The following is a 65,352-nucleotide window of genomic DNA, read 5'->3' on the forward strand; positions in this document are numbered from 1 at the left end:
ACATTTGCTTTTTTAATCTTAGATGCACACCACACCACACCAGTAAGGTTTTTGACATCTTGGTCTGGCAGCTGATCTGATTTTTGGAGAAGCTGTACCTAATGAAATTCTCTTGGTTATCAAGGACATGGGAATGCTGCCTTGTACTGAATTGTGTAACCCTACTTTTTTGACAAAGAACTCTTAAAATACTCCTAAGCATGGAAAGGTTAAATATGAGACACAACTACTCTGCCTATAGTATTACAAAAAAGGAGAATGCATAATCTCAATCAAGTATTTATTAGTAGGAAGAGGAGAAAAAAATGCACCTGTCAGGGCAGCTCACAGCCCCTCTAATAATTAGTCTCAAATGGTTAAATGAACACTAGTTTTAATAAACTGCAGTTGTAAAGAAACAATAAAAATGCAAGAAACTTGGTGGTGCTCCAATTTTATATGCCACCTTTTAAATAGTTCTCTACCGTTCTTGCACTTTGCTTCATTTCCCCCAAGGCCAAGGGGGCTGGCCTATTCACAGGATAGCCATATGCTTACTTTGTCAAATGTGCTCAATGTGGCTTACTCCAAAATAACTGCACATAAGGCTGTGTACATACAAAACACACCCCACCCAAAGAACCCTAGAGACTGCAGTTAGCATCTCGCAGAGCAACAATTCCCAGCACCCTTGGAAAACTATGGATACCAGGATTCTTGGGGTCTGGGGATATGCTTTGAAGGTATGGTGATTACGGAGCCTTAGCAGCATGACCTTATGCCAGGAAATGATCAGCTCTGTCTTCTGATCCTTAAAACTCTTCCTACCTCACTTCATTGAAAAGTGAGGCAGCCTTCAAAAGAGTTATCTTTAATAAACAAGGGCAAATTACGTAACACCTTCTCTTTTACATTATGGCCAGCTTGATTCCAGGTTTCAAGCTGGCCATAATGTAAAAGAGAAGGAACATTTGTTTGAAGAGGAACTAGGAGGAGAAAGGAAATAGGCAGGCAAGAGCTTACAAAGATACTGTGATGGTAGAAATTGCAATTGTGGGACGAATGGACTTTTCAAGAAGCAGCTGCAATCTCCTTAGGAAGAAAATTTTGCCTTTGTTCATTTACTAGAGGGGTTCAAATTGGGCGGGTAATGCCAGCCTGTTTTCCCTGTGATGTGGATTTCCCCCCCCCCCTCCTAACTTGGTACTGATGCTTCGCTAGGGGCAGTTTAAAATGTACATATATTTAAATGAATTTCCATGCAAATGAGCAATGACAGCTTTCCCCACCGCCCCCACAAGAGGTGGTAACATTATTTGCACATGTTAATTAATTTAAATGCTTGCACATTTTTTTAAAAAAGCATTGCATAGAATAGATGCTGAACTACAAAACCAAAGTAAAGTGATGGGGGTTGGGTGGGCAGTTCTGGCCAATGCAAGTCAGTGTCGGCCCAGGACAGTTTGCTGTTTGCACTGTCTTCAAGGGCCAACTTAAAAAGATAAAAAAATCTGCCACCTTTCTGACACCTAGTTATGCCTTTATTTTTCCCACTCCTGCCCCACTCCTTTTGCATAGTAGGGCTAGCCCTGGTTTGTCTGGCTTGTTGTAAAATCCTGGTTTTTATTTTATTGTACCATTATGCATTTCCCCCCTGCATCTTGTAGAAGTAGTGCTTGTTTTCAAAGTTATGAAGGGCACAGAATCTACCATGAGGGCTTTGACCACAATCCAAACCAGAGCTCTGTGTGCTACATAATTTGAAATTGGTGGGCTTAAGGGCGCGAAACTGCAGGTTTGAACGTGCCCACTGTCTACACCTCACTTAAAAATATCTTGAAAGTGCATTGGGTTTTGTATTGGGTAAGCCTGTAGACAAAAATATATTCTCAGAAAATCAAGCATAGTTGCTTCCTTACCGCTCTGAGGCTTGTCATCTGAGGCTATTGTTGTTCACCAGTACTGCTGATCAAGGGGAACTTCTAATTTATGTATATTCAAGCGAATTAACATAACTGATTGGTTGCGTGTGTCTTTTCCTCCCTATTAACAGCTGCACAAAGCACACAGCTAGTCTAATTTAGCACAGCACCTAAATTGGCATTTTACATTGGTTAAGAATATAAGCTATATGCTGGAGATCCCTGGTTTGAAATCTCATGAACTGAACCAAACAATTACATTCTGCCCCAGCCTCCTATCTGAATTCCCAGGATAATAGTCCCTTGCAGGGCTTTTGTTAGAATTCCATGGAGAGGGTGTATTTGAGTACTGAAGAGCTGCATTATAGTTTCTACTATTAATAACGGGTAAGGCAGTGATGTGACTTCAGGTAGGAACTAAATAGATTCAAGCAACTGAACAAGTTCACACAACCTCTTTGTTCCATTTGGACTGAAACCCTAAACACGCATACTGGTGAGTACGGTAGGACTGACTTCTGAGTAAATAGGAATAGGTAAAGGGACCCCTGACCATTAGGTCCAGTCGCGGACGACTCTGGGGTTGTGGCACTCATCTCGCTTTACTGGCCGAGGGAGCCGACGTACAGCTTCTGGGTCATGTGGCCAGCATGACTAAGCTGCTTCTGGCGAACCAGAGCAGCACACGGAAACACCGTTTACATTCCTGCCAGAGCGGTATCTATTTATCTACTTGCACTTTGTGCTTTCGAACAACTCACCCCATTGCAGGGATTCGAACCGCCGACCTTCTGATAGGCAAGCCCTAGGCTCTACTGAACAACTATTGCAAAGAATCAGTGGTGAGGTCTGGGGATCCTGGAGGAAAGGTCAGAGGTTGGCATGGTTGGGCCCCTGCTGAGGCCTGGGATCCCACTGCTGAGTGCCTGTTGGCCCTGCTGCCACACCTGTTCACCATTGCTGCCTGCTCATCTACCATCTAGTAAGTGTGTGGCGACATCAGCAATAATAAGAGCAGCTGCTCCTGTGTATTTGTTCACCAGCTTCACCCTGGCAAGCAAAAAGGCAATGGGCAGCAATGGCGGGGAAGAGGAGGATGGCCACTAAGTCTCAGTGTCTGTCTGTCTGTCTGTCTGTCTGTCTGTCTGTCTGTCTGTCTGTCTGTCTGTCTCTCTCTCTCTCTCTCTCTCTCTCTCTCTCTCTCTCTCTCTCTCTCTCACACACACACACACACACACACACACACCCCATAGGAAGCAACAATTAACACCCCATACCTTGGGCTGTGGCTGTTATTAGTGACTGGAAGTGGAGCAAGGCAAGGGATGCACTGTAGGTTAGTGGTGAGGCATCTGCTTTACATGCAGACAACCCCAGTTTCAATCCCTGGCACCTCCAGGTAGAGACGGGAGTGTCCCTGCTTCAAACCCAGGAGAGCCCACTGCCAGTCTGTGTAGACAATGCTGAGCTAGATGGATCAGTGATCTGACTCTGTATACAGCAACTTCCTATGTTTATATGATGGGAGATGAGGAGCAGTATGTCTTCCAGGAACCCTGAGGCTCAACACCCTCCCTCCCTTTGCTGGTAGCTGCAAAGGACTGCAATCCCATCTGGATTTCATTATTAGTTTAGGCATTAAAGGCTGGTTAACTACTTTTAAGACCCACCTGTGCTAGCCTTTCTCAATGGGGAATTGCGTGGGGGGAGGATGGTAGCTCAGTGACAGAGCATCTTAATTAAAGCGTGTCCTAGGTTTAATTCCCAACAACTCAAGGTAGGGTTGGGAGAGTCCCCTGCCTGAAATCCAGGAAGGCTACTGCCAGTTGGTGTAGACAGACCTGAGGTTGATGGACCAGTGAGTCTGACTTGGTACAAGGCAGCTTCCTTTGTTCCTAAACCAGGAACATAGTCAACACCTTCACCCATTTTTAAAAGCAGACACAGCATCTATACAAATCCTCTTGTAAAGTGAGTAAATTAATGTCTTTAATGAGATGGCTTTACCCGTTGAGTTGCTGTCAGCTGCTTTAAAAAAATAATCTCATACTAAAAAAGAAAAGAAAAAACTCTAACAAAGTTCTAAAAACTCTCAAGCTTTCTGTTTGTGGAGCAAAAGGAGGTGTGTGTTTCAACTAGATTGCCAGCATGTGGACTCCGAAAGATCTTATGAGCTTTGCACTTCCTGTGGAGGCAGGGAGAAGAACAAAGCCAGTGAAGGTGCCTTTTCTTTTCCTTCTCTCCACTATCTGCTAAATTGTAGCCTCCAGCCTCCCCCCCTGCCCTGCGACCTTGGGGGGGAGTAAGATGAAGTGTAAAGGAATCCTCCTCGCCGCCATCCTGCAGGCATGGACCCCAATTACAGGTAAGGCCAGCTTTTCATATTTTGGTAGGAAACTCCTTTGAAACTCAGTTCTAAATGGAGGCAAGATGATGCCGCTGTTGAATGTGATGCTCCCCTTGTACCAGGAGGGGAGTCTCTGTTTCAGCTTCTGCTGTATGTGCACCCTCTTGGTTACAGCTAGCTATGCTCTAGTGGGGAAACTGCAGCCCCATAATTAGTTTTAAAAGTACTGTACACCATAAATTGGCGCTTTGTAGGCTGGTGAGGAGCACGGGTGGCACAAAAGATAATGAACCATATCCGGAGGTGTAAGCTACACTCTGTGGCCTGTTGGTGTTTGCATGCAGAGGTGGGCAGGAAAGAGTATCTCTGGAATTACTGACCACCTGCTAGTTCCTCCTTTGCCCCTGCAATCATCCGTAGTAGAGTTCTGTTCCTCATGATGGCCAGGCCACAAAGCATCCCAATTATCCTCTGGATGAGAACCATTGCTGCCGTTCTTGAAACTTGGTTAAGCGAAGAGCTCTTGGATTCTAAGTTGTTAGGACTTCTAAAGAAGCACATCTTGCTCCCATGGTGGGGGAATCCTTCTCCAAAAGAAGATGGCAATGGTCAATCTCTGTTGAGTGCAGAAAATAATTGATTCAGACATTGAAGGGAAATAAGGGAGCAGCAATGGTGTGTTTGAATATAACAGCTTCTTCTATGATTGGACTAAGATGCTATGCACATTTACTTTATCCTTAACATAGTGGGGCTTGCTTCTGCGTAAGTAAGATTGAAACCATGCTGTATGCTTTCATCTTATCCAACTGTTTCTATGTCTGGGATGGAAATCCAGCAAACATTTCACATATTTAGCACCTCTGTGACTGCAATCTTGCGTGCTCTTAACCTGAGCCTAAGCGTCATTGATCACAGTGGGACTTGCATGTCTGATTAAACAAGCATACACAAGCTATACAAATGGGCACAGATGTATGTCCTAATTCTATGTTAAAAGAAATCTGAAAACTGGTTTGTGTTTCAATATCGGTTTCCAAAATATTAGTTTGCTTCAGTTATACTTCTATGGTTTTCTGAGTGATAGTTAGAAACTTTCTTTCAAAGAAAGCACCCAAAGCTGTTTATTCTTCTGCTTTTCTGCTCAAGATAAATTCCCAGCAACAGTAAAATGTAAAATAAGTTGGAAATATTAAAGGTAATTCTAAGTTTAGCACTGGAAGGTTCTACTAGATTTTGTGATAAAACTTGCATTAATTGGCCGTCTTTCAATACCCCTATACAATTAATAGCATAATAAGGACTTTAGTTACACTAAGCCTAGTCTGATGCTTGATTTGCATGTGAAATATTATAATAGCTATTAGCTATGAAATAGTGTTCTCGAAGCTACTAACATGAGTTTGGCCAAACTGCGAGAGGCAGTGAAGGATAGGCGTGCCTGGCGTGCTCTGGTCCATGGGGTCACGAAGAGTCGGACACGACTGAACGACTGAACAACAACAACATGAAATAGCACATATTAGGAGACCCATATTAGGCTACGGCACAATACCTACTTTGTAAATTCTTTTCTTTCTCCTTACGTATACTTCAAATATTGATAAAATAATCAAAAATGAACTGGTTGAACCCACTCAGCTTTATGTGGGAGCTGATTGCATTCCTAATGGCATTCCTATACAGTATAATGTGGTTGAGATATTTGGTATAGAGAGCCGTGAAGCACCCAGAGCTTTTAGAAAGCTTTTGAGGGAAATGGAGCTTATTCACCAGGCTCTAGGTAGAGGTTATTCCTAAGCTAGATCTTTATATATTTTAATTTGTATTTATACACACACTCACACAGAGAGCTAATACGATATTACAGCTGTGTAATTTTGTTTAAAGTATCTTCCCTGATTGGATACAGCAGCTTCCACAAATAACTTAAGAGCTTTGTTTCCGTCTTTGCCAAAGGTGCCCTCCCCCCTCCCCCAATGTAGGAAAGAGGTTGGGGGGGGGAGGTCTGTGCACAGACACACTCCATATTTCCATCCAGCGCTCTCTCAATCCATTCAGTCAAGTTATGTGAACTTCTGTACTAAGGCAACTCAGCTGAATGGATTGGGAAGTCTGGATACCATACAGGCCTGATATCCCTTAAAAGTAGCTTGTCATTCTGCTTACACACACTTATATGGGGATGCTGAAAGGAGGAAAGCTTTGAACTCTATGGGGATCTCCTGACTCCTGCCATGTGGGCACTGTACTTGCACAGGGATAGAGGATACCCATCATGTGTATGGACATCAGAGGGAAATAAACTACAAATATCCCTGATACAAGAAGTTATTTTCTTCAGTCTTTTCTAGTTTCACTATTATTTATTTAAACACAGTGTGATACAATAACATATTAATATAAACATAACTTTCAAGAGAAAATGGTTTCCAGAATCTGTAGTATCAATATCATAACATCCATTTAGTCTAGGGTTCATGTCCGATAGTCCTTGACTAAAAGAAAAAGAAAAAGAAATATAGCTACAAGGGCAAAATGAAGGGCACGTCTCCCAATAAATAATGCAAAATGAATGATATTTTGTCTGGTTAGAAAATTTCAATATATATATATTCTTAATAACTACTGGGTCTCATGGTACATCATTTACTAGCCAATACATTTACTAGCAGGTGGCTTATCAATATATTTGGCACACTCGTCATCAAAGCAATTTGGTAATATTGCTATTTGGACCTCAAGAAGGGAACTTTCTGTTTTAAAGGTATGTTACATCAGAAATGTTTCAGTGGTCAGAGACCATCTAGTAAAATTTTTGCACCTTACTCCTGGGCACACTTTAAATTTGTCTAAGTATTGACACCATTCTTACTGCTAACCAGTCCAATTTATTGTCAATTATTACCAATGAATCTATTAGTATAGGGAAATAAATTGTAGCCGGTTTTTCTTTTTCAAACATGGCCATAAAGATGAAAGACCATTAAAAATAAGACCTTGGAAACAGTCCACTGGTTAAAAGCTAAACAGGTAGGAGCCAAGGGAGAAGTGATATGCCAACAAGACTATATCCATTTATCTCTGTGCATGAAGTTTGGTGATTTTTTTAAAAAGTTCATTTTGAGATAAAAACTTTGGAAACATAGAAACAGGTAACTTTGGAAACATAGAAACAGTTTCTGATCAAAAGAGAAAGCAAGTTAAGGAGTGAAAACTATGCCATGTTGAAATGCATGGCTATGATGAATGATTTGAGCGTACATTTCACTAATGCAGTTTCAGGCGCATGAACTTGATAATCCTATATGGTTATCCACCACAAGGAGGAAGAACTATTCTTCTAAGGATTTTTAATTTTCTCTATCAAGGTGTTAAGCAGAATCCGTCTGTTTGTTGATTGAAAACACATCTACATATAGCATTGTTTGTATAAACGATGCATAGACCTATAATGGACCTTCATTCATTGGTAAGTCCGACTAGCTCCACTGCTGGAGGTGGTATGACTCTGAATACCAGTCACTGGGCATCACAAGTGGGGAGAGTGCTGTTGCACTCAGGTCCTGTTTGCGGGCTTCCCATAGGGATCTGGTTGATCACTGTGAAAACAAGATGCTGGACTAGATGGGCCTTTTTGGCCTTATCCAGCCGGGCTCTTACGTTCTCAGTGATTTTAATTTCTTGGTGTTGATAGAACACATAGCAGTTTTCATTATCATAGCAAGTTGCTAGGGTCCACATACTTTTTGAGTTGCCTGGTAGCTGGGCTCTTCTAGATGGTGTGATGAGTTAGTAGTTCCCAATTCAATTCCTTTGTAACACAAGATACACAGGAAAGCCATACATGCCACCTGTAGCTCATGTAGGCAAGTCCAACACCAGTAAACAACATGCCCACAACAACTGCTGCCACCATCACTATTAGGACTTGTTTTCCACCCTGTGTTCTTTGAAGATGTGTCCTTTGAAGACATGCAAGTTTGCCAGCATAGCTGTCACAGCCACCTGCATTTAATGCCACTGTTTTTGAAAAACTGACTGCGGAAGGCAGCTTTGCGTTCTTGTGTTTTAGATTACACTGAAACAAATGCATCAACGTCCTTCAAGCATTCTGAGTTAGTACAAGATGCCCCCAGATTGCAATGTTTAAATATATACTTTTTAACCAAGAACAATAATCTGAAAATGTCAGTATCTGGTAATGAGAGTAGAAAAATGACCTTGATTTATATGAAGTTTAGTCTCATTTCGCTTTCCTGAAAGGCGATTAGAAAAATTGTGTGAAAAGAAATACGTTCTTGCTCTTGGCTAGTATATGGTTAAATCAAAATTAGGGGCCTGTCTTTGTGAATATTGCCTTGTTCCCAGAAACCACCCTCTAGTTTGGGCTGGGAGGGTCTTAAAAGGATTCAAACCTACTTGCGAATGGTTTCTGTGGCTAAGACAATTGAGTCAACAGTTTTGGTCCTGCCAGCACAGCACAGCTGCCTTATCAACAAGAATGTTTGCTCCCTTCCACATACCAATATGGACAAAACTTTGCAGCCCAGATACTTCAGCTATAGAGTTATTGTCTCCTCTCTAATTTAGAATGAAGGCGAAGCTATGCACTCAGTGACATAAATATATCACAGTGCCACATAACTCGTAACATTTCTTATGCAATTCGCAAATGGCTGGCGCTACTCAGGGATGACAGAATTCCAAGGAGGAAAAAACCTTGTTTTTCAAGGAACGCTGTGAATCCCTCCCCCAACAAAAAAGTTCCCCTTTTGTTTTGAGAATGTATGTGGCCAAAAATGCCTCACACTCCAAGCCAAGGTAGTCCCTCTTTATTATGTTTAATAATAATAATTCATTAATATCCTTCAAAAATGAAATTCAAATTAGGATTATTATATAGGGATTATCCAAGATTAAACAGAATCAACTTGTTCATTGTGTGTGGAGGACACTGATAGTGTATTGGTCTTGAACACTCTGTAACCCACCAACCCTGCCAATAATGAGAGATGTTGTATACATACATAAGTGGGGGACCCGTAAATGTTCTCGGGGGCTTGTGATTAGTGTGCCAGTTGTTAAAATTCCCCCAATTCCCCCTCCTCTTACAATTCTTTTGGTTTGCAAAGGGACAAACTGGAAAGAAGTATGGCTGACGTTGAAATTGGGTGTGTATCATCTGAGCCCACTCCCTCCCCCTGCATTGGCTTCCCTTTCTAATAGATGACGGTGAGCTTTGTGCTGCTGGGAGATTCCAGGGGGTTTGAATCAGCAGCGGGAGGGGATTTTGATCCCCCCCTCCATACTTTTTGTCTGCCCTGCTTGACCCCATTGTTTGGTGCCTTCCAAGTCCATGTGCTGATACCCTACATTTCAAATAGATATATAGATTAAACCATACACACCACCCCTCTCTCCACTTCCATTTAATATCTTCTTTCACTTTCCTTCCAGGTATGCGTGTGAGGATTTTGATTATATTACTAGCCTCTAGAGAATCAAGATAGCTCTTGGCTGACATTTAGCATAAATTAAGCAGTCATTTCTTCTTCCATACAGCTTAACCTCTGTAATACTGTGAGACTTGTCACAAGCCATGGGACTAAATATGCTAATGCAGATAATCAATACTATGCTTATTGTTTTGGAAATGTTTATCAGTTCTGCTTTCCAATTATCAGATGTTCTCCATTGATCATCGTCCATTCCCTGTTTGTATATATGAATGCTGACAGGAAAATCTGAAGGAGACTTTAATATTTATAGCCATTTTGCACCTTTTTATGCACAGTGATTTCATTAATTCATAACAGGCTGTGAACTGGGACGTTGATGCATCTGACAACAAGAAGCAAATTGGGTAGCTTCCATTAATGGTTTAGCAGCTAAACTTCTATGTTTTTTCTGTTTATCAGCATAATCTAGCAAACGTGTTCCATTCAGACATTGATAAATCCCTAAGGAATGAAGCAACATGTTGTTTTCCTTGGTGTTATCCAGGCTAGAAAATGGATCAAATAGATAAAAATTAACAACGTATGCCACATTAAAAGCAGGACAAAACTCAATTTCTATTTGTGTGCCTTAATATTTAATATTTCTAGCACATATTCTTTACTTATGTTTAGAGCGACACAGCAGAAGTGGACAGCGATGTGTATTTTATAAAGAAAATAAAATGGATTTTGCTTAGGAAGAGCTGTATGTGTGTGGACATGCATTTTTTGACATTATTTAAATGAATTTTGTAATTGAAAATTATGTTAGGAATTCATAATTCCCCCCTACAGTAGTAACTTTGGATCTTTCTCAAGTAGAAGGCCAGTTGTTGTTTTTTTAAAATCCGTTAAAACATCATATTTTGGTTTGCATCCTTTTGGTGGTGTTGCCTTTGGAATCCCCCCCCCCCGTAATAGGATGTAAGTATTTAAGAGGAAGTTCAATCACAGTTCAAGGGTTGTGCTGTTTACACATTACCTAGTGTGTTGCCTTTGTGTTACTTGTGTGTCCCTTTGGGAACATATGACATGGAAGAAGCCCGCATGATGGGCTGCCTCCACACCATGCATGCACTGTATGGAGGCACTCCATGTAACACAGTGTGCTGTGTAAGCACACAGCATGGCTGTTCCATGTGGGCAGAAGCTTTATACATTTGCAGAGTGGGAGAAATGGTGGCTTTCCAAGAACCCAGCAAGGAATCTGAAATGTGGTCTGAAAGAAGTAAGCAGTCTGAAAATAGCTCTCTTGCTATTTTGAAGTGCAAAAACAAAGGGATCTTGCTGTTTACCAGTACAATGTGCCAGAAAGGCCGAAATATAAAGAGAGAAAAAAATATTGTGTGGGAGCTCTATAAATCAGCAATGCTATCTATCTATCTATCTATCTATCTATCTATCTATCTATCTATCTATCTATCTATCTATCTATCTATCTATCTCTATCTATCTATTCCTCCTTTCCTCCTGAAGAAGCCCAGGTGGAATTAAAATTTAATGGAATTCCAACAGTGTTTTTCAAGGCACTGAATCTGGAACTCTGCATACTGTTTCTCAGGTGCTCCAAACTCTGTTATGAATTCAGGTTGTTGTGCGGTACCATTAGTGGTGGTTGGTGGGCAGAAGGCTGAAAGGCCCAAGTAGTTGCAGCCAGAGCCAAAAGAGGGTGAGGAAGCTGACAGGCAATGCTGCCACTTACTGGGCAGGGTGTAAGTAATCAGGAAGGCAGACGGAGGTGTCTAAGGGAAAACTCAGGTTGGTGGGGCAGGGTCTACCTAATGGACCAGCCTCCAGTGCGTGCTGTAAAGATTAACAGTGCATCTGATGAAGTGGACTGTGGTCAGTGAAAGCATCATAAATGTATTGTTGTTTAAGGTGCCAGAATTCTTTTTGCTGTTTATGATCTTGAGCTGCCATGTATAGGATTTACGCTGCTACGATTTGCAGTTAGGTCCCCCTGAAATCAATGGGACAAAATTTATCTATTTCTCCCAGTGTGGGAGTCTGGAAAGTAAAAATGTCAGAAAGATCTGATCTGTGCACATTGCAGGGGTGTAGTGATTTATGTCGCTGAAATGGCATTACCAACACCAACACCACAATCATGTGATATGAGCGCTGAGTTCCTAAACCAGGAGTATGGACCATCTGAAACATTGGGACATACTTTTGAGTAAAGATGCACAATACTGCACTGTACGTCTTTTTAAAAAAAAAAAACATTTCAGAACTTAAAATTTTAAATACTTTTGCTCCAGAATTGAATCTCTGCAGATAGCTAGCCAGCCCAGGGTCTACTGTGTTGGAAATAGCTGCTACTCCTAGAAGCTTATATACTGTATATTTTAAAGGCACTTCAAGGAACTGAAGAGTTGAGTTTACAATAAAATGCTAAGTGGATCATCAGGCTGACTTAGTTCAAGCCAGTTTTATTCTTTGAAACACCTGGAAAAGAAGCGGAGTACCACTGAAATGCCACCTTAAGAAGGTGCAGCCAGTATAAAAACTATGCTGGAAGATACTAGACAATAAAACGGGTGAGGAACCTCCAGAATGGGGCCATGTTTGTAAGAACTCGATCTTTCAGCGGGGCAGCCCCCTCTGGAACTCCCTCAGCTTTGCTGTACCCTTTCTGACACCTGCTAAAAGCGTACCTACAAAGATATTCAGCAATCTGTACCTTCATCTTATTTAAGATCTGTTGAGTTTTGAGGAATAGTTAATAGAGTTGCTCTAATTCGCTTCGATTTGATCACATTCATTCTGTCATTGCAGAAAACAGGTCAGTGATAATATAGATAGTGCCTCTAAATACCGGTAGTATGAAAAGTCTGCCCAGTTAATTAATGGGATTTATGCAGACTGGCATGTTTTCTTCTTCAATTGGATTTAAATGGGTCAGCCAACAGCATAAGGCAGCCACCTCCTAAACAAAGTTAAAATGTTTGTAGCAGAAAGATGCATATAATCACAGCATAAGCTTTCATAGACTAGCACCATCTTCATCAAAAGTATATGCAGCAACAGACTAAGATGTTAACCCCTCTGGAAGATAGTTGTAACAATGCATAATTCTAGATAATTATGTTTTGTGCTTGCAAAAACATTGCCAAAGTATTAATCACATTATTATAATTTTGGTCTTTTAGTCATCTGTACTTGATTTTTCAAATTTATATTTCTAAGTAATTTGTGCTTTGGGTTGTGGGTTTATTTGTTTTTTTTTTTTGCTCTTTCCTTATGTTTACTTTAAAATCTTTTAGAATGAACAGATCACAAGTACACTTGAATCAGCAGATTATAGGAGAAGAGGGAATCCTCAAGTGCATTAAAGGAGGCTGTAGGGAATATCCAGAAAGTGGATCATGACCTGTTTTTGTTTCAGGAATTTAATGGAACTAATAGGGTTCTATGTTGAGGCAGAAGGGGAAAGAAGCCAACACTTACAAATGTTCCTTCTAACAGTTAGATGGAAGCCTGAAAAGATGGGCTGGTGGTGAACTGGTTTGTAGTGAAATACTAGTGCCTCTTGAGCCTGGTTGAGAATATAACAGATACGCAAAACACAGAGAAGTAGCAGGGTTGAATGAATTTTCTCCATCCCTCCTGCAACCTTTCAGAATGGAGGTTAAAGCTCTGCATGTGTGTGAAGCAGACCTGGCTGCCTGGTGTTCCTTGTAGAGCTGGCTTACCTGGCTGCCTGGTGTTCCTTGTAGAGCTGGCATGTACGACAGATAATCCATTAAGTCAAAGGCTGGTTTAGACTGGGGAACTGGAGTGATCGTTCTGCACTTCTAGGCATAGCCATAGGAGTTCAGAGATATCTTACCATTGATTGATTCATATTTAAAAATTATCCTGTTCTTCTTGTGCCCATGTACCAGCCAGGGCAGCCACCATCTCCAGCACAGGGACACAGCTTTCTCAACCAAGTTTCTTTCTCACATTATATGGAGAACAAGCATGGGGAAGCTGTGCCCCCCCATATTGTTGGACTGAAGTATCCACCCACCTCACCCCACATGGCAAATAGGAGGTGTAGCCCCACAACACCAGGTGGGCCAGAAGTCCCCCATCCCTGACCTAAAGTTTCATCAAGGTAGAGTCTAAAGGACAATGGCAGTCATGCATACCTGTAAAACACAACGCACAGTGTGGGCTCCCTAGACACACCAAGTCAGAGTAAATGAGTGTCATGCCACTGCTTGTGAAAACTAAGGGCATGACTGTGAGATACCATGTAGTGCTTTATAAGAATCAAATACTTTTTAAAATAGAAATGGGTGCAGACACTTGTGCCTTGGCCTTTTTTTGCTTTCATTTAAGCTTAACTGCAGTTCTTAGAACCAGCCACTTCTCTGAACGTGAGACAGTAAATGAAGCAGGAAGTTCTTGCTCTTTGTGCAGAGTAAGTGTGAATTCAAACTTGTGTTGCCTTTTTCTTTTCTTTTTAAAATAAATCAAGTTACCTGTATATGGCACAAATGCCTTGGCAGTAATTGAAGCCCTGCAAGGAAGGGATATTCTAACTGGAGCTTGTATTATCAAGCCTAGTGATCACTGGTGAATCTTATTCAGCGTATCAGAAAGAAGAGATCCTGTTTTCAGAGTGTGTTCAGTGCATCATTCCAATAATAATAATAATAAATATATTTATTAGAGTGTAATTTATTGTATATTAATTTCCACCTGTCATCTGCTTGTTGGTACAGCCTGTAAAAGCCCCCCCCCTTTGTAAAAGCCTATTTTTTGTCTTTATTTAGTTCCCCATGTCATAATTATTATGAAGTGTGGAAAAAATGACCCAAGATCACCTGTGGCATGTGTTGTGTGTTACAGGGGAAAAGAATTGTAACCAAGAATGTGAATTGTTTTTCACTCAGTACTTTGTTTACTGAGATGGCTTAGACCCAGGTCTCTGGCTACTTTCCCCAAGACTCAGTGGAAAGTGTTGGTGCCAGTAATCTATTTCACAGAAAATGGATGACAAAATGCATTGTCATTTCAAGTTAACCCGCCCACACTTATCTGGTTAATCCAAGGTTAACCCATCTATTACGCCCATTTGGTCTGCCCAGGGAAGCTTGTTGTCTTAATCTCGTGTAATAACTGCTGTGGAGTGAAGTTGGGACTGACAGCACCTGCTGGTAGAAGTGACAGCTTCATTCTGCCAACCTGGAAATCTGGGGGGGGGGGGGGCGGTGAGCAAAACAAGTGGAGATGGGAATGCTAGGAGTTCTGCTCCTCATGCCTGAGTGTTTTTATTTAGAACAGTCAATATCACAGGGGTTTCACCCTACCGTACTGCCTCTTTTACCTTTTCCTTAATATATCCCCTTTGCTTCCCTTGTGCAATTGATGCTGACACCAAGTCTTTAATTAAATTTGCTGAAATTAAAATATACATTAAAATGCCAGTAAATATTATAAATAATGGAGGAAAAAGAGAGCTTGTTAAACTGGATTCCAATATTTTGAATTAACAGTATGTAATTCTGCTCCTATGTAACAGTATTAGACTCCTGTTATCTCTTCTAGTCTAATAGCGTGTGTTTTTTATTATAAGACATGGGTTAACCAGGGTATTTCCATCCTGGTACTTATTTAGCCATTCTGTTCTACTTGGTATAATATTTTTGCTGAGGTCAGGTCTTTTTCGTCCTCCAGATTCTTCCTCATGTTCTTTGTTGTGTTTCTGTACTTTGATTTCTCTGTAGCAAGCAGTTAAGATCGCAGACTCATTAAGGCGCTAGTCTTCTGCACACTTACTTGCATGCAAGCCCCATGGGACTCCTTTTTGGGTAAATATGCATTGGAGTACACTAAGTGGCCTTTAGTCAAGCTACTTACTATTTTAAGAACATAAGAGTCCTGCTGGATCAAATCAGTGTCAAGCATCCTGCTTCTCAGTGACCAACCAGATGTCTCCAGGAAGTCCATGAGCAAGGCTTGATGGCCATAGCTGCCTTCTCATTTTCCCTAGGAATTGGTACTCATCCCCCCCACCTGAGCTTTCATGACTCTGTCAAAGGAATTAGTTTCTGTATGTGCTTTCTTAAGCAATGATGTCATATTCCTGCTAATTTTTCCTCTGGGGTATATTAAAGAGGCCTATGTTTCTCATGTTGTTTGTGACTTGAGGATGCCATCATCATATCTGATTTTCCATACTGACATGTTGAGTTAGACATGCCTTGGCCTTTGTTGCATGACCAACTGAGATATGGCCATGTTCTACCTCCACAGATGGAGGCAGTGTGCCTCTGAATGCCTGTTGCTGGGCATCGCAAATGGCAGTGTTGTTGCACTTGGTTCCTCCTTTGGGGTTTCCCGCAATCATCTGGTTGGCCACTGTGAGAACAGGATGTTGAACAACATGGTCCATTGGCTCTTCTTGGGTTCTTTTGGCTGCCCATCAGCCAATTGTTATGGTTTCCGTGTATTTACAGGATAGGTGTGTCTGAAGAATTTATTAGGAGATTTACATAGTTTGATTAACCTGAGCAACATCTAAAATATTTGGGTAGTTGAAAGAAGAACTATTTGCACAAAGCTATATTTACAATCACACAGCTCTCAGGATGGCAGTCAATATGAATAAAAGTGGTATTTTAGTTATCAGAGGATTTGCTTATCCTTTTGATCAAAATAGATGGCATGGTGCCAGGTACGAACATCGTGTGAGAATCTCCAAATGTGCTTCACATGTTTCACACATATAGGTGGCTGTTTGATGTGGCAGGCCGGTGGCAGGCTCTTCTCTCCTCCACACACCTACATGCCTTCCTTTACAGGGTTCGAAAAGAACCCAGCACCTACAACAGTGAATAGAGGGCTCTGTTCACAAATTTGGGAGTCCCCAACATGTAAGGAGAGTCCTCTGTACAATAACAGTTGTTTCAAAGAACACATGCATTTGTGGGTTGAACCCTGGCCCCTGCCATTGCAATGTTGCACCCTCCCCACACACTTTCATTGAACATGTGAAGAGATAAAGTGGATAAGAAAAAAAGAATTGATCAATGGAACCATTTCAAAGGGAGTGGCAGGGATACAAATTTAGGCTGTCTGTTCTTTTTAAAGGTTAAATAAACCCTTTGCGTAGTATATTTTTGTGAAAAAAGATGGTGGGACTGTACATGCTCTTTGTTGCATGTAGAACAGCTTATATAGCAGGGATGGGGAACCTGTGGCCTGCCAGATGTTGGACCACAACTCCCCTCATTCATGGCCATTGGCCATGCTGTTTGGGAATGATGGCATTTCAAGAACACCTGGAGATGTTCCCTATCTCTGTTACAAAAATAGTAGTTGGTTCTGCTCTTTCTCTCTTCCTATAGGGACAGACTCAGTTTCCATTCCAGTGCAATTGATCCTTTGCCAAAATTGACAGCACAGTATTCATCTTACTGTCCACTGTGGTGAAAATACATACCTTGCATAGTTCATTACATAAATTATGCTGTCAGTATAATATTCCCCCCATTCATTTTAGTGCAAAAGAAACACAGTCAACTGGCTGACTGACCGAACCCAAAGGGTGCTCATCAATGGCTCCTCTTCATCCTGGAGAGAAGTGAATAGTGGGGTGCCACAGGGTTCTGTCTTGGGCCCAGTCTTATTCAACATCTTTATCAATGACTTGGATGATGGGCTTGAGGGCATCCTGATCAAGTTTGCAGATGACACCAAATTGGGAGGGGTGGCTAATACCCCAGAGGACTGGATCACACTTCAAAATGACCTTAACAGATTGGAGAACTGGGCCAAAGCAAACAAGACTAAACAGATCATTAGATGAGCAGGGAGGGGGCATTTGCTCCCCCTCTGCAGCTGATTTGCCCTGAGAGGGTAAGTGTGTGTGTGTGTATGTGTGTGTGTGTTTGAGAGTGGGGTGGCCACAACCATTTCTTGCATGCACCCCCTGCCCCAATGGTTGGCCAAAGGAGAGCTTGGCCCTCAGACCAAGAACTATTAGCCATCTCTGTTTTATAGGTTGCCGTATCTGCATTAAAAATGAACCAACTCTTTTCCTTCTTTACTTTTAGTAAGAGGTTAAACTGTGGTTAAGTAGTTACTCAGAGGGGGGTCTTCCTTCCCGGTCGTCTTCACTTCTGGTGTGACTGGGAGAAGGCAAGGGGCGGGGGCAAGAGTAAATCTCCCTTGCGTGTACGCATGTTACAGGCCTTATTAACTTCTGTTCACTTTCTTGAACTTCATGAAAGTCATGATTGAACATCAGTGCTGCGGTGCTTGAAAAGAATTAAAAGAGAGAGAAAATCACCCCTGCTGAGTGCTCCAGGTGCTGCCTGGCAAACAGAAGAAAGCTGTAACATATGTGATTCTCCAGATCAGGCCTCACCAAGTACAGGCCTGTGCCCCATTCTTGTTCGTAACAACACCAGGGTTCTTAGCAGCTCTTGGAACCAGGCCTTCTAATGATTTCCTCACTGATGCCCCATTTTCAGCCGGGTGCAATTTATGCTTATCAAAGAGAGAAAATGGGAAAGCTTTTTCCTGTATTCTAAAAAAGATGAAAAGGAGACAGGGAGGAGGAGAAAATGGTGGTGAAGAGGGAAGCAAGAGAATAAAGGCTGGTTAGAGAAATCAATTAAGCTGTAAAAGGTTAGGCTACTTGCCGAGGCAGGCAAGATGGGGAGAAAGCGAGAAAAGGATAAAAAAGCCCAGTTAGTAGATCACAAGAGTGGCAAAGAATTAGATTAAGGGGGAGAAAACATAGAAAAGGTTGCTTGGTAAGAGACCTTCATGTTGTGTTCCCTTCACATTCAATTCTTTAGAAGCAAAAGCACAAATTGGGGGTAAAAGTACAAGTTGGATATGGCTTTAATCATGTCATTTGAGGCAATGGGAGAATTTGCCTTCCTGGATCTCTTCCATGAACAAAAAAGTAATAATTCCAATACACTTTAGGCAGATTTGCTAGAAATCTGGGAAGCTGTGTGCATAAACAGCTTTTTCACCCGAGGTAAGCCATACACACCAAGCTAAGATAAAGCTTTGAACAATCCCTATTAGAAATGAATGTAAAGTGTGAAGTCTCCAGATTAATAGCTTGGACGGAAACAAATAATATCTCCTAATAATGGACAGAAAGGCATAGTACATCAGAAGCCTGGCATGATAAGAGGTTGTTGTTGTTCAGTCGTGTCCGACTCTTCGTGACCCCATGGACCAGAGCATGCCAGGCACCCCTATCCTCCACTGCCTCCCGCAGTTTGGCCAAACTCATGCCAGTCACTTCAAGAACACTGTCCAACCATCTCATCCTCTGCTGTCCCCTTCTCCTTGTGCCCTCCATCTTTCCCAACACCAGGGTCTTTTCCAGGGAGTCTTCTCTTCTCCTGAAGAGGAAAGAGCTATAATTCTCCATGTGAGAGGTAGCAACTATTTAAATATAAAGAGATATAAGCCTGATGGTTTTTTCATGCCCTTCAAATCTTTGCTGTGCAATTTGATGTGTATTTATTCAGTAGCAAGTTGTCCCAGCTACATTGGGACTTACTCCCAGGTGTGTACATGGTCTTATATGTCGGAATACGTTTCACGGATCCGCCATGGATTCATATTTATTTGGTTATTTTATGAGTTTTTCGAGGTCTACTTTTGGTATAACTGCGCGTAAAAGCGAAAGTGAAAGCATGAATGAATAGTGTGGTTCACTTACGAGATTAATCCGCCTTTATTTTATAGTTCCGGTCATGTTCAAAGTTGTTAATGAGCGTTAAACTTGCTTCCCGCCCTTTTGGAGGGCAGCAACAGTGATTTTATTGGTTAAGGCATTATTGATGATGTCACGTTTGTTCCCTAATAAAAGGCAGAGGCACCCCGCTTAGGCACGTTCATGTTCAGTTTGGGTTAGGCACGTTCTTCTTACGTTCTTCTTATGTTCTTTTAGTTGGGTTTTAGTTGAAGTCAAGTTTAGTTTAAGGGACTAGGAGCGGGCTGGATGGGTTGGATGGGTTTTTCTTTAGTTAGAGTTAGATCGCGGAAGATCATTCGGTTTTAGTTTTAGATAGGTTCTTTTAGGTTAGCCTAGGGTTAGGCCCGCGGAAGATATTTCGGTTTTAGTTTATTTAGTTAGCCTCGCGGAAGATTGGGCGCGCAGGGACTTTAAGCTTAGGAGAACTTAGCTTAGGGGACGAGCCTATGCGGGTTCTGCCGAAGCCACTAAAGATACAACCGGTGTCTGTCTTCCTTTGGGGTTAAAGGGGGGAGTAAAGTAAAATTTTTAATTTCTTTAAACTGGTCCGTCTATTCAGAGTCAGGGTATATATTTTATTTCACGAGGCAACCGTTCATTAAAGAAGGCAATTAGGAACTCACACTTCATCGGAGTCGTCAATTGGCTTACTCAACATCCTTCAGACTGTGAGACTTGGCCGGCGACCGTGCTCAAAAGCACGCGGAACGCTGGCCGCTTTCCCCGCAACTGGTACCTCGTGCATAACCAGTCCAAGGCCGTGCACGAGGAGCTCCAGCACCCAAACCCCGACAAGTGGTGCCCCGTGTGAGGCAAAGCGCAGTCGAAAATCGCTTCCACGAAGACTCCGGTTAAAGGCAACATATCGGAAGTGGCTCGGAAACAGACATTGAGAGGTGAGGTATAACGGCCCGGTTTATCCAGGATTTCGCTGCAGTAGCGCGAATCCACCGCTTGCCCAAAGTAGTGTAAATAGAAGTTGCGCGCGTGTATTTTGCCCCAAGGGGTCCCCGGGTAGAGCGGCAAGGAGTTTAGTGTAAGCCTACGGGCAGGGTAAGGTCTTCCCTAAAGCCTACGGGTGGGAAGGGTTCTGGCAAAAGCCTACGGGTGCCAGGGTTTTCGGTCAAAGCCTACGGGTAGGGCCGGTATCTCCCGAAAAAAGCCTACGGGTGGGAGGGAAAGGTTTTCTGGCAAAAGCCTACGGGTGCCAGGGTTTTCGGTCAAAGCCTACGGGTAGGGCCGGTATCTCCCGAAAAAAGCCTACGGGTGGGAGGGAAAGGTTTTCTGGCTAAAGCCTACGGGTGCCAGGTTTTTCGGTTAAAGCCTACGGGTAGGACCGGTGTCCCCTAGTAGAAGCCTACGGGTGGGGGAGGAAAAGTTTTGGAAAAGTGTTAAAAAATGGGCTCCTCACTCTCAACTGCTCAAGTTAAATTTTGTGAAGATTTATTGTACCTTTTGAAAAGAAATGGTCACCCTGTCTCTGAATCAGAAGTAGAGCTTTTAGTTAAAACTATTGGGGAAGTTTGCCCTTGGGTCCCTAGGGAGGGAACGAAAGATCTAGCTTCATGGGAAAGGATCGGGTTAGAATTTATGGCCAACCCGAAAATCGGAATTCCTGTACAATTAGTATGGAGCAAAGTAAGAAACTGCTTTCAACAAATCGCTCCAAGAAATGTTTTGCTTAATGGAACAGTGAATTTGGGAAATACTGCTTTTAATAGTGCCCCTGTGCTGCCGCTTGCGGTTGTGCCATTTTCGGCCCCCTCGCAGCAGCCAGTTCAGGCCCCGTTGTCGTACACGCACTCGCCCTTGTCCAATTTGTCATTGCCAGATTCATTGCCGCCTGTGCCGGTGCAGCAGACGCCGTCGGCCTTTCAAGCCCCGCCGCGGACTGCCCCACCGCCAGTCGCTCAGCAGTCATCGCAGGCCTTTTACCAGCCAGCGATCTCAAGTCAGCAGCAGCCGCGGACCTCGCTCCAAGCAACGGTCCCGCTTCCTCCATCGCAAGCCGCGCTTTTGCCAGCGATCCAGCAGCAGCAGCAGCAAGCAGCCTTTTTGCCAGCAAACCCTGCTGCCCTGCAGGCCGCGCTCAAGCCAGCAGCTCCAGTTTTGCAGCAAGCTGATTTCCAATCAACAGCAATCCAAGCTTCAATGCAAGCAGCACAACAGCAATTTACCAACCCTTCAGCACCTCCGATGCCAATGCAGATTCCAAGACAAGAACAAAGCCAAACAATGATGATCCAGATGCCAGGACTTGCAGTACAGAGCCAACAACCTTATGCTCCAACTTCAAGTCAGCCATCTTGTCTTCATCCAACTTCAAGTCAGCCATCTTGTCTTCATAGTCAGCCATCTTCAAGGCACCCAGATGTCAAAGACTCTTTGGCACCATCTAGTGGCTCACCATTTGGAAAGCATCAAGAAGATTTAAACTCACTGATGCCACCTACAGATCCAACAGCAATGCAACCCATCTGCAGAACCCAAGCTTTGGAAGCAGCTTTGGGACAAATAGACTTTAGTGCTGATCCAATGCACATCTTTCCAGTGATTTGTGCCAATGGAGGACAACCTGCAAGATATCAAGCCATCCCTTTTGAAACACTACGTGAACTGCGAAAAGCCATACGCGAAAATGGACTTCAAGCTCCTTACACTAGAAGTTTACTTGAAGGACTGTCCACTAGTAGACTTCTGCCATCTGATTGGAAGTTGATTCTTCGCACCTTCCTGTCGCCTACAGATGCTCTTCTGTGCCTGCAAGAGTGGAAAGAAGTAGCAGCCAGACGTGCAACGCCACTCGCCACAGAAGATATGCTCACAGGATCAGGACATTACTCCAACCTCAATCAACAGCTAGCCATACCCGATGCTGCACTCGTCACCATAGCAGACATCGTAGTCAAAGCTTGGCGCAGATTACCCAATCGCACAGATGCCAGCTCAGTATCAGGATTCGCTGCAGTTAGGCAAGGTCCAAAAGAGCCTTATGGGGACTTCGTGGATCGCCTGATTGTTGCAGTGGAACGCCAAATAGAAGATCGTCATGCCAGAAACATGCTGACAAAACAACTCGCCTTTGAAAATGCCAATGATGATTGCAAGAATGCCCTAACAGCAGTTGCAGCTCGCCCAGGTGCCACATTGACTGAGATGCTACGCGTCTGCCAGAATGTTGGTACCCACTCCTACAAAGCACAACTCTTGGCAGCTGCGGTACAGATGCCAAGTCAAGACAGCTCTACGCCAGTCAAGAAGTGCTATGGGTGTGGAGGCGATGGGCATTTCCGGTCGCAGTGCACAACAACGCCAAGGCCTTCTGCCAAGCCACCAGAGAGATGTCCCATCTGTCAAAAAGGATTTCATTGGGCGAATGATTGTCGCTTGAATCCACAAAACACATCACCTACCTCATCTCCAGTTCAGGGAAACGGTTCTGCGGGCCGCGCCCCGGCCCCGGTAAAACAATAGGGTGCAAGTTCAAGAACATCATGAAGGTCAACCATCCCAGAAAGGTGAACAACGCTACTCCTTATCCAGGTCATCAGGAAAAAGGAGTGATCCAGAGAGATATCTACTCTTCAGATGTCCAGAGAAAAGATGTGACCTCATCAAACATTCAGGTTCCAGAGGTTTCATCATCTGCCTTACCTATTCAAAGGGTTCCAGTAGAGAACATAGCATTCAGTTCACCTTCTGCTAACCGCCCTTCAGTTCCTGCTGATGTCACCCCCGCTTCACAGCAAGCAATCACAGTCAAGTCTCTGATCGCAGAATTGCCTTCAACGTTGAGAAGACATCCTACTGAAGTCAACCTTGCAACACCTGAGCTTTATTCACCTTCAAATCAAGGTCAGCCTATCGTTGAAGAACATTTGCCCTTGGTGAAACAGCAGTGTTCAAGTTGCAACCCAGCTGATGATCACTTTCCATGTGGCCAAAGAATACAAGTGAGTGAGCCAGCTCCCTCTTGTGGAAGTTTAAACATCACTCCAGTTAACAATGTCCACACCTTTGTATCACCTCCAGCTTTTAAGCTCAGCCCGCCACAACCAAGCAATTATCATGAACAACAACTTCGATTGCCTTGTGTCAAAGAAGAAGTTCCATCCTGCCAGTTTGATGCACAACTGACTGAGTGCCAGCAGGTTCAACAGCATCAGCAACTTTTACTAACAGAAGAACCCCAAGTGTGCCAACTCAACGCCAAGCAGCTTCAGAGTTGCCAACTTCAGCAGTGCAAAAAGCCCGAAGCCAAAAAGATGTCTTCAGACACTGCCAACGAAGAACAAGAAGCTTCTTCTGTCCCAGGTATACCACTCTTTTTAACAGAGGACTGTTACTTTTCAAATCCATGGTTTGCTCAGCAATTGCCAACATCCATTCGTGGTCCATTCCCAGACACTTCGATTTGCCTTATCCTGCCTAGGATGGATCGCCTCCCTGCCACAGTCACACTGACTGCAGGCCTAGTTCGAATCACAGATTCATCGCAGTTGCTGATTCCAGGATTTTCAACTGTTCCCTGTGTCCTAACAAAAGGTTTGGAAATTGCCAGACTCTATTTGCTTACTTCCACACCTACAGCTCCTGTAGACTCTTTGCCTCCTCAGGCAGCAATGGCGCTAATCAAGATTACAGAAGAACGCCCTCATCTCGTCTTAGAAATGGGTGGACGAAAGATCAAGGGTCTTCTTGATACAGGCGCAGATGTCACAGTGATCGCCAGAAAGGATTGGCCTGACCAGTGGGCAACGACTGTCACCCAGGAAGTCTTCGGAGTCGGAGGTTTCGAACCCGCCCACCAGAGCGTGCATCCGATTACCTTCCAGTCAGACTCAGGCTCCATGGTGCAGCTCCGTCCACTTGTTATGGATGTGCCTATCACCCTTTGGGGTAGAGACTTATTGTCTAAAGCAAGAACTGTTGTCCATACGCATTTTTGATGTGGGCCTTTGCATCAGCGCCAGTACATGCTCTTCCACTCACATGGAAGGAAGGACCCCCTGTATGGGTCGACCAATGGGCGCTGACGTCAGAAAAGCTCGCTGCAGCAGAGGCCCTAATCAAAGAGCTGCTACACCAGGATCGTGTGCAACCCTCTAATAGCCCTTGGAACACCCCAATCTTCGTCATCAAAAAGAAAAGTGGAAAATGGCGTTTGCTTCAAGACCTAAGAAAGATCAACGAGAGAATTGTTCCAATGGGTCCCCTTCAATGTGGACTTCCTAACCCTAACCTCATTCCTAGAAACCATCAGCTTGCAATCATCGACCTCAAAGATTGTTTCTTTACTATCCCACTGGCACCTGCAGATCAAGAAAAGTTCGCTTTCACTCTACCTGTGTTCAATAACACCAGACCAGCCTCCAGATACTCTTGGAAGGTACTCCCTCAAGGAATGGTGAATTCACCGACACTCTGCCAGAACTTTGTGGATAAGGCATTACAGCCTTTCAGAACACAATATCCAGCCTTAGAAGTTTGTCATTACATGGATGACATCTTGATTCATGGAGAAAAGGTCTCAGAGCATCATATTGAGCATCTTACGCGCATTCTGAATTCTTTTGGGCTTTGTATCGCCCCAGAAAAGGTACAGCGCACTGCTCCATTTCATTACTTGGGTCACAAACTGCTTCAAGATACAGCCCTGCCAGAGATGCCGAGCATAGTCATTCCAGAATCCTTTACCTTGACACAACTGCAGCATCTCTTGGGACAGATAAACTGGGCTCGAAAGTCTCTAGCAGTTCCAACATCTGAACTCTCACCATTGTTTTCTGCTCTTAAGGGACATACATCTCCTTCGGATGTTATTCCGTGCACCTCTGAGATGCGTCTTGCTTTACAAGGAGTAAACACAAAGTTGCACCAGATAGCTGTAGATCGTGTGCCAACAGCTAACTGCACTCTTTCATGTGCCATCTTCACTACACCAAGATTGCCTACAGCAGCTTTATATGTTCCGGATACTTCCTCAAAAGTGGCAATCGTGGAGTGGATTCATCTTTCACACACGCCTCAAAGGAATGTGTACCCCAGTATGGACGCTGTTGCTGATCTCCTTGTTAAGTGCAGAGGCCGTGCAATTCGCCTGAGTGGAAATGATCTGCTTTCCATCTACCTTCCTTTCTCTCAAGAACAAGTGCTAACTTTGATTCAGTTTTCAGATAGTTTCCAGATTGCTATTGCTGATTTTGTCGGTTCATTCTTGTATAATCCTCCTAAGGACAAAAGATTCACTTTGTTGCAACAAGTAAACTATCACCTCTCATCCATGTTGGTGCTTCAACCTATTCCCACTGCAAAAACTCTGTTCACAGATGGCTCCTCTTCCTATGGTGTCCTTGCATGGCAGGAGGATGGGCAATGGAAGACTGTGTTTACAGAGAAACAACTTTCAGCACAAAGATCGGAACTGGCAGCAGTGATTCTCGCTTTTCAGACTTTCACTACAGAAGCATTCAACCTCGTTGTAGATTCTCAGTATGTATATAGACTGTTATCATCGCTTCCAGTTGCTTATCTGTCTCCGTCCATGGACGAAAATCTCTTTAATTTGTTCGCGCAGCTTCAAGAACTATTACAGAGACGTTCATTTCCCTTTTTTGCTGCACACTTGCGCTCTCATTCTAACCTCCCAGGATTCCTGGTGGAAGGAAATGCAGTAGCAGACGCTGCCCTCAGGACTCTAGCTTTCTCCTTGTTCGACAATCCTGTGACAAGCCATGAAACTTTCCACCAATCAGCAAAGGTTCTACACAAGACCTTCAACATTCCAATGTCACAAGCAAGGGACATTATTTCATGCTGCCCTTCGTGCTCCAAGTCTCCTATCTGCTTGCCATTTGATGCTGTAAATCCTCGAGGCACGGAGGCGAATCAGCTGTGGCAGATGGATGTGACACATGTCCCAGCCCTTGCTCCAATGTCTAAGTTGCATGTCACAGTGGACACCTTTTCAGGTTTCATTTGGGCTACAGCACTGAAGGGAGAAACTACGAGGCACGTCATACAGCACTGCATGAGAACCTTTTCAGTTATGGGAAAACCTCAAGCCATTAAAACAGATAATGGCCCGGCCTATGCTTCTCAGGCCTTTAATGACTTTTGTGTGCAATGGAATATTTCCCTATCCCACGGGATTCCGTTTAATTCGACAGGCCAAGCTCTCATTGAAAGGACACACCTCACTTTCAAAACTCTGCTCCATAAACAGACTGCAGGACGTCACCTTCCAGCCTCGGAGATCCCTTTGGCAGTTGCAAAGGTGCTGTTCACCTTAAATTTTCTTCTCTTTCCACATAACAAGCCTCATTCCCCAGTGGATCTCCACTTCAAAAAAGAGGAACAGCTTCCTCGACCTTTGGTCTCTTATCGCCTCTTGCCTGACATCGAATGGCGAGGACCAGTTCCACTCATCACTTGGGGTCGTGGTTACGCTGCAGTTGCCCTTGAAGAAAAGGCTGTTTGGGTGCCTGCCAGGTGTGTGCGCCCTTGGAGAGCTAAGGAACCAAGTTGAGAATATCCACCTCGTTGTTTGACTGCACCAGTTTCCAGTGTCAAATGCAGCAACTCTTCAACTATCCTCAACCTAGGCCTTTTGTTTGCCCCTGGGCAGCCCTCTGATTCCTGGCTGCCTGGATTTGTTCCAGTTACTCTCTTACCTGCATTCACTAGCAGATCACCTTGATTTGCTTGCTTAACCTCCTTTCTTCTACAGGTATCGTTGTTTCTTCAGAACTCGATGTTTCAGTACTTTCCTGAGCTCCATGAACTTTTCCTGAGTTCCAGGACTATTTCTTCTACATGGTCGTGTGTAGTCGGAGAAGAAGACGACCGGCAACTCATTCATCGTCTTCATCCTCCTCTCCAACACCATTTTGCAGTTCTAAACCTGTCTTGTACTTTATATTGTACTTGTAAAAATTGCATATTTACCTTTGTATGCTTCTTGAAATATCCGCCTCGCATGTTACATGTGTTTTCAATATAGCTTGGTAATTAATGATATGGGTGTTTATATATATGAAACTTTTCTGAAATGGTTTCCATTTAGAGCGTCACAATTTTGATGATATGGAAATGTTTATGTAAGGTCAAAGCATCGTCTTTGTGCAGTTCTAGTCATAGACATATTCATGCATATATGTTTTATTTCAATAATCCTAAATCTCCACGTTGTGCTTGCAAAAGTTGTAGTTCAAAATGTGGTAACACTTATATACCTTATTTGAAATATTTCCTTTGGTCAAAGAATTGGTCATTCTCGGATTTGTTCAAAGTATATATGTTAAGTCTGGTGACATCCTACCCTCTTGGTACCTCTTTTTTCTTTGAAAAATCCCCCTCTATATGCTACCTTTGGCAGTAAACCAGGTTCCCAGCTTTTCCCTTCACTCTGTTTCCTGCTGTTGATGGGAGACCCTTATGTAGCTGGTTTAAATCCCATCTTGTTTCGCTGGAAACCCTTGCGTAGATGGCTTAAATCCTTCCTCATGGTTGGGAGACCTTTACTTAGGTGGTTTAAATCCCAACTCACGGCTGGACAGCCATTACATAGGTGGCTTAAATCCCCTCTCTGGAATCGGACCCTAGTTCCCCGTTACCTGTGGTCGCTGTGGTAAGTCCAGAATCTAAAGTTCCCTCGATTCTGTAGCCTCAGAGCCACAACCCTTTTCTGTTACCTTATCCATTTTTCTTCAGTTTTCCAAATAAAAATTAAAAAAAATGGGGGAGGGGTCTGGGTAGGCTATGTAGCCCCAGCTCTAGTTATACTTTAATTTTGGGTCCCGGATCGGGACCTCTCTTATGTTTGGGCAGTCGTTATCCGTTATTTTTAATTTTGGACCTGTCTCAGGTCCTTTCTTGTGTTTGGGGAGTAATTTGTTGTTTTACGCTGCACGCGAAAGTATACATGCTTATGAGGTGATTTGTTGTGTTACACTACATATTGAAGTATTTATATATGCCTAAAAGGTTTACAGTGTATCGGATCGATCACTTTTTATGTTCGGCTAGTGGTTTGTTATTTTCATGACTTTATTGCTACATTATTGTACAAGTATTTCCTCTTATGAAGGGGGTGGATGTTGATGGTTTTGCTGGTGTTTATATCACAGTTTTGATGTAGACTTTGATGTGGACACTGTCGGCATTGTCGACGTTTGCCTTTTCATGTCAAGGTCTATATCGAAGCAAATGGTAATGTTTGTGTCAGATAAATGCTTATGATATCTCTAACCTTCTTTTTTTATATAACTAAATCAAAATTAATTTAATTTAAAACAAAAAAAGAAAGATGATATGTCGGAATACGTTTCACGGATCCGCCATGGATTCATATTTATTTGGTTATTTTATGAGTTTTTCGAGGTCTACTTTTGGTATAACTGCGCGTAAAAGCGAAAGTGAAAGCATGAATGAATAGTGTGGTTCACTTACGAGATTAATCCGCCTTTATTTTATAGTTCCGGTCATGTTCAAAGTTGTTAATGAGCGTTAAACTTGCTTCCCGCCCTTTTGGAGGGCAGCAACAGTGATTTTATTGGTTAAGGCATTATTGATGATGTCACGTTTGTTCCCTAATAAAAGGCAGAGGCACCCCGCTTAGGCACGTTCATGTTCAGTTTGGGTTAGGCACGTTCTTCTTACGTTCTTCTTATGTTCTTTTAGTTGGGTTTTAGTTGAAGTCAAGTTTAGTTTAAGGGACTAGGAGCGGGCTGGATGGGTTGGATGGGTTTTTCTTTAGTTAGAGTTAGATCGTGGAAGATCATTCGGTTTTAGTTTTAGATAGGTTCTTTTAGGTTAGCCTAGGGTTAGGCCCGCGGAAGATATTTCGGTTTTAGTTTATTTAGTTAGCCTCGCGGAAGATTGGGCGCGCAGGGACTTTAAGCTTAGGAGAACTTAGCTTAGGGGACGAGCCTATGCGGGTTCTGCCGAAGCCACTAAAGATACAACCGGTGTCTGTCTTCCTTTGGGGTTAAAGGGGGGAGTAAAGTAAAATTTTAATTTCTTTAAACTGGTCCGTCTATTCAGAGTCAGGGTATATATTTTATTTCACGAGGCAACCGTTCATTAAAGAAGGCAATTAGGAACTCACACTTCATCGGAGTCGTCAATTGGCTTACTCAACATCCTTCAGACTGTGAGACTTGGCCGGCGACCGTGCTCAAAAGCACGCGGAACGCTGGCCGCTTTCCCCGCAACTGGTACCTCGTGCATAACCAGTCCAAGGCCGTGCACGAGGAGCTCCAGCACCCAAACCCCGACACTTATATGCTGTGTACACACAACACCTTTAAAGCATATTCAAACCACATTATTTCCCTCAAAGAATTCTGGGCACTGTGGTTAAGGGTTGCTGGGAATCAGTGCCTAGAAATATTTAAGTGAGGGAATGTGTCTTGAATATGCTTTAAATGTGTAGTGTATACACATCCTTACAGCACAATCCTATACGTGTCTACTGAATTCAGTGGGGCTTAGTCCCATGTTAATAGGCATAGGATTGCAGCCTTATTTGCTTTAAATAGGGTTGGGCAACATGTAGCCCTCTGGATGTTGTTGGACTAGAATTCCCATCTTCCCTGACCATTGGCTGGCTGGGGGCTGATGGAAGTTGGGGTCCAACAATATATGGAGAGTGACAGGTTGCCCACCCCTGCCTCAAAACAAAGCACCATCTGTTCCACCGATTCTTAATTCCCATTGCATTGAGGACTCCTGCTTGGGTTTGCTCATCCTTTAAAGTCTGCCATCATGTCAGTAAGGCTTTCATTTTAGCACTTGTCCTCTTGGACAGATAGCAATACAGGTATATGGATATATGTGGGAGACCCTGTGGTTGTTTTTAAAGTTTCAATTGCTACTATGTACGCTTTGTTTTTCTTGCTGAGCATTATTTTATGGTGACATTTTAAAGCCTTGTTTTTAAATATTTGTTTTGAGTAGTGGTCAGTGGTCATGTGTTGTAGTTTTATTAGATGTGATGGAGGGTGGATTTTTCTTTTAGATGAAAGGTGGGGTCAACATAAAAATGCAAAAAATGAAACATAGGAAAGCGCTGTAGACAAAGAAATAAACAGATCAATGGTTCTCTCACTGTTGTAGGAGGACCACCTGAGGAACATGCTATATGGTCAAGGGTTTCTGTGGTTTCTAATACATACAGAAAAGACAAGTCACCTGTCCATTTACAATGTAAGATAAAAAGCAGCTTGTCTTAGCATGTATTCAACTCTGATATCAGATTAGTAAAGTAGGTTTTATAAAGAGGGTTAACTTCCTTACACAACTGTGGTACATCCAACTTTCCCCCTGTGTTTTAGACTTTGCCTTTGTTGCTCTGTATTTGACCCCAGTATTGGTCGGATTTAAAAAGTGTTCATTATAAGGTAGATGGGTTAAAGAGAACGAACAAAACAACATATTCATAAGATAATACTCAACAAATAAATATTTATAGTCATTATAGGTCATCTGCATTGCTGGGCTGCCCTTTGACCCTCAGAGGTATTTGTTACCTTGGTAAAAGCAGAGCAGAAACTGTCATAAGAGCATCAGAAGAGCCTGCTGGATCAGTCCAATGGTCCATCTAGTCCTGTTTCAGATTCTCACAGTGGCCGCCCAGATGTTTTTTCGAAACCTGCAAGCAGGACCTAAGCACACTCCCCTCCTGCGGTTTCCAGAAACTGGAAACTGTCTTTGGAAACTGGTCTTCTCCTATTCAATATTGCCGTATTAACATTCATTGTCTTCTTTTTCTCCCATCCCATTTATTTATTTTTAAGATGCATGTCTAAAATGTTTAATATTTCAACAATCTCCATGCGGTATTCAGGACTTTGTGTTTACAACAAGACCTTGAACCTGGCCCAGGAGCTGGTCAGCAGCCAGTACTGTTTCCTCAACACAGAAATAATATGTACGCATCCACTCAACAACTTGACTCCAGTATTCTGCATCAAGTGCAGCTTTTGGACCAATCCCAAGGGAAACTACACACTGAATGCATTGCAGCAGTCTTAATTGTGAGGTTACCAACGCATGAATCACAGTGGCTAAGCTATCCCTGACCACCAGTCTAAGCCTATAATTATTTCATTTTTATTGTTGGAAGTATGGCAGATATGAGTCAACCACCTAACATTCCTTCTCATATTTTGGCCTGCTAACCAGGTTCCTTCTGTTTTCTTTTCGTAACTTTTTTTTTTGCGCTTTTTTCTGTTCTGCCTTAATTGTTTCTTCTGTCCTTTCCCACCAAGCTGCACTTAACTGCGTCTAGCTGTGAAAGTCACATTGGTTACCAGTCAAGGCGGCGCTGTGCCGAGGAGGTGGCTTTTATGCTAGTGACTTTGAATCCAACAAATGGGGAGGGGGGAGGGAACTTGGTTTGGATCCAGCAGGTGGAAACCATTTAGGAGGTCTTAGCATGACTCTTTCAAGGGCAATTTCAAAGGTGATTTGACGTGGTCTCCCCAGCGCTGCAGCTTCAATGTGTCTTCCTGCTGTGGTTGAGGGGGCAGGGCGGGGGTGGTTTCTGCATTAGGAAAGGAGGGCGAAGTATTGGCTTTTGCTTGTTCTTTCACTCTTGAGTGGGTTTTTATATAAAGATATGAGAGGGGATTGTGTTCAGGTGCTCTTACACATGTTTAGTGCTGCATCCAGGGTTTTTTTTGGGGGGGGGCAAAATGCTACCATTAGGCTCTCTTCTCTTTGCCACTGTAACTGCTGCCCATTCAGTTGTCCTCTCTCTCTCTCTCTGTCTGAGCCCAATCTGCACCGAGAGCCCAGATGGAGGGTAAAGATTGGCATGTGGGGATGAGGTTCCACCCCTCTTGTATAAGCTTTGTGCAAGCAAATCAGGATGAAAGCCCAATAAATAGGTCATGTGGAAGCACCCAGTGAGATAATTGCTTCCCCCACAAAAAAGCACTTTATTTTATTTTATTTTATTTTATTTTATTTTCCACTCTCCATCTGAGGATCACAGGGTAGTTTACAGTGTAAAAATAAATAACACAATAAGCAAAAATAAAATAAAAATAAAAATAACCCCTCTCCCAAACACAATGTCTTCCCTCCCCGCCAGAAGTGGCAGGAGATTGCTATATGTTTTCACAGGGAATTAATATTTGGGGAAATTGAGGGGATCAAAATTTAGGCCCAGCCTCATATAAATAAGAGGAATGATGGGCTGCTATAATTTGACCTACCACTGCTTATATCTGCCCTATTGCTCTTTGAAATTTGTTTTTCTACAGTCCTTTTCAGCTTAATTTCAGCTTTATTATTGCTTCTTAATAAAATATATGGAGTTGCTAGCTACATTTGAACACTTGAAAAGCTTCTGCAAGAGAGCTAGATTTGCTTCATGCTATAAAGTATAAACTTTTATGGTAATATGGGTTAGGAAGTTATTGACAGCATCACAAGGTTAGTGACACAAAGGCCTGGCTGCAGAGATTCAAAGTCCATGTGCATTCTTGAGGCCATTGTATATTAGACTTGTATATATGTTTAATCTGAGTGCAGCTCAAACTGAGTTTGTATTTCACAATGCCTGCCCATGGCTTCAACAATAATATATCTGATAGAATGCTTCATGAGGTATGGCCAAATAACTGAACAGAACCTATAATCTCTTTGTATATTCTTAATACAGGACATTCATCTACGTACTATGCAATTTTTTGTATTGATTTCTGGCTTTAATAGTCAATTTATTATATTCTCCAAAAGAAATGTGAAATTCTGAGAAGACCAGTCTCAATCAATTGTGTGTTTTTTCTCATCAGTCTCTTTCTAACAAGTATATCAGCATACTTTTGCTGAGGAAGGTGGAGTCTAGATAAATATCTCTCCTTGAGGAAACCATTGTGAGATACATTGGGCTTCAAAGGTGTGTTTGTGTGTAGATGGGAAGCTGAGACAACAAGACTGTTTCTGTGTCCTATTAAATCTGAATTCATACACTATGCTGATCATCACACAGTAATTTGTTTGCAGCATCAAGTGGTGATTTGTGTGTATGAAATGACCATTACTGATTAAATAAGACAGACCTTTCATATCACTTGACATCCCTGAAGCACAATGAAAGCCATTTACCTTTTCACTGCCACTCAACCAAGTGAAAAGCTTTTGAGTAAGGGCATGTACATGTGTATACAAATGAGTGCTTTAGAGTAGGTCAAAATATGTCTTACTGATTTTGATGCTCCGTGTGTGAAACATGCTTCTGTTGTGTTAATCCCCTCCTCAGATCCAACAAATGTCTTGTGGCCAGTTCATGAATTAGGGATTTAAGAAAAGATCATGAAGAAATTAGGACATTTAAGATCGCAGAGATGTTCAGTTTTCTCAGATTATTTGAATCCATCCCCCACTTAAGTCTCATTGATTTGTGTGTGTATTTACACACACACACACACACACACACACACACACACACTCTTGTTGGACAAGTGTATTGACAAGGCAGCTATGGCAATAGCTTGCCTCTCCAAAAGGGTATGGGAGAATGTGATGCTAAAGTCCAATACCTTGATGAAAGTCTACCGGGCTTGTGTGTTGAGCACATTACTTTATGGAAGTGCGTCGTGGGCAACTTACAACCGTCAGGAATGACACCTCAATGCCTTCCATATACACTGTGCCGGGAAGATTTTGAGTATCACATGGCAGGGCAGTTTCAAACAAATATGCGCTCCGCCAAGCCCACACCTCCAGCATGTTCACACTCCTGTCTCAGCAATGCCTACAGAATGAAGGATGGCAGGATCCCCAAGGACGTGTTTTACGGGGAGCTGGCTTCGGGCACCAGACCTGTTGACACACCTGCTCTGTGTTACAAAGATGTCTGCAAATGAGACATGAAGGCTGCCATGTGGGAATCCCTTGCAGACAACCACAGTGACTGCAGAAAGACAGTCAGTTTGTGTATCCACTGCAGTGATGACTGCTGGGAAGAGAGCAGAGAGAAGAAACACTGTGGTGCTTCAGCAGAAGCATAACTGGATGCTTTCATCTGCCCCAGCTGCAACAAAATATCTCTCCCGTATTGGTCTCTACATCCACAGCAGGTGCTGCAACCTTCCAGCAGTTTAAGGTAGTGCCAAAAAAATATTGGGGGAGGACAAAAGGGACAGAGGGGGCAAGTTTTTTTTCCTACATTTTGTTGGCGCAGGGAGAAGCTGCATTCCACTCTTTATAAAAGAGAAATATTTTGCATGAATGCTCCCATCTGAAATATATTTTCTCTGAACTCAGTCCTATTCATTTTGAGGATGGAGTTTAAAAGTTTTTGTTCCATCTCCAGTTCTGGCACTGACAGAAGTGAATCTATGGGGAATTCTCTCTCCTGACCACCTCCTTTCTATGCTGCATATATGCATAGATTTCACAGACATGGTCATCTTCACAGCACATGATAGGCTTACCCCAGTGCATACCCATAATGAAATATATCCATCTGCTCTTGTAGCATGTGGGGGGTCTTAAGGTTTTAAATTTACACCATTCTTTTTTAAAATTTTATTTTTAAAATTATAGATTTATTAAAGAAAGAAAATGCAGACACACACACACACAACAAAAAAGGGAAAAAACAGAACTCCCAGAACAAAAATGTCAGTTCTTATTCACAATATAATAAAAATTGAAATGTTACTGAAATTTACACTATTCCTAAGTGTCCATTTAGAAAAGCATATGCCAAGGTAATGAAAAGCACTTTTACGTCAGGTTTGTGGTGTCTGCTTTTAAAACAGCAGCCTCAACCACCCAAATGTGCATTCCTTTCACCATTGTGGGTGAAGGTTTTAGCTGTATAACTGCATGGTATTTTGAAAAGATTGTTGAATAGTCATTTCATCTGCACAAATCACTTGACGTGTGGATGTACTTGGCTGAAGTTTTTTTTGCAGTTCTATCTTTTGTACAAAGCCTCTGAAGGCCTAAAAATAGTTGAACTTACCTTAATATGAAAGGAATAATATTGCTGGGTAGATGCTGAGGTCAGAATGGCTGAAGCTATTTTTGCTCTACAGTTTTTTCTAATATTGTGGCTGTACGTATTCCGGCCGCACTTCTAGCTCCCTGCGTGAGAAGCGAGCAGACACTGTACAGTGACACAACCCAGTCTTCATTTAATGGGTCAGCAGCAGGTGAGTGAATATAATGTAGGGATGGAATATCTGCTTATACCAGAGGTGGGTCAGCCCAAGGGTCACATTCCTCCATAGGCAGCCTATGTCTGGCTGTGTCCAGTGCTGAACAGGGCCAGAGGCAAAAGCAGATCTGGGCCCAGGTGTGTGAGCTGAGAAGAGTTCTGAGGGCCAGCCAGCGAGGCCTGAAGGGTTGCATAAGGCCCTTGGGTCTGAGGTTCTCTAACCTTGACTTGTAACTATTTACCCACCTGCTGCCTTAGTATGCGGTGGGTGTCACCCCTGACCACCACCTGCCTGCCACCACACTGCTGCTGTCTTGCTTCTTTCAGGCCTTTTAAAGTGCTCCAGGTTAGTGGTCATCACTACCTTTTTGTAGGTGTGAATTCCATAATTCAACCACGTGCTATGTGAATAAGTATTTACTTTTGCCTGTTCGGAACCTCCCAACACCCAGCTTCATTGGATATCCCATCTAGCATTATATGTGTGAGGGGAAATCCTCTACCTATGTTCTCCATACTACGCATAATGTTATACACCACTTTCATGTCACCTCTAATTCACATTTTTTGTAAAGTAAAAAGCCACAAATGTTGTAAACACTCCTCACAGGAGAGTTGCTCCAACCCTTTGATTGTTTTTCTTGCCCTTTTCTGAGTTTTTACCATCTCTGCAATGTCCTTTATGATGTGAGGCAACACCATAGATTTGTATAATGGCATATGATATGGACAAGCACAGGATTTTCACAGCTGCTGCACACTAGGTCAACATTTTCACCACGCTCTCTGTTTTGACCTGAAGGTCTCATTCCTGGCCAGTCACTGCCAGTTCAGACCCTGTGAACATATGTGTGACATTGATTCCACCCCCCCCTGCATAATTTTACACTTGCTTAAATTGAATTGTATTTACTCTCTTCACCCAGTTTGAAAAGATTCTTTTGGAACTCCTTGCAGTCCCTTTCTGTTTTAACCAACCTGAACAATCCTTGATGGCTTCCACTTTTTACAATCTGTCTTCGGGAGAGCTGTCCATTCATTCCGACTTTCTGCTTCCTGTTTCTTAACCATTTCCTTTATGTGTTTTGACTCTTGAATCTAATATAGCATGCCTTGAGACATTGTTTGAACTATGGAAAGGTGACATACAAATAAAATTGATGTATGTATGTATGTATGTATGTATGTATGTATAGTAGTAAGTTGGAGGATAATAAGAAAATGAAATTTATGGAAAATGCTGTACTTGACTTTTTCAGAAGGTATGGATGCTGAGCATAAGTAATTGTGCCCCTTGAAAAGATCACTGTCTGGGCTGGGAAGATGGACAATAACTGCTAATATGGAGATGGAAAACTCTGAGCTAATTCAATTAGGTGATTGAATTTGGTAATTGATTTTCCTGAGATTTCACGACCTGCATGTAGATGATAGGAAACTTGTCCTTTGCAAAGGCAAAAAACACGATTTCCATGTCCTAGTAATGTGAGAATGCCATTTCTGTCAGCTTGCAGTGCCCATAATTCTCTTCCACTTTCTAGACGGGATAAAAAAATGTCCTCTTAAATCATTTGAACTGTTATGTGATTGCATAATGCGTTTATAGCATGGTTTGTGCAATATCTTGTGTGTGTACTTACATGACAATGTAGTGTGCTCTTGCTGCAAAAGTCACATTTTCTGTCTTTCATATAGAGGTCCCACTTGCTGTCCAGAGACCAACATGATGATCTCTAGCACAGAGAAGAACAGATATGAGTGTTTGTGTATGTTCAAAGTAAGCAATAGTTCAATAAGAGGAAAACCAACTATTCCTTAACTTTACAAGATTGTTCATGAAAGCAATGGTTTCATTTAACATACAGCATAGGTTGCCTTTGTGTCCTGAAACCTCTTGCATTGATTTGAGCTCTTTCATTTGATATGGAAAGCTGAGACACTTCTGATGAGTGGCTCTTTTAGAACCAAGAGCTGGATCTACTCCCACGTTCTCCCTTCTTCACCAACTGTTTACTGGAGGGATTATGCTACGATATGTTATTTAATCATATTTTAAAACTGTTTTTTGGGAGGGCAAGCTCACCCAAAGTGGTTTACAACGTTAAACCCGCCCCCCCCACGCCATGGATGAACAATAAATTAAAGTATTAACAAACAAGCCTGTAAAAATCAAGGCTGTGTTATCCAGACCAGAGGTGGGAACCTTTTTGGCCCAGCAGGGCCTGATCTTTATTTCCAATCTAGTAAGTGAAGTAAGTTTGCTACCATGATTTGGAACATTATTATAGACTAGAGGTGTGACATTTTGTACCCACCAGATGTTATTAGACCCCAACTCCCATTAGCCCCCAGTTAGTGATGATGGGAGCTACCGGCATATTGTCTGGCAAACATATGAAAGGCCAAATTTTTCCCAGCCATCCTGTCAAAACAGTACCTCAAGGAATAACTAATCTATTATGGCATACATTTTTGTGGATTTAATCAAATATATGGACACTGAGAGGACTTTGTCCCGTTCTAAGGAAGCCAAGGAGCTTTTCAGCCTGGTTTTAAGCTCTAATATTCTTATGTCTCGAGCAGTATATATGTTTGATTTTCTCAACACCTCTGCTCAGATTGACCCAGTGTTGATTCACAAGCCCTGCACTTTTTTATGCTTTAAAAAACATCCAGAGTTACATGTACCATGGGCTTCTGTCTGCCCCCAAGTCTAAGAAATGAAGTTCAGCTCACTTATGAACTATAATGTCACTAGGGTGGCAAAGACATTTGTTTTATTAGGCTATGGAATAAATTTACACCCAGGGAAGGAAATCTGTGTGTTGGATGCTTACATGGAGACTGCGTGGGGAAATGGACCCTGGGGAGAATTGTCCTCCTCTGTACAATGCTTGTGGGGGCATTGACAGCAGCTCAACTAGCTCACACCTACTTCTGCACAAACTCTGCTCTCGCTTGCTAACATTGTGAATCTCTTTTGGTTCTAGTCTTCTAGAATTGAAACAGCTGTGCATGTGTGTGTGTTTCACCTCCTCTGAATGTGACTAAGTGTGTTTGATGCTGCTGCCAGCCCCCTCAAGAGATGAATAAGTTAAGAATGGCTGCTGTGGCATGAAGGCAGGTTTCAAAGTTCATATATTTCCCCTAGACTTTCAGGAAGACACGTGTTTACATGCTGTTGGTTTTTGTGTGTGTTTGTGTTTTAAGAACTCTGCTGAGAGTAAACTCTCCCAGCTTGCTTTTGGCTAGACAGTTGTTCTAAACTCCAGTCCCCTTTTTCTTGTTCTATGAAAGCTTCCTATTGCTTTGGTTCTTAGTGTGTTGTAGATGTAGAAGTATGTCTACAAGAGTGGGAGTAAACTGTGCCATGCATCTCTCAAGAATCTCGCTTTTTCTTACATGTCTTGGAGTTTGCATTCAGCCTACTGGCTCTTAATCCTTGGTGACCACATTAGCAACAAAAGGGAGCACCTCTTATTGCAGAGGTGGGGACTACTGTGCCCCGCCCCTGCGTTGTTGGATTTCAGCAAGGGTAGAGCAGTGATAGAACATCCAATTTGTGTGCAGGTCTCAGGATCAATGCCCAGCATTTTTAGGTGGGTCTCAGACAGTTCTGAGCTTGATGGGTCCTAATGATCTGACAAGGTATGGCAACTACCTCTGTTCCACTAATCAGCTGTAGTCAGTGTGGCTGAATCTGGACAGCCACAGCTTTCCCATCCCTGCTTTATGGCATAAGGTTTTGCTGCACTTGATATTGAAACTTAGTAGAGGAAACGTTGCACTCAGGAAACCTTGCAGGCAGGAGGCACAGCTGTCAGATCAGAGTGGATGGGGCCATAAACACTTAGCGTAACCACACCAAATGCCACAAACAGCCAAGGGAACTCTTTGCACTGATGTCAGAAACTGAGCTCCATTTTACCTCGAGCGCAAAGGTTTCCTTTCCTTTATAGTGACTTCCAATCTCGTACAACAAAACTACCTTGTTACGATGAAACTTCAGCAGGCTAATCTGTTGGGAAATAGACTGCTGTTGTTGTTTTTGCCTGTCTCTTATGGGGGCTACCCTTCCTACTAGGGTTGAAAGAGTTCAGTGTTTTGTTAAGATGTGCAAATTTTTATTCAGTAGTTTTCTCTGAAAAGGATGCTCACACCTCATGGCACTGTTTTAAACCACCTAAGTATATCTTTTTGTTTTGACAATTGCAAAGAAATTGACAGGTTTTTTTCCATCTAGCTTGGTACTGTCTACAGTCACCTACTGACACTGGCTCGCTGGCACTTCAGACAGCAGCTTTTCTCAGCAGTAGCTAGAGACTGAACCCACTACCATGTGCTTCATGACTGAACTACAGCCCCTCCACACATGGATTTTTGGAGCCAGCATGAGTAGGGCAGTTTCCCCAAGAATGGAAATTTATGACTGCATTTGGTTGAAACGTAAAATCAAACCATCATGACAAACCACTGAAACAATATGCCAAGAGGCTTACTTTTACCAAGAGACACTTTTTGGGATTTTTATGGTCACTTCCAGGTTTGGTGCGATGCATGCGTGTGTGGTTGCACACATAATGGACTTGCTTAAAACAGTCATTGCCTGCAGTGTAGTATTTTTTCTTCTTCAGGATATGGATAGGTAACGTTTACAAATGAGAACAAGAGCATCAAGTGATACTGAGGATAATCCTAAATGTATTTCTTATCAATAAAAAATTAAGTGTGGTGCGTGAAAATTTTTATTCTGAAGGTGTGACCCAGAGAAAAAAGTTTGAGAACCACTGCTATACCCATTAACCTAGGAGCTCCATTTGATATTTTGAGTAGACATGCATTGGATTGCAATTTTCATTGCTGTATTAATATATGAACCAGAGAGCCGTCCAGTACTCATGGAGAACAATCATGAGACACTGTCCTTCTCTAAATGTTGCTGTAATTTGACTTTGTTCCATGTGATGTATACTCGTGTATATTCTGATCAGCCTTTCATTTTCCTGAGGAGTGGCCAGATGAGGCCGTTGCAGCAAACTGCCAACAAAGAGTTTTGCAGCACCTTAAAAGACTAATACATTCATTATGGCAGCAGCTTTTGTAGACTACAGCTGACTTCATTAGATGCATTATGCATTATCCTGAAGTGCAAGTGTCTATACACATGGTAGTAGGGAGGGAATTGTAAACAGTCAGATCAAAAGGCAATGAAAGTGCCTAAAAGTATACAAATGGCTATTTGGCCATTCACAAAAAAAGATGTTGGTGATGAGAAAACCCTGATATTGGTAAGCCAATTAATGACACATGGTGTGATTAAAAAAAAACCTGCCCTGATTCAGTCCACAAGTAATAGCACTGAGTCTCTTGATGAATTGTAATTCAGTGGTTTCACATTTCAGTTTCCCTTGGAAGCTCCTTTGTTCTATAATGACCAGTTAAGGGTTAGAGCCAGAGTGCCACTGTTGGTGTTTGATCATTGTCATTTGAGACTGGAATTCACAAAAGCTTGCGCCATAATAAATTTTAAAGGTGCCACAATACTCTTTTGAATATTTTCACTGGGACTTTAGTGTAACTTTATTTGGATCTGAGTCCCTGAGTACTGAATTTTCCGCTAATCCCCCACCTCGGATTTTCTCTGCTGCCTCAAAGACAGCACCATTATCTTTCCTCTAGAGCAGGCAAAAATGAATGTGGATATACAGTATACTTGTATCCTTTTTTGCAGTGTTTCTCTAGGAACCATTGAACAGGCTGGATGAGTCTTTAGATAGGGATGGGGATATGCATCTCAGTCTAGGCATAGGCAACTGTTACTGTAAACAGCACATCTGGGGGTAACCAGCAGCCAGATAAGGGGATGTTTTTTAGCAACAAAGCCAGCATGGTCTCGCAATCTAGGGAGCTTGCTGAGCCAAAATTGGGGCTTGATGGGTGTTTTTTTACTCCAAAATGGAGAAAAATTTGTTTGTTAAAATATATGACTGACACAATGTGGAGTTTGGTCCTTTAGCTGCAGGAAAGTGGGACGGGGCAGCAGTTAGTGTTTGTGTCACCCATTAATTGTTTACACTTTTGACACCACATGGGTACTGATTCATGCAAATGTTACTGTCTTGTGAACTGTTCAATCACATTCCTAATGAAACCCGGAGGTGGTCATTCTAAGAAACCTATCAACCTCATTGTCTGTTAATTTGCCCAATTAGCATTTGTATTATTGATCTCTAGTCACTAGTGGAGGACAGATCACAGTTGCTTGAAAACATTCCCTGCTCTTTGCTCATTCACTCCAGCTTGTAAGTACTATAACATGGAGTGTTCATATTTAGGGAGTGACAGTGGTGAAGTGCATGCTTTACATGCAGAATGCCCCAAGTTCAATCCATGGCACCTCTCAGGTAGTGCTGGGCTAGACTCCTATTTGAAGCCATGAAGAGCCACTGCCAGTCAATGTAGACAATACTGAGTGAGAGGAACCAGTAGTTTTGACTCTGGACTCAGTACAGGGCAACTTTCTGAATAATCAACACATGGGTTTCTTTGTTTTTTAATGCAGATGCCAATGCACTAGGCCTGACAGATCCAAGACTCTGCTACATTTTGGATGGGATCCTCTTGATTTATGCTATAATCATCACAGCTTGTTTTGTAAAAGTAAAGGTGAGTCCTAAGCCTCTTTAAAATGGGAATACACTTGATCTTTAACATACAAGGAATGACCTGTGAAACTTTATTTGTAAACTCTGTGTCTTCCATTTCCTGCACCAATTCCACCCACTTTTTCCAACACGAGAATAGAGGATGAGCTGTTGGGCACTTGGATTCATTCGAGAAACGGGGTATCCATGGTGTTTGGAAACTTCAGCATTTCAACAGAGCATTCCATTGGGTACCTGGTATGCTGGACAATGCTTAGTCATATATAACCTCAGAAATTCAAAGATGCCTTGTGCTAAGGAACTTCTCACCACTCAGCAGTAGGTTTCTTTAAACTTTCTGGATCCTCCCAAGCCTGGGATCTCTCGATGGAACAAGGAAGTCGTGCAACGATGGTAAACTGGTGTCCTCTAGGAGTTGCTGGACTACAATTCCCATTACCCCTGGCCATTGGCTATGCTGACTGGGGGTCTGGGGCTGATGACAGTTGAAACCCAGCCACATCTGGAGGACCACAGGTTCCCCATTCCTGAAGGAGCATTTCCTGAGAAGCCACTGGAGATGCCTGGCACTTTGCGGTCTCTTCATTGATTCCTTAGGACCAGGTCATAGCTGTCAACTTTTCCCTTTTCTTGCGAGGAATCCTATTTGGAATAAGGGAATTTCCTTTAAAAAAAGGAAAAAGTTGAGAGCTATTGACCAGGTGGGAAATCTCTGGCCTGCAAGCTAAACTTCACCTGCCAGTCTTCTCCATTTGGCTCAAGAGACTCCCCCCCCCCCAAAAAAAACCGCATACACCTGCCCTACCCCTGATGTCAGGTTTGGGGGTAGGTAGTGATGAGGTTGCAGAAAGCAGGACTGAACCAGAGGCGGAGCAAGGGCGAGGCGTTGGGGCGGTTCGCCCCGGGCACCGCCCAGGGGGTGACACTCGGGGCCCCACCCCCGCAATCTGCGACTCCAAAGCCGAGCCCAAAACTCTGCTCGGCACACGGCTGGCTTGCTTGCTCGTTTGGCCGGCCCCTGCTTTCCTTCCCCCTTTTTAAAGGGCTTTTTTTGGCGCTGGGCTTTAGAGCCGCGGTGCGGAGTCAAGGGGCGGGCCAGCGAGGCATCACGCTTGTGGCTGGCGTGACACCCCTCTTCGCTGGCCCGCCCCTTGCCTCTACCTGGGCTAGCCTAGCGCTGAAAAAAGCCCTTTAAATAAGGGGGGGGGAAGGAAAGCATGACGCATGCGCGCTACGGAGTAACACCCCACGGGGGGGGGGGGTGCCTTCGGGTTTGGCGCCCCGAGTGGCCAGGCGGCTTCCTCCGCCACTGGACTGAACATCCTGTGTATCTGCTAATGTGCAGATTTCAATCCTCTGTGTGGGTGTGGCTTGGCCGAAATGGCCTTGCAGGCCAAATGGAGAAGTGTGGCTGACCTAATGAGGCAGATGGGCTGGAAGTTCCCCCCTGCTGACCTATAAGCAGGAAGCAACTTAATATGACAGAAAACTTGGTCCCTTTTCTCACTGGCATTAAATGCAGAAGAAAGCTTTAAACGAAGAAGTGAAAATAGGCAGTAGCTAAAATTGGCAAGAAGGGGCCGCAATGCTTGCCTCCAGCAGAAAACAGCTGATCTTAACATTCGAAACCTTTCATGAGCTAGCCTGAGGGTAAAGAAATTGGTTTACATTCCCACTGCCTGGTACACATTGTTTATAACTACTGGAGTCAAAGCATCTGCCCACTGCTGAGTCAAGATGGTGATCATTAGGGAGGGCATGATAAAGTACCCTAATGATGAAAGGGTTTCTGTGTTTTACCACTGAGATTCTGATCGCGGAGTAAGTCAGCTGACAACCAGCTGCTTGCTTCCAGCCCCAGATATTGCCCAAGTGAAAAGCAAAAACCATCCCTTCAAACCTAATGAAAGACATTTTAATTGGTGGCAGCTGCTGTTTGTGGTCCTCAGGTGACTCCTTTGCAAGCTGAGTTATCAATGTAAAGACTGAATCTTTTGCCTTTTCCCATTCTGCTTACCTGTGTGTGGATATGAATACAATGTATACAGAGACAAGAAGTGCAAAGAGAGAGAGAAGAAAAGATGCAGTCCTGTTGCCAACCTTCAATGCAACTTTCCCTCTTGTGTACACTGTAGTGGGGGTGTTTCTGGTTTTATCTATTTCCATGTGCACCCATTGTTTCATTCCGTTTTCTAGGATTTATGGGATTATGTGGTGCACTTCATAGGTGATATAGTACTGTGTTGGGAATTCCCCATCATTCTGAGGATGGGAGGTGCAGGAATTTGGAGTTTATTCATGTTTTTTTGTGGGAGAAGTTAAATGAGTATTTTTTTCTGCCACTTATCCCCCCCCCTCTCCTCCCCTCCCAACTGCATAACGTCTATGACAAGGGTGCCGTGAAAAAGACTCTATGAACTGAAAGTGGAGATGCTATATGTACTTTTTTTGTTACACAAGAAAACCTTTAGTAATAACTAATTAAAAACAAAACAAAACACTTTCCCTCTTGGACATTTGAGATTTCATACCAGTCATTAAAAGGTGCCCAATGAACAGTACTTTGGAACCGTTTTTCTATTTACCAACAAATGGGTAAATCTCTACCACTGCCACTAGGAGGTTGTTTAGCTGCAAACAAAGTTAGGATAAGATAGCAAGAACATTGCAGAGAAACTTTTCAATACTCTTATTAATATGATCTTCTTAACGGCTTGGTGCTCTGCATATCACAATGTATGCATAGTTCCTGAGAGTTTAGGAAAAGATGACCAAAGATCTAGAAAGTCAATGATCAATCTACATTTTTATGTGCATTTTTAATATACAGTTTTCATACACTTACGTAATTGGCTTTATTTGAATTTGGGATCAAGAGAATATTGGAATCTCCATGAAATGTGTGGGTTGTGGGTTTACAAAGCACCATTTATAAACCACTAGCAGAAATTATCCTGTTAAAGTCACATTCAGAGATAGAAACGGGCTTTGTGTTTTCCAGATAAGCAAAGGCTCTCCTGAACCTCAAACTTCTCAGAATTCACAGGACCTATATAATGTAAGTACTAAACTTACTAAACTTTTTTGCATTGTAGCACCAGTTCTCTGGAATTCTTTCCCTTCAGAATGCTATTGCCAATATTGTTTGGTTTAAACACTGCCTATTTGTGGAACTTACACTTTTACATGTGGTTTTTGTTTTAAATACACTAGGATTTATTTATTTTTTGATATTGTGTAAACCACTTTGGATATTGTGTAAACCTATAAACACTAGAAATATATAAAATGGTTGCTTTCGGTGTTGATTTACACCCATGGAAGGAAATCTCTGTGTTGGATGTTTGCATGGAGACTGCATGGCTCTGTCAGTAGAACATGAAACTCTTAAGCTCAGGGTTGTGGGTTCAAGCCCCATGCTGGGCAGAACATTCCCACATTGCAGGGGGTTGGACTAGATGACCCTTGTGGTCCCTTCCAACTCCACAGTTCTATGATTTGATTAAAAAAACCTCTTCTCGAATCACCCCTTTTATTTCTGCAGTGTTTAATTCTAACTGGCTTCACATTTTGAATATTGTTTAAAAATTCGTATTAGGTTTCATAATAACAAACAGGTTGTTCCAGCGGAAGCCAGTGCAACAAATTCCTTTAGTGCAATGGAGCTTCTCCCCCTACGCCCTCCATAAATCTGCTTGGGAGAGTCAAGAGGAGGAGAGGGAGATCATTCTATCAGGAAAGCAGAAATGCTTGTACTGACAAAATGATGCCCTTAGCCTGACATAGAATCCCACCCACAGTCTATTTTTGTATACCACTCAGGTATTATTTTACTGTAGAGCAGTTTCTAAATTCTTAAATCAATCAATCAATAAGCAAGGGGAGCCTTGTGTAGATATGGGGAAATGGCTACACATATAGTGGTCCTCTTCTGGCCTAAAGTCTACAGCCAGGTGGTTTGTGGGCTTTGAAGGAGGAGAGTGAGCAACCTACATGAGTTCTCCACAGCAGTGTCCTATGTGAAAGCAGGGTTAACTTTGTTTTCCTGTTTAGAATCAAGAGATTCTGGTTGGCTCCTGCTAGGAGAGAGAATGAACTTGCACGTGCAGCTTAAACCGTGTGGCTGCCATGAAGACTATATGTGTGGCCAGCTCGGTTTCCTGTTTAGTATAAGAGCCAGCAGAGAGTCTGAAGAGAGAGGCCTGTTGTACAAGGGCTGTGCATGTGACTGTGACTATGGCTATTCTCTCCTGCAATGAGAGGCAACCCCGTAGTAGTAGAGAGAAGGATAACTGGCAGAAAAGTTTGGAACGGCCCTTGTGAATGGAAGGGTATTTATGTGAGAGGTTATTGGGAAGCCTGCATTGGCATCCCATGAAAGGTGGATGGTGGGAGAGTCAGGACAGACGGAAGCAAGTACTTCTCGGCACAACACAGAGTTGAATTATGGGATTTGCTGCCACAAGATGTACAGATGGTCACCAACTTATGAGTTTTCAAAGGTGGTTAGACAAATTCTTGGAGATCATCAACAGCTACTAGTTACAATGGCTGCATTACCTCTGGCATTTGGGGCAGTATGCCTCTGAATACCTGGTATGATCCAGGTAATGGTCCAGAAGAGTGTTGCGTTCAGCATAGGCCATGGAGAGAAAATAATGCTGGACTAGATGGGCTCTTGGTTTCTTAATTAATCCCTTGACTGTGGAAGGATTGGGGAAAGGGTTAGCAACTTGAGTCTAGGACCAGGATTTTACAGGATGGTTTTAACACGACAGAATGTGATTTACTGAGCTTATGTTTGTTTTTGAGTCTATTTTGAAGACACAGTACTGGTCAGCCTGTGAGGAGCTCGGCACTGCAACTTACCAATGAGCTGTCATTCTTTTAAATGTCCCTATCTATATATTTCATTTCAGAGATTGTCTCATGGAACCAGAGATGAATATGCATCGCTGGGAGCGAAACAGACAGATGCTGACATTGAAGTAGGGGGGAAAGCCCAGGTACCTTCACTCATCTTATCCTGGTCCTTTTATTAATTCTGGCCACTCTTTTCTGTGCAGAGAAAATGTCAGCCCAGCTCAGGCAGCCACTGGGACATGGCATCCCTGACCTCTCCTAAAACACCAAAGAATCTGATGGCACTTTGAAGACTCATAGATTTATTATTAAGGATGAAATAAGGTTTTGTGGATTACACTCCACTTCCTTAGATGCATGAAGTGCTACTCTGAGTTACAGGGGTGGGTGGGTGCTGTTTGGTTAAGCCACTAAATTGCAATGTTTCAGCCCCATGGCCTGTGGACTGAATAGAGATAAAGGATCGTTCACACATTATATATGTCAGGATGTCTGTGCTATCAACAGCTGTTGATAGACCCCTCCCCACTACCATGTGTATGTATGGTATGTGCCATACCAGCAACTCAGGATAATGCTTCATGCATCGTCAAATACAGCTAGAAATTTTGTGGCTAATCCAAGACTAGCATCTCTGTAAGAATCTCTGCAATGCCTTGCACATCCCCAAATAATTTTTTGATATTGTCTGCACAAACGGTTGCAAGAACTGCTTGTTTTTCCTCTCCCTTTCAGCACAGACGAAAGAAACCTCAGGACGGAGTTTACAGTGTAAGTAAAACCAAGAACTCACCATTTCAGAAGAGCATTTCGGTTTCTTGCCATATTGTTTAGAATTTATCTAAATTGCTTTTCAGTTTTCTAAAATGACCAGCCACCTTCACATAAAATGTACCTAAGGACATCTGAAATAACACTGGGAAGTAAATTGTGCTACCATGTAGGCATCACCCTCATTAATTTCTCTTTTTGCATACATATGAAGATTTGCCAGTGTATTTGTTTGACTGTTTGTGAGCCCATGGGTGCCAAACAGCAGGTGTTTCAAGACCCAGCTCGTTTTCATGCTGTTAATGAACCCCTAAAGCAGTCTGCTTTGGTTTACAAAAACTGATATTCCTGTTGCATTTTAGCCTCACTATCCTAGAGTCCACTCTTCCTTTCTTTTTAAAGAATGTTTTCTACACCTGCATGCAAACTTCTTTTTTATATGTGTGTGTGTCTATTCCTATGCCATTTCAGCAACATGATACTTTTATGATCTGTTTTCCTCTGCTGCAGCAAACAGCTGCCATGAAATACCTTATTTTGTCTCCTTGTGAGGTGTGTAAATGAACCTCTCTCTGCCTCCTCCCAGCCAGGTTTATCTTCTGTATTCCTACTCCTTGTTTCTGTCTAGCTGCTGCATCCCTCCCTTAGTGTAACTTGAAGGAGAGAAGAAAAACTATTGCTGGAATTGCTGCTTCTCAGGCATTGAGGTGCTACAATGGTATCAGCAATTGGTCCCAAAGTCACAAGCACTGAATTTTAGGAAAGCAAAGCATAAGGCTCCATGTAATCACTTTTCAAATGAACTGTATGCCATTAATGATAGATAGATGGCAGGCATGGGAAACCATTGGCCCTTCATATCATGTTGGACTCCAACTCCCATTAGCCCCAGCAAACATGGACAATGGCCAGGGATGTTGGAAGTAGAAGTTCAACAACATCTGGAGGGCCAGAGGTCCCCCAACCTGCTCTGTGGGGTTGTATTCCCCACCGTCCGCCCCAGTTGTGGTAGCGCAAGCTTGTTGTACACCAGGAAGTACTGTTGACTACAGCAATCTGCTGTGCAACCTGCCACGAGGCTTCCTGCCCTTTCCTTGTGCAGCTAGTACCCCACCAAGGGATGCTCAATTAGTGCAACGTTGAAATCCTCCCATGTCTGTAGTATGGGAGTAGCAGGGACCCATTTGACAAGGGGAGAAATTACCAAATAAAGAGAGTATAAAGCAAGAGTAAGTGCTGACCTGCAGGGTTTCCCCATCTGGCCTGCAGCATCCCCCCTTCTGCAAGTAGACTTGAAAGGAGCCTTTTATTGTACCCAACAGGTGGTTTCTTTCAAGTCTAACTGCAATGTGAAGGAACAAACATTGCCTTACTGTGGACCACCAATCACATCTCCTCTCCCATGAATGAACACAGGGAAAGTATTGTTTTGTTATGTCTTATTTGGCTATATTCCTCTTTTTGTGGTTAATTTCTCTTAGGACTTAGTTTTTAATGTTAACTACAATGGGGAAGCAATGTATATGTATCTATATAGCAAGGAAGAGAACCTGTAGGTGGCTCTCTAGATGATGCTAGACTACAATGTTTATCATCCCTGACCAATGGACATTGCTTGCTGGGGGTGATGTGAGCTGGAAAAACATCTGGAGGGAGAGTCCCTGCTTTCTTATCTCTGACAAAGAGGAGTGGTATGACAGAAAACAGTACTTTAATTTTATTCATGCTGACACTATTTTCTGATCTTCCACGGCCAGGCTCTACAGCGGGATAAGATGGGTGAAGCATACAGCGAAATTGGAAAGAAAGGAGAGGTAAGTGACACTTCCTGCCATTTTGGCTATACACATAAGGTGCAAAGGTGGCTTCAGGCAATACTCTGCCTGCTTTTTTCCTACCCTTTATTTAAAGCAGTACTGTCAAGTCAAGCAAAACAGAAGTTATAGTCGCCTCCTCACCCTGAATCACACTTCTGTGCTTAATAATTTTTATTACTGATTATGGGGCAGTTGAGTCACATTGGTCTTTTAAGAAGGTGCTGCACAATCAGAAGCAAGCCTCCCACTCCCCCCTGTTAAATTGAGCCGTGTGTGAGTGTAATTATTTGCATGGGCAATAAAATCTTGGCAGGGAGATTTTGTATTGATGCTGGGCTTCTTTTTTTCAGAGACGACGTGGCAAAGGCAACGAAACAGTTTATCAGGTAAGGCACAGCAATAGCAAGCCTATCTCCCTACAAACTTCAGGGTGACAATCCTATGGAAGCAAGCTGCACAAAAACAGCTCACACAGGAATCTTGTTTGCCTTTGCTTTAATTAATGTACATACAAAGGGCTGCTTGTGCAGTATGTTTCTGGCATATGTGCACCCTGTTAATTTGGATCACCTTTTGCCTTGCTATGAGTATCAGCCTGTCACCTTTATTTACTCTGGATAGAAACCCAGTTGTTGGACATTAATCAGAAGTACTAAGTCCATATGCCCCTGCTAAAAATAACTGGTTATATTGATTTAGTTATAACTTTGAGTCATCTCATCTTTATCAGGGTCTCAGCAAAGCAACGAAGGATACATACGATGTCCTTCAAATGCAGCCCTTGCCACTGCCTTACTAGCTACAGTTGAGTCCAGCAAGAGGAGAACTATTTCCATGGCGAGCGGGAATCTTGATTTCCATTCTCAAGATGATCTATTCAGAAATCTGTTGCCTTCTACAACAAATGCCACTTTTACATGAGCATAAAAACCAAAGCTCCTTTTTAAAGCTAATTTCAAATTGCAGCTTTCAAAGTGTACATAGCTGTAGAGCTTGGGCACTTGAGTTGTTTGCTCAGTTAAAATTTAAGACCAGCTGTTGCGATGGCTATTTCAAAGTCATTTTCTTTTCTGGGGAAATATGTTTTCTGAAGCTAAATGTGCATTTAAAAATGTTGCTCATGTGAAGGATTTTGTTCCAAAACACCAGATAATTCTGAGCACCAACAGGTTAACTGCCCCCCTCTCTTGTTATAGGTTTGGGTTTTTATTTATAAATAGCAACTGGGGTTGGGGGAGGAGATATGCAGTGTATCACCATTGCCTTGAAGGGCCTTTTTAAACACTCTTTTGCCAAGATACAAAAACATGCACACATTTAGAGTAAAGAAACCACCACTGACCTTGGACTGAGTGCGGTGGGGCATTCTTTTGAGTAAACTGCTAAAGTGATTTAATAGAAAATTGACTTATGGTGCATGAGAAGTATGGGCAGGCATAGACAGTATGTTCCCTTAGTTAAGAGAATAGAAGTAGGTTCTTCTTCCACAGCAGATATGGTTGGTTGAAATGAGTAATACATTACCTCCTGTTTTAAATGCAGATGCTTCAAATTCCTGTTAAGACAGAATCCTGATCAAACGTGTCAGGTGCTGCTGTCCTGGTTAAGTGAGCTTAATACCAGTGGAGCAAGGGGAGAATTAGCTGGGGAGCATGTTTACACAGAAGAAATAGCCAGTGGATTTACTCCATAGTGTGTTTAGAGTTGTAGCCTTAGGACGTGGGAAGTCACAGCTGCCTATTATGCTTTTTCCCCAGGCAAATGCCTATTGTGAGAATTTTATACTTTGAATCTATTACCCTTACCTAGTTTCACAGAGGATTTTTATTTTGGACTGATTGATCCAAAACACACACATCTCTTATCAGCAAAATGGAAGTGAGAGTCTGTCTGTCAGACCTCATACCTGACTAAGGCTGCATACACCCACCTCCCCAACTCAGGGGCTGTAGTTTACCCCTTACAGAGCAATTCCCAGCACCCTTAAACTACAACTCCCAGGATTCTTGGGGGTAGAGGCAGGGCAGGATTTAGGTTTGATGAGGCCCTTAGTATGTCCAGCTGTCCTTGGTCAACAACAAATTGTCGCTCTTTTTGTGTTGAATATATTCTATATGGTAATTTATGGACCTAATAGGTATCTAAAGCCATTTGCACATAACAAAATATGTATTTTATCAAAGTAATTGTTGAACTGAAATATAATTGAGAAGAAGTTTCTTATATTTTGGAAATATACATCCAGTTTTTTTCCCTTTAATTTTTTTTTGGGGGCCCCAAGAGAGTAGGGCCCTAAGCTATACCTTTTTTCTAGCTTATATGTAAATCTGGCACTGGGTGGAGGTTAAATGTATGGGGTGTGCAAAGCCTAAATCTGATCTTTGAAAAATACACTTCTAGAGCTTTAAATCTATGAATTAAGTTGAAAAGAATAAAGAAAATGCTTTTCTATCTAAAGAACTGAAACCATGTGTCCTGTATTTTTAAATAAAAGCTTCTTAAAGTATACCTTATTTTCCCTCTTCTGCTCTTATTCTGGATTCATTTGAACTTCATAGCCCCATCTTGCAGTGGAAAGTAAAAGAAAAAATGAGCTTAAAGATTGAAAGCTAAACAAGGGTGCACAGATCTCACACCAATGACTTTTAGGACAGTCCAGTCTAGAAGGGCAGCAATATCTATTGTAGGACCAAACTAGTAGTATGCATGACACATGCACCTGTAGCAATAAACGAAGTATTTTGTCAAGGACACAAATGTAGAGAATACTAAAGAAATGTGCATTACGATGTTGAGATAGTTAGACAAACTGCACAAGAACAGAACCACAACCCCACTTCCCCCACACTTACTGGCACTGGATGAGTACCCCAATAAATACATTCACAGCATTGGGCTCCATAATGTGGCTGTCACAAGTGATCATACTGGTGGAATAAGTTGAGAAATGCTACGCATCTTATCTGTGCAGACCAACAGGTGATTTCAATCAGTGTTACAATTCCTGTGCTGTAAGTATTGATTTCATTTTACTGCAATCTATAATCATGGGAAACAATGGGGAAAACAATTAGAGGCATGAAGATAAAGTTTCCTTTACAAGGCAACATGAAGGATTGCATTTTAGGACAACTGATTAGAAAGAAAACAGAACTAATTCAGAATTCAGACGCAAACCCAGTCAACACCTCTCGTATTCTATTGTGTATGCATGCTTAAACACACAGAAAATGTCTACATATTTTAAAGCAACAATATGTGTACTTGAACATGGTGGTTACTTAACTGAAAGAATTTAACACATCCTGTTCAACATGGAAGCCGCAAGTTACTAGTAGTGTAAGCTTTTAAAATAAATCTGGCATATTCATTTTCTGCAGAATAACAAAACTGAGAGGCTTACCTGTTTCTGCTGTCCAATTATGTGAGTCTTCTAACTTGAGATGCCTTGTACTTTGTAGTTGGGAGAAAATAAGGAGGAACATCCTTCAGCTCCAGATTGTCAGGTTTAAAACAACAAAAATACAAGGTTCTGCCATTTCTTTTCAGCCATTTTCTTTCACTTGTTCAAAAACCACAAACCAGTGCATGCATGTTAAAACACTTGGAAAAATGGTTTAATGATGTTTACAACAGAAATGAACTGTACAGTTACAGTAAGTTTTATATATATAAAAATTACAGCAGACAAATGCATCTACACAAAATCTACCATTTTCATCCTGATTCACTATAATCTACACAGTCTCTCTCAATGCCCACAGCCACCTGTAGGCAGCCACTAGGGAAAAAATAGAAGGTATATTTAAAGAGACAGCATCCTTCTCATCTCCATTTTGGAGACATGGAGTTTCAAATTAGGGCCTTACAGTTCTCAAATTAAAAGTTAGGCAAGAATGCATTGTACCTTAATATATTTATCACAGTTAGATACAAAGTGTTCATGTGAATTAAGCTGTACAACTGACCACATTAGCAGGCCTGAGGAAGAAATCAGCCAACTTGATGGTGGACAACAGTGAAGCTCTGCAATCAACACAAATCTCTTTTTTGCCATAGGAAGAGCTCAGGATTTTCCAAATCAATTTCCTCAAACCATAGCTTTGTTGGCAAGATGCCTCTCCCCCACTTTAAAAAAAGCATAAATTCCTAGCATAGTAATATCCATGCTATTAGTTATTCAATTGCTACATTTTGAATCTTGCTTCACCTTTCAAAATTAAAGGATGATGTTTTCAGGGAACTGAACCTTTATGGGAGGGCAAAAGTACAATCTCGCTGTTATAAGCATGCTGTCTCCTTAAAAAAAGGAATAAAGATCTCCCTGTTGGGAATGGCAATCAGAGAAAATGCAATCTAAATCGACAATCTGGTGGAAATTACAGATTATGTACACTTTTTCTCAATTATGAACACCTAGGCAGTGAAAACTGTTGTGTTAATACATACATTGACACACCCAAAACATACAAAAATACTATTATTTCAAACTACTAAGAATAAGACAATTCAGTTATCTCCATGCTATGACTTTAAGAGCATTACACTGAAACAAACAAGAATTTAAACGACATTTTTAATATCCCAGAAATATACCAAAATATACATCTAAGCTTTGGAATTACTGAGGTTAGACTAATGCAAGTGCTGGGTAATTGTACTTAATACACAAGTCTAAGGTTCTGCAGGAAAGAAATTATCTTTGGTATCTGCATCAGGCTAATATTATTAACATTTGGATTTTGCTTTGGGATAGAGCTTGTATGACCCTAGAACCAAACACCCCCTAATCAACTGAGATTTAAAAGATCCATGTAAAAAGTTCCTTCATTGGCAACCCCCCTCCCCCAAAGTTTAAAAAGTCATAGGCATCTACCTATCTAGCACAAAAGGTTGAGAAATACAATGCATAGTTGCACAGTGGTGCTGCAAAAATAATTAAAGAACAAAAAAGAAAGGGGGGGGGAGAAAGAAAAACAAAACTTTCTTTTCAGAGATTTTGCACAGCAGGACAGCCTCTTCCAAGCAGTGGCGGGGGAGGGGGGAGTTCAGAAGTGCACCTCAGTGTGTATTAATATCACCCAGCTCCCAAAGGGTTAAAAGCACCCACCAGAGCCGCCAGTCATGCACCAATGTCTTCAGCTTCACAACCAATCTGTGGAGTCCATCATTTCCCCCACTGAACTCTCCCTCCCAATGGCAGTGCCGCCTTTGGATTTGTGGAGCTCAAACAGAAATTGGTCTCCCAAGCAAGTTAGCACAGGATGGGACCAAGCCATCTTAGAGATATGATCGGTGCTGAAGACGCCCCTTTTGTCTTTGGTTTGTTTGTTTGTTTGTTTTGAGTTTATACAATCATTAGGAAATCTTTGGTTTTGGCTGGAAATTTCTAAAAGAACAAAACAAAACAAAGAAACCGCCCCCCTCGGCATATAGCAGTGCACCGTGACCTGGAAAAGCTTCTCTTTCCAAAGGGTGGGAAAACTACATTCAAAGTAAAATGGCAGAAGGGACAGGGATGCAGCTTCTGGTTAGCCTAGAAGGGGGGGAGGGGGAGGAACAAGATTGTCAAATAATAAAAGAAGGAAATTAAATATGGGAGCATGAGAAAAATAAAAAGTAGCGAGCAATATGCATGCAGCACTTGGCTGAGAGGAGCCGTCAGGGTCCTGCCTTGACCCTGCAGTACATTATAGCCCTGACATCTCACCAGGGGGAGGGAGAAGGCAGCATGGAGGTTTCATGCACGGATTGGGAGTGGAGATGGATATTCACAGACTACGAGAGGACCCCTGGTAACCAAAAGAAATAGAAAATTGCAATTTGCCCTCAGTTTGCAGTAGCTTTTAAGCAGCGACATTCAGAGGCTTTAGGGGGTCGCCCCCCAGGTTGCAGGTCACAGGATGCTATAAGCCAGAGTTCAACGTTAATCAAGGGAGGGAGGGCAGTCTTGGCAACTCTGTAGGGTTTGGAGAAAGTTAAAGCAAATTACTCAGTTATGAGTTAGAAATGAGGTATACGACAGCTCCCGTACCTGTGGCGGATAAACACCCGACACTTACTCACACCTAGCCTTAGACACTACCACAGAAGAAGGAAATGGAACAGCGAAATGGTGGGACCAGGGACCAGGGGAGTGCAAAACGGCATGCTCTCCTGTGATGCTCTCAAATGCACTTGCACCTGACCTCTTACCTCCTGGATTTTAGAGAAAAGCCTGTATCTTCCTCCAGGGAGGTTCAAATAAATGGAAGTGACCTACCAGTATATGGGTATCTGCTGTGGCTTCTTCCTCAAATTCAAATACAGAAACTGGATCGAAAATGCCAATGTGCTAACATGGATTAAATGGGACAAGTGACAGTTTTCTCCCAGCCCCGACAAAAGGTGTCTGTTCCAAGGCTGTTGGGCAGGGTGGTTGGCTTGCTTTGTGCAAATATTAATTTGACACAGAGCTGTACTCCTTAGTATTTACTACTATTCCTGTAGTACTCTTGCCAGAAACATTCACCATATACACTTATAGCCCCCTGGTGGCTTAAAGACATTTCTGCTAGAAATACTTCAGGGAGGCTTGTATTTTGATGGGTTCTACATTGTAAAAAGTAAAGACAATTTTTGGTGAGAACAAAGATCAGAGTTTTAGAAATGTTTAGGGAAAGAGCCGACAACAAACTATTAAACCCATATTTTCGCCTGAGTGAGGTAAAGAGAAATAAGGCAGAAGAGGGGAGACATTCCAACTTTCCTCATAGTACTAAGGATCTTCCTCTCATGATCCCATCTCCCAACTGGTTGTTTCATTTCCTTCCTCAGATTTGTTTTCTTTTAAAGCACACCTTGTTTTCCACATCTTTTGTTCCAAGTGCTCTTATCTTTGAGAAGTCATTTTCCATTTCCCTATTACCTAGTTATAAATCTACCTAGCTCTTAGAAAAGTCACACAATATTAATACCACTTTACATAATGTCAGAACAATAAGTCTATTAGTAAAGCTTTCCAGGCAAGTTCTGCAACCCAGCTGATTTCCAGAGGAAGAATAGCTGGAAAACTAATATATATTTACCTTCTCCCTTGCTTCACACATGAACACATCAGGCTTGACTGATGCAATTCATCAAGCCAACAGCATGTAATGTGACAATGCCCAAAGCTATTCCGGGGAGGAAAGAAAGACATCTCCAAGGTTTTCCACTATGAAAACCCACAGGACTTCTGAAATGATGAGAAACAGAGGACAATGCAGTTTTGATATTTTAAGAATAAAACCAAGTTTTCCCTACATCCAACAGTTGCTTGTGATCTTGGGTGTTGTACTGAATAGAACTTGCCTCCAGTATGTCCTCAGAAAAAGTATCCAAACCAACCCTGTGCATTAAGAAGGTAGGAAAACCAACACATGAGGAGATCCTCCAAGTCAAGAGTCATCAAACCAAACCTCTAAGACCACCCAATTTTTTGCCGAAGACACCCTGAAAACAGCAGAGCTGCCAAAAACTAAGCAGTATACCTTTGGTTCCTATCAAAACATTGGAAATTCTCCCCCTCCAGCTGAAGCTCAGGTTTTCCTCTCCCACCCCCAGAAATATACTTCCCCATATAAACACACACTCTGTATTTTTCTGCAATCAGAGAAAGGAGATGCTTCGGAGTCAGGATAGAAGCAGATGAAGTCTCCAAAGAATGCCATCCAAAATCTGAACCATGTGCTGTGAGAGAAAAATGACTCAACCTTCCATAAAAAGAAACCCACATCCAATATATCCTCTGTTCTCCTGAAGTCTGCCTCACATAATCTTATCTCTTTCAGGTACTCTGTATTTAGGTACTAGGAGCAGGTTAGCATTTAGTTTGGTTTCTCTTCTGCTATTTTTGGTCTAGACAGAATTAGCATTGCTATTAGAAAATTAAATTAATTACCACATACTACATTCAATAACAAGACAAGCAAGGATAAAAAGAACTGTTTCACTTTGTTCTCCCAAATATCCTCCTCCTTTTCCAAATGTAAAAGTCTTGGCCCAGCTGCAGCCCTAGTGCAACTACGTAGACTAAAATGGGTTGCTAATTCATCTCCTTGTATGCCCTCCTCCAAGCACACAAACTTGCTCAATATTTACATCCCCACCAAGGCCCTTGGTTTGCCAATAGAAAGAAAGCAAGGAGGCAGAGATCATGCACACTTAGAAGGACCCTGGAAGCAATACAGCAACTCAGTTATGTCTGCTGTTATGTAGCGTGTTGACAACGATAGCCAATGACAAAGTAGAAAAAGACGTTGCAAGCAACATTTGCCTTCTAGCACAGCTAACTCTCTCTCCTTCCCCACCTCCCCATACCCTATAAAGTTGTAGCCTAAATACAGAACTGCACATACATACAGCATAAGTCAGGGTCTTCAAAACTAAACTCTACAGCTAGAATTACTTCCATTATTTATAAAGTTTCTCTCTCCCGATTTTCCATTCTGCAAATGATACTAAAGCTATGCTGAGGTATTTTTTTTTAAAGGTGCCAGAAAGCCAGCTGCTACCAAAAAGCATTGTTCCTACAACCCTGTAACAATGCCTGCTTACAGAAAGAGAGACGAGAAGGGGTGGAACAAGACTCCCAAGTTATGTCAGAGGAGAAGCCTTCATTTTGCTCCTTAGGTTCAAAAACATTTGGCAAGCTTCATGCCAACATTCAGCCCAACTACATGTATACCGCATGTTTGGACAAAGGTCAGTAAAGGTCATAGCAGTAAAGCAAAGTCAGGCAGTGTGACTACGACCTTTCTTTCTCTCGAGAATAAAGCTAATTTAATTCCAGTGTGACTCAAGAGTCACTTCACACACTGTAATTTGCCTTCACAGAGAATGTCTATGCATAAAATAGCAACAGGCACTGCACATTATGATGCAATTTCCTAAAAGGATGCTATATCTGTATGTAGGAAAGTGAAATGCAGACCTCTTATCATCCTGCATACTATCCCAGGAGGATTAAAGACTAATGTGATGTGTTGATAGTGAGGCTGAACTCAACATTGCAAAACTGATTCAGAAATGTATTAGGGATAGGCTGCAGCAACTAAATCAATGCTAGGTCCAATATATCTCAAGTTTTCTTTCAAAATTGATATAGATGTCTGTATTAAGAATTTTAAACTTTTGGACGTCTCCCTAGAAAAGTGGAAATGAAATATAGGGTTAATTTTTCCATTGACTATTAATCAAATGCCTTTTGATTAAATTTGTGTAATCTGAAGATGTTTGGGCACACAGCAAAAAGACAGAGGACTGGCATGGCTGGGCATCTGTCCAAGGGCCCTCTACTGCCAAGAGTCTCCTTGCTCTGCTCCAGTGATAAGGGAAATTTGCTGAGGGACTGAGGAGGGTGGGGGAACCCATGGAAGATCTCTTGCTCAAGGGCCCTTCCAAACATGAAGGCAACACTGGGGAGGGTGGAGAGTGAATGTTTACAAACTGGACAGTACGCCATCCCACAACACTCACAAAAGTAAGAAGACTGTGGGTAAATTGGCACTAGTTCCAGGTGCTTTCCTTTTTTCTGAAGCTGTTCATACAGGTCATGGACTTTGGCATCAAAAGTCCATTCAAGATGCTCAGGGATCTCAGCCAACTTTTATCACTTAAGCCATAGAAAGCTCCCTATTGGCAAGTTCAACTTGGCCTAATAACTGCATGGAGCAAGAACTTTGCAGGTGAATGTCTTAAAAGAGTGTATTGCTTAAAAAACATTAGATTGTAACTTTGTAAAAAAATTGGCTAACAAGTCCTGAGAAGTTTTGGTTAGAGATGAATAACCATAATCAGCCAGCCAGATTCTCCTTTGGTAGTGTTTTATCTATAATGGTTTATACCTATATACATTTATGAACCTCTAGAACCCTTTTAGAATTCATCCTCTAAAAAGTGCATGTAGGCACATACAGATCGAGCATAAACATACTCCTAATGTCAGAGAGAAAGGATTACGTGTTCAAGGCAGAAGAGAGACTTCTACGTGGGATATTGTTTTTTTAAAAGGTCATTTAACAGCACGAATCTGATGAAATGATGCATCTGCCTAAATGTGCACTTCCATTACAAAGGAAATCCAAGAAATTATGTTATTGAAAAATATAGCCATCGATAAGATATTGTTAAATAATTCTATGTAACAAAAGTGTCATCTGAAAGGTTAATAAAGGAACTTGTATGGTAAATATAGTTGCTACATTTGTGTGGCTCCAAAAGCAACAAGGCCATAGCAAAAGCTTTAGTTGTACCAAACACTAATCAAATCAGTAAGTGGATTTTGCATCCTTGTGATGCTAACTGCCCCTGCAGCTCAAACCCCAAGCATAACTGTATGGCCCCACAGTGGAACCAGTGCAAGATTACATTTAAATTGGGAAAATGTTCATAAAGCAAGACTTGAGTGATCTTTCCCCAGATCTTATCACTTACAAGAATGAATGAATGAATCTATGTGTTTGTTATCTGTTCAGTGCTCACACTTCCTATGTAATATTTGATGCAAATATGTTCATTTTGAATGTGGTCTCAAAGTCCCTACTAGATCCTGAACATAAATAAATGCCCCATGCAAAAATCACGTGAACCCTCCACCTCAAGTGCCAAACACTGCATCAGAGCCAGTCTTTGCTTAGGCTGCAGTATAGCCCAACATCCACTAACTGAAATAAGCCATCAGTGTGGTAGCAAATAAAACACAGGCTTTATCTTGTAATGGGCTGCCTACATTCGTCAAGATTTTTAGAACAGCAATTAGAAAGACAGTTAAAGCATGATATTACCAACCTAACCCCACATATTATACAACTGAAATAGGGAAGGTAAGGAGATAAGGCAACAATGGACTCTTAAGCCTGGTTTCTGGCACCGGAAATTCAGCAATAAGTACTTCTGTTCTTCCTTTATAACTTCAATCAGTAACATCTTTGGTTGAACGTATCCAGTAAAAATGTCTTAGATGACAATCAACATAAACTAAACTTAACCTATCAGGTATTTCCTTGGCAATTGAAGCTTAGGAGTTATTTTAAAAATATAGCATGGATTCACCATTCACAACTGCTTTTCCATCACAGGACAGCCAGGCAACCCATTTTTATAACATCGTGTTTGTAGCTTTTCCTAGCCATGTTTGTACACAGGCTCAGGCATCAGGGTTCTGGTAACTCACATAAATATCATGTCATTGTAAAGCAACTTTGTAATGTTTCTGAGCAGGTACATGCGCAGCGCAGGCTGTAGTACTGCAATTTCCCTACCCTCTTGTCAGCCTTAAACATGGTTAATGTCCGTGCTGGCACTCACCTGAGCGCCATGGTTAACATGAACGCAGGGATCCTTCAGCCCACCTTCCATAGTCATGGTTAAGATATTGGGAGTATTACATCTGATCCAACCCTATGCATCAGGGGAAGTGACATTAAATGACCACTGTCCATGCACGTTCACGTGGCATGCATATTTAGGTGGTAGGTGGGAAAACAGCAACAACTTTTCAAATCCCCCTTTTATGAGAAATTGTCTCCATCTCATTTCTGCCATATGTTGTAATCCACTGCACTGGTACTCCTGAGTGCCCTGGGTTAATGACAATTCCTACATTAGACATGCTTGCTTATCTTCATGGTAAACTAATTCATGGCCCAGAGATCTTACTGCCAGTGCAACTGGGGCAGCTTGCAGGAAGAGTGAACTGTTGGGCTGATCTCTGCTGCTCTGGTACTACAAATGGCCATAATAAGGTGACCCAAAGAGCCAATAAGACTCCACCCTACCTTATATAACCGTTGTCTCAGCCTTTGCTCTTCAGTCTTGGCAATCTATCACTGAAGTAAAGGTTGAGATGCTAGAATGCCTGGAAGCCTTGCTTGGACCTGCAGAATTATTGGCTAACCTCCCATCCACCAACCCTGATGCAGATATATGGAGCAGTTATACATTCTCAAGATGGCAAAATAATGTAGCGAAATAGGGTGGTACTCAACTAATTTTTATGCAGAGTAGACACACTGAAATTAGGGACAACGGCTACATTAGGTCCATTAATTTCAATGGTCTACTCTGGGTAAAGCATAGTTGAGTATCACACATTTATAACACTTCATAAGCACAAACCTTACAAAGGAAGCGGTCAAATATATCTACACACTGTCTGAAAAACATGAATGTTCTGCCTCCCCCCCAAAGATGAACTGCAAAGTAAGGGCACATTCAGACATTACTCGTATGTGTGAGCCTCATACATGGGAATATGTAATGTGCAAATTGGTATATATGGGCAGATTCAAAAAGGTGTGGAAAAACAACTTTACTTTGAAATATGAACCTTGTGAGTTCGTCCATCAGTATGATGAGCTATGTATTCAGCTGGAAGAACAACTCTCCTACAACAGAAAGTGTCCACACGGGCCCTAAGTGCACACAACTTAGGGTAACTTGAATAGATGTTTTAACTCATCTGCCAATGGTTTGTTTGCTCAATATATCCCCATTTTCACACATTTCAAGGAAGTAGTATTTGCACCCAGTAAGGTTCTGGCACTCTGGCTTCTCTAAAATCAATAGAAACATTCCAACTCATCTGAAAGGGACATGGACTGAACTCAGCCATTTTCGTAAGTAGCCTGCAACTGTGGAAACTGCAGGTATAAGGATTAACCTACTCCTTTCCATTTTGGTAATGAAAGGTGCACTGAAATCTCTCAAGTTTGCAAGCAAACGTTTCAGACTTTGGCCTATGAAACAGATCTGAAACTGTGTGAAATGAAATGACAGCCTAATAACCCATGACTGAAAAAATGAAAATAAAACAAACATGTTCTAGAACACTGGAATGCTGGACTAATTTGCTCAACTAATGCAGTAATGGAAGAATGGTTAGTACTGGATATTAGGGACATGTGTATCACACATTGTTTTGGATTACAGGAATTGCACTTGGTAGTGACCAGAAAATTTTCACTACTACCAGAACGTTCAAGACTTCTGTGATTATCCTTGTAACTTTGTGGTAACAGAAATGTATTATAACTGTGAGGTTCCAGGGCAGATTCTCCAAATATCTGGATCTGATTTTCTGTTGAAGTAACTAACTATCTGTGTACTGCAGAAGCTGATTATACATCTCTCTAGAACAGCCTTTCTTCCAGAATAGCTAGGACTGATGGGAATGGTATTCTGGAGGGCACCAGGTTGGGGCTGCTGCTCTAGAATGGGAAGTTTTTTTTGTGTGTGTGTGTGTGTGTGTGTGTTAATATGGCCATGTGAAAATATATAGCCAAGATCAACAAGAAATAGCTATTCAGATCCTGGTATCTCTGTGCTGCTGGGAACAAGCATCAATGCATTAGGTATGAGCGATATGAGGAATGGAATATGTAAAATAAGATGAATACAATTCAACCAAAGCATTTTAGCTGCTTGTTTTTTGAGCTTCCAGTTTCTTTCACCAGAACCTGCTGTGAAATCTGCTAGTAGTGTGGCCGTGGCATGAATCTAACAGAAATAAAGGTTAAAGGTGCTCACACCAACAATATGTGAATACTGTGAATACTACAGCAAGATTTTTTATGGCTATGATCTGAGGTACATTAGTGTTCCAGATTCATCATGTCCTCTAACTGCAAATAGTGAACCCAAGAAGAAGCAGGCAGTCAATTGAATAAACAGCTTCTCTAATCCTCGAGAGTTTTGGGGGCGATTTACAGGGCTGTGTTCTCTTTATTTTTTGTACATAAATATGAAGGGCTTCCTCCTTGATGTCTGAAATTCATAACTAAATAAATGCCACCGTTCAGAAGTCATCACCATCTCCTCTATTAAAATATATACGTATGGATGTGTGCGCGCCAAAAAACACAGTTACATAGATCTAATTTCAATGGACAAAAAAATAAAAATAAAAAATAAAAAATCCATGGGATTGATATTTCCTTTGGTAGAAACTAGTCAACACTATGGCCTTGAGACCAACATAGTGGGTACCTGTCTCTCCTCTGCCATCCTTTCATACATTTGACTGCTCCAAGCTGTTGCTATGGGCCACTTAAAACCTTAACACACAGTATTATTCATAGCCCTATATTTTTAACTGAGACTGAAATCATGGAGACAGTCACACCACAGTATATAGATTGAGCCAAACTGCTAAGGAGGATGTGGGAACAGTTGAATTAGTAACCATCTGCCATTGCCATTCTATTTACACACCAAACCACGGAAATTAGATAATAATCAAGTTGAGATTTTGTCTGCCCCAAGGATATATAAAAGACCACCCACCCCCCAAAAAGATTAAAACAAGCAGCAATTTTTATATAAAATAAAAAATGAAAAGAAATTGTCAGTAGCATCTATCACCTCTCTGCATCTGAACTGCACTTATACAAACTAGTCCATTAGTACAGCAGCTTGCTAGAAATTGACTTTGGTTCAAGCTTAGTTTAAAAAAAATAAAACATTAAAAAAAATCAAACACACATAAGACGGTGGACGGACATTTGCTCATTTCCCTGCTTACAGCTCACAAGTTTTAAAGTTTTTAGGAAGAATTCATTATTTTTAAATAGCTTGTGAAACAGGAAGTTGGAAATTCAGAGACGAACAGAGAGCAAACAGCATGACGGTATGCGAGAAGAGACAAAGATTTCTGCTAGTTGAGCATTAATGCCAGCTCTCTGAATTGGGATAATCAGCCAGAGAAGGAATTGAGAATAAAGTTACTGCCATCATGATATCAGGAGATAAATGATATCAGGTGATGAGAGGTTAAATAATTACCTTTGGCATGAAATGCAATATAATTACATGAGTGCTGGAACTCCCCTTCTCCCCAGGCTTAGTGAAAAGAAAAACTGGGTAGCTCTTCCTCCTTGAAGATGTTTTTCAATTCACCTTAAAAAGAGATTGGAGAGTTCCAAGTACATTGCAGGCATCCAATCTCTTCTCAGCAGCAAAAATTTAGATTCAGACCAGCATAATAACATTTAAGTTAATCTCTGTCTCCTCAGTCTCTCTCTCATCCATTGTCAGCAGCTGTTTGCGCATACCACTTGTTACGTTGCTTGGAAACATTCCCCCTCTCTAGTAGAGGGTGTTTATTACTGCCATAAATGATCTAGCTAGCAGCAGCATCACCCAGAAATAGCATGAAATATTGCAAGACGCATGCAACATGCCAGTGTTCACCAGAAAGACAACACTCTCCATGGCACGCTGGTCAGCTTTCCGAGAATTCCTTACCACTTTTCCAGAGCAGTGAACAGTGTCAAAGAACATTACAAACTATTTAGAATCGAGCATGATCTGCTGTGTTGGCATAAAACAGTACTGTTCACATGACCCAGTTTACTTCTGGAATAGAAATGTTTTTAAGTTGAAAACAGTTTCAATACAATCATATTGGAGACACCGGAAAAAGTAAGTTCTTAGAGATGAACCAATGCAGCGTTCAGAAATCCTATGCCAAACAGCTGGTAGGAAGGTTCAACAAATGCATATGAATTATCACCAATACAGGCAGCCTCCTGAGAAAGTAAATAACAGAAATATTCCCAGTTGT

At 42.1% G+C, this 65,352-nt stretch overlaps 1 protein-coding gene across 2 annotated transcripts; it reads left to right on the top strand.

Moving 5' to 3' along the window:
* Nucleotides 1–3,960: 3,960 nt before the first annotated feature.
* CD247 (CD247 molecule) lies at nt 3,961–51,761 on the top strand. 2 transcript variants are annotated; one of them, XM_033146777.1, is made up of 8 exons: nt 3,961–4,266; nt 42,216–42,319; nt 45,320–45,376; nt 47,238–47,324; nt 47,917–47,952; nt 49,710–49,766; nt 50,120–50,155; nt 50,500–51,761. In XM_033146777.1, exons 1-8 carry the CDS (start codon nt 4,209–4,211, stop codon nt 50,566–50,568), a joined length of 504 nt encoding a protein of 167 aa, XP_033002668.1. In that variant the 5' UTR covers nt 3,961–4,208; the 3' UTR covers nt 50,569–51,761. The 2 variants fall into 2 exon arrangements, with proteins under 2 accessions (XP_033002668.1, XP_033002669.1); XM_033146778.1 differs by lacking the exon at nt 3,961–4,266 and adding an exon at nt 36,927–37,029.
* The last annotated feature ends 13,591 nt before the right edge of the window (nt 51,762–65,352 follow it).

The sequence above is a fragment of the Lacerta agilis genome, chromosome 4 (genome assembly GCF_009819535.1).
Source record: "Lacerta agilis isolate rLacAgi1 chromosome 4, rLacAgi1.pri, whole genome shotgun sequence".
NCBI lineage: Eukaryota > Metazoa > Chordata > Lepidosauria > Squamata > Lacertidae > Lacerta > Lacerta agilis.

Coding starts and splice junctions, on each gene's coding strand:
- CD247 (XM_033146777.1), top strand. CDS start 4,209: ATGAAGTGTAAAGGAATCCTCCTCGCCGCCATCCTGCAGGCATGGACC. Junction 45,377..47,237: donor ATTCACAGGACCTATATAAT/GTAAGTACTAAA, acceptor ATTTCATTTCAG/AGATTGTCTCATGGAACCAG. Junction 49,767..50,119: donor AAATTGGAAAGAAAGGAGAG/GTAAGTGACACT, acceptor TCTTTTTTTCAG/AGACGACGTGGCAAAGGCAA.